The 72,089-nt window shown below is 44.9% G+C and overlaps 3 protein-coding genes across 4 annotated transcripts; 1 reads left to right on the plus strand and 2 right to left on the minus strand.

The window, feature by feature from the left end:
* Positions 1-31,658: 31,658 nt before the first annotated feature.
* Positions 31,659-32,309, minus strand: LOC109754393 (uncharacterized). The gene has a single exon (XM_020313305.1). It carries the CDS (start codon positions 32,307-32,309, stop codon positions 31,659-31,661), a length of 651 nt encoding a protein of 216 aa, XP_020168894.1.
* A 14,217-nt stretch (positions 32,310-46,526) lies between these two features.
* Positions 46,527-49,113, plus strand: LOC109754394 (BIIDXI-like protein At5g11420). Its single transcript, XM_020313306.4, has 2 exons — positions 46,527-46,645; positions 47,935-49,113. Exons 1-2 carry the CDS (start codon positions 46,567-46,569, stop codon positions 49,008-49,010), a joined length of 1,155 nt encoding a protein of 384 aa, XP_020168895.3. The 5' UTR covers positions 46,527-46,566; the 3' UTR covers positions 49,011-49,113.
* Positions 49,114-49,171: 58 nt separating this feature from the next.
* LOC109754386 (gamma-aminobutyrate transaminase 1, mitochondrial) lies at positions 49,172-55,372 on the minus strand. 2 transcript variants are annotated; one of them, XM_020313294.4, is made up of 19 exons: positions 54,623-55,372; positions 53,739-53,869; positions 53,509-53,593; positions 53,342-53,414; positions 53,085-53,182; positions 52,899-52,991; positions 52,209-52,282; positions 51,973-52,011; positions 51,738-51,826; positions 51,582-51,658; positions 51,425-51,499; positions 51,066-51,113; positions 50,871-50,954; positions 50,703-50,790; positions 50,499-50,577; positions 50,316-50,406; positions 50,162-50,240; positions 49,654-49,769; positions 49,172-49,548 (listed from the first exon to the last, which is right to left on the minus strand). In XM_020313294.4, exons 1-19 carry the CDS (start codon positions 54,662-54,664, stop codon positions 49,474-49,476), a joined length of 1,536 nt encoding a protein of 511 aa, XP_020168883.1. In that variant the 5' UTR covers positions 54,665-55,372; the 3' UTR covers positions 49,172-49,473. The 2 variants fall into 2 exon arrangements, with proteins under 2 accessions (XP_020168883.1, XP_020168882.1); XM_020313293.4 differs by having other exon boundaries at positions 53,342-53,593; positions 54,623-54,875.
* Between the last annotated feature and the right edge of the window lie 16,717 nt (positions 55,373-72,089).

Below are 72,089 nucleotides of genomic sequence, written 5' to 3' on the forward strand. Positions count from 1 at the left end.
CTAATGCAATCTGTTAGACAACATTATGTGGGGGCTGCATGATTCGTCTTTTTAAAATGCTTCCTAAAAATACAAGACTAAAAGAATGCAAAAGGTGCATCATCTATGATATGTTTAGCGTTTCTATTCGAACTAGAATAGGATTGCACAAGTGTATTCAATAAGTGATCTGAACCGGTGCATAAAAGGAATTGTTGATGCTGGCAAAACCTCATTTTAATAATGTTCACAAGCGTATAATAAGATTGATAACGACAGCCACATAGATCAGCGAACATTGCCTCTTGTGACCAGTGAGTTGACACATGGATGATGTTATACATCTATGTGTTATTAAGTTATACGTATATTGGTAATTTTTATTTCAGATTCAAAGTCCTAGTAATTGTTATTAACCGAAGTAGTAGTTATCTGAAGCAGCTAAACTATGGTTCATTAACCTAACCACCGCAACGCGAGCACAAAAGGCAGGAGGCACCAGTTCGTCCATAGCCGCGGAGGGAGGGGGTTCTCACCACCGTTGACGCTGCCAAGCCGTCCAGATCAACCTCGCCGGAGCTCAGGCTGCTGCAAGGAGAGCACACAACCAACCTTATTAGCTTAGGCATCATGATGGTTGATATTGACCCCTGTAAATAATATAAGATCGTTTTTCCTGCAAATATAGTTTGAAAAACATTCTTACATTTTACCAAAAGAATGCCATTTATCTATGCCATGACGTAAATCTATGCGACTAAGATACTACCATTACTAAATTCTGCCATAAAATCAAAATCAAATTGTATTGAACAGCCGCATCGAATTCAGTTTGGAGCCCAATCCTGAGTAGGGTCGTAAGAATCATAAGACAATTTCGACAGCGAAGTGGTTCGCTAAATACTAGTATTAGAGTATCCAGTACAAGCATCTATTAGATGCATAGTTTGTTTATCTCATACAGCAGTGCAATGTGCAACGTAGAATACGAGTGGTAAGACAAACTGGTACTAAATTGAAAGCAATCAAGCAATTCAGTACAGGTGCGCAAAAAGAAATCCTTGTAAAATAGTCCAGGCATGCATTAAAAGCCTCAGATTACTACCATGCGTTTGTTTGGGTGCTGTTCATTTTTAGGATCTGATAAGAATCGCTGGTGCTGGGCCTAGAGTAGAGCAGTCATCTGAACAAAGTAGTCCTACTAGTAGTACGTATTTGTCATCTGAACTGAAGATAGAGGCCAGTTGATTTGATAATAATAAGAAAGCGATACAAGCCTAGCTAGTTGTGTAGTGAATTAAGACTGTCAGCTGTTTGTTTGATCGATTCGTAAAAAGAGAAAGAGAGGATCTATATAAATCACGGCTGAAATCTAGTGGTGGTCTGATGGATGATTCCTAGTGGGAGTGCGGCCTGTAGAGCAGCAACGTCTCATGTGGATGATATAGGTCGGTAACAAGTGGTAGGGCGAGGTCCGTGGGATTGGGAGGTGGAGATCGAGCGAGGAAGGAAGGGATGGAACGAACCTGAGCTGAGGGGGAAGAAGGGAACCTGGGTTGAGGTTGGAGCCCAACCATGCGAGCGGTCGAGCAGGGGATCGAGCGGGGAGGCGCTGGCGATCTGGCCAGGCAGGGGCACGGTCAACGCCCTTGACCCCACGCACGTGAGTGCACTCGATGCATCTTGGCGAGGGCGACGCTTGATGCAGGGGGACTTGATGCGTTCGAGGAGCGACGGGATGCAGTGGAGGAAGACAGCCAGGGAGGTCCGGCGGGCGGCGGGACGCCGGACTTGGGCGGTGGAGCTCGACGCGGCGACGGCTTGACGCGCGCTTGGCGGGGCATGGAGGAACAAGGGCCGACGAAGATTGAAGACGGTTTCGAGCGGCGCGGACTTGGAACTCCGGCGACGGCTCGACGAGGAAGTCCATGGCGGCCTCCTAGCACAGAGAAGTATAGAGGGGGGTTGAGACTTGAGAGAAAAAACGAAGAGATAAACAGAGGGAGGAAGAAGAGCGGGGGAACACGGTGACCTGCGGGACTTCGGCCGACGGCAAAGCTGCTCCGGCGAGGCGCGAGGCCGAGGCAGCGGAGGCCGAGGCTGGATCGCGTTGGATCTCCCTTCCTCGGGTTCTTCTCTCCCTTCTGGTGAGGGAAGAGGAGGGGTGAGAAGAGGAGGGCGTGGAGGAGGCCATGGACGGCGGCGAGCTCCACCGGAAGGAGGTGGCGGCGGCGATCTGGAAGGGAGGAGGCGAGCTCTCGCTCTGTCTTGATCTAGAAGGGTTCGAGCGATTCGGTGGGATCGATGGATAGATGTGGGGAAGAAAGGAGGCGGGGGTGGATGGAAAATGACCAGGCTAGGGTTGGTGTGGAAGGGTTCAGCACTGCCGTTGGATCCGCGAGCATCCAACGGTGTTTGATGCACGATCCGCGTGAGACATCCACGGACCAATCAGAATGTAGTAGGACGTTATGACCATCTAAATTGGTCATAGTTGACTAAAAATAATGTGTTAAAATCATGTCAGCTATTTTATGAGCTGAGAAATTAAAAAAATTGCATAAGTTTGCATCTTGGAGTAGTTCAAATGAGATTATATTTTACACAAGTTTGCATCTTGGAATGAGAAATAATGTTGACAAAGGAAATTTTCATTTTCTTTGCACGGAAATTTCATTTTCTATTTTTCAAGTGTCCAAAATGAATTTCTTTTATGAAGGACCTACCATATATCTGTTGCAAAATTGGACAAAATCAATTTTCGAAAATACTAGGCCATATTTAATGCATAATTGACCAAATGGTTGGATGTCAAAAGTTTCGATCCACCTCTCATGAAAAAGACAAATTTCCGCCGATTCTGCAGGAAGCAGGTAAAATTTGAACTGCAGCTGCCTCGTAGGTTGCTCTCTATTTTTTCCAAAAATCATTTCTAGGTACATAAATATCTATTTAATCAGAGAAACACAAAAGGTTTTCCAAGATTCAACCACTAGCAAGAAACGGTCATGCCCGCTGTTTTGACCGCATTTTGAAACGGGCATAAACAATTCAAAAAAATCAAAAATTGGAAAACCTTCGCATTGTGTCCTTATATGTGACCAAGTTTCCAGGAAAAATAATAAACTTGTAATACGACAATTCTTTTGAAAAAGTGTTCTCAGAAATGAGCTATCATGCGTGAAGATTCATGGCTTTCAAGCCAAATGATCAATCTTATGGCCACATTCATGGCATACTTTGTTCAAATGATCTCATATTGTGCACAAGGGTGCATCTTGGAATTCCAAACAATGTTGCCTAAGGGAGTTTTCATTTTCTTTGCACGAAAAATTCATTTTCCATTTTCCGAGTGCCCGAAATGAGTTTTTTTGTGAAGGACCTACCACATATTTGGTGCAAAATTGGAGCAAATCAATTTTATAAAATACTAGGCCATATTTCATGCACAATTGACAAAATGGTTGGGTGTCAAAAGCTTTGATCCATCTCTGGTGAAGAAGACAAATTTCTGCCGATTCAGTAGGAAGCGAGTCAAATTTAAACTGTAGCTACCTCATAGTTTGCAATTTATTTTTTCCAAATTCATTTCTAGGTACATAAGTATCTATTTAATGAGAGAAACATCAAAAAAATTCCAAGATTTAACCACTAGCTAGGAACGGTCATTCCCGCCGTTTTGACCGCATTCTGAAACGGGCATAAAAATTCAAAAAAAAATCAAATAATTGAGAAACCTTCCCATTGTGTCATTATATGTGGCCAAGTTCCCAGGAAAAATAACAAACTTGTAATACGGCAATTATTATTAAAAAATGTTCTCAGAAACGAGCTATCACGTGTGGAGATCAATGGCTTTCAAGCCAAATGATCAATCTTATGGCCACATTCATGGCATAGTTTGTTCAAATGATCTCATATTGTGCACAAGGGTGCATATTGGAATGGCAAACAATGTTGCCTAAGGAAGTTTTCATTTTCTTTGGACGAAAAAACCATTTTCCATTTTTCGAGTGCCCAAAAGGAGGGTTTATTGTGAAGGCCTCCCAAATAATTGTTGCAACATTTGACCAAATCATTTTTCAAAAATACTAGGCCATATTTAATGCACAATTGACCAAATGGTTGGGTGTAAAAAGTTTTGATCCACCTCTCGTGGAAAAGACAAATTTCCACCGATTTAGCTAGCGGGTCAAATTTGAACTGTAGCTGCCTTGTAGTTTGCTCTTTATTTTTTCCAAAAATCATTTCTAGGTACATAAGTATCTATTTAATCAGAGAAACACCAAAAAAATCCAAGATTCAATCACTAGCTAGGCACGGTCATTCCCGCCGTTTTGACCGCATTTTGAAACGGGCATAAAAATTCAAAAAAACAAAAAATTGGGAAACCTTCGCATTGTGTCATTATATGTGGCCAAGTTCCCAGGAAAAAGAACAAACTTGTAATACTGCAATTATTTTAAAAAAATATTCTCAGAAACGAGTTATCACGTGTGGAGATCAATGGCTTTCAAGCCAAATGATCAATCTTATGGCCACATTCATGGCATAGTTTGTTCAAATGATCTCATATTGTGCACAAGGGTGCATATTGGAATGGCAAACAATGTTGCCTAAGGAAGTTTTCATTTTCTTTGGACGAAAAAACCATTTTCCATTTTTCGAGTGCCCAAAAGGAGGTTTTTTGTGAAGGACCTCCCAAATAATTGTTGCAAAATTGGACCAAATCAATTTTCTAAAATACTAGGACATATTTAATGCACAATTGACAAAATGGTTGGGTGTAAAAAGTTTTGATCCACCTCTCGTGAAAAAAGACAAATTTCCACCGATTCAGGTGGAAGCGGGTCAAATTTGAACTGCAGATGCCTCATAGTTTGCTATTTATTTTTTCCAAAAATCATTTCTAGTTACATAAGTACCTATTTAATCATAAGTACATGGTTTGGTGGCGATACGTTTAGGTTTGGGCGGTGGCCGAGGGCCCCAACTCTAGAGCGCGTAAACTCGCATGCCCGCCGCGTGGTCACCGCGTGACCGTGGCGTTGCCATGTGTTCTGGGCGGCGTAAACATGTCTAGTGGGTTGGGCACTCCCCAGGTAGGTGATAGGAAGAAAATTACAACATAAGATTCTCACGAGGAGACCGATCGATGCTCAAACATGAATTAGCAGCCAAGTGTTTGATTAGCGGTACGGGAAATGTACATGGCTAATGGGCGTGAGTTTTGGCTGAGGATGATCAGTTACTAAGAAGACCGTCTTCACAAATTTTCAGCTCAAAAGGAGGAGCCTAGGTGGTACTTGCTTTGCAAAGTACCACACTGGACATAAATATGAATGTTGAAGCTGGGCTCAAAATAATGAATGGATTGAGCTGGCATTTGGTGGAGGATGGTTATTTGGGCATAGGAAAGCACCGTAGAAAATGGATACTATTTGGACATGCCAAAGTGGTACTTCCTTCACAAAGTGTTGTTCTGAACAGAATAGGAAAATGAATATTGTTGAATTATTTTTGAACTAGGCAAGGAAGGTTTTTTACATATTTGACGAAGATATGACCCAAAGAATTTATGAGATTTTTTGGGGAATTTTGGGAATGACAGAAATATAGGTTGCTTCACAACCTAGGGCAAAAACTGCCACATGGACATGACACATAGGCAAAACTGATGAGGTGGCGCCTAGTCATAGCAACCCACCACAATTTACAAGGTTACGACCATCTATATTGGTCATGATCAGCTAGAAATAAGGCAGCGGGCCAGTGCTATCTGCTTTATGACCATTTCGTGTAAGGAAATTACGACCTTTCTGACCAAAATAGTCGTTATAGTTTAGGGTTTGGAGCCCCCCGAACAGCTTTTGACCAATTGGTCTGAAATGGTCATAGATCTATGACCAATTCTTCCAGGATCACTGACAGAAGGTCACTAGTTGACATATTTCTTGTAGTGGTTCCAGAAGAATGTACTCGTCCTCCCTAAGCCATACTGGCGGTACATGCACGCACGCCACGCACGCACTCATTCCCTCGCACGCACACGCGGGTACACGGGCGGACACAATTTTGTACCAAGATCCACCCCATGTGATAATTTGACGCGTGTAAAGTCGTTCACTTCATTGATGGTCAATTAATACAGCGCATGCAAATTGAGTGGACGTGAGGGCGGAAGAAAGACATTATTACTCCACTGCGCGCATGCGAGTAGTTAAATCGTGGGTTGCTAGTAGTACTTCCATTGGTCTCCTTCGTATTTTGTGCCAATTTTTGACAGTAACATAATATTTACGCATTTGAGCAGTGTAGTACTTGAAATTTATGTTCCGCTAAACTCATCGGGAGCCGTTTCGGGCCTCGAAACCAAAACCATCAATTAATCTTTACCTTGTTCCCATCACATTCGAAAGCCTGCTCACACCTACTAGTACGTACCAAACCTGAACGTGTTCCCACTATGCAGGTATTAGTACTAGTGCTAGTACTTAGGTTATAAAAAGCGGAACTACCTAACCGAAAATTACTCTACCTTTCCTCCTCATAAGTGCTTCTTCTTCGTCCGTCGTTGCCATGGCCGGTCAGTAGAGCTCTAGGTCGAGAACTACTCATAACAAGGGAGCGGCAACCAAGTCTGCGGAAAAATAAGAGGGCTCGCCGCCACGCAGAGACCTCGAAAGATCTCTCACGGGCAGGCGATGGCTCCCAGGAGCGCCCTAGCCGCGGAGGCGAACATGCCGAGCCGGCGGAGCTGGAGTCGTTATCCCTCGACGGCATGCCCGATCAGCTCAATAAGCAGAAGGAGTTCATCCAAGGCTTGATGGAGTTGCTGAAGGAGAGCCTCGACGACATGCCCGCTGAGCTCAATCAACAGGGGGTGTTGACCGCCGGCTTGGTGATGTTGTTGAAGAAGAGCATTGCCTCGGAGAAGAAGGCGACCGGCGAAATCCTGTGACTTCAGGAGGACAAGGCGAAGCTCTGCCATGAGATCGACCTGTTGAAGGAGAAGAACACCGGCTGGAAGAAGCTGCATGAGAATAGTAGTTCCTCGATGAAGATGTTGCAGGCCCTCGTCATGGAACAGAAGGAGGAGTTGGCGAAGCTCCGCATCGAGCACCCGACTGCTATCAAGGTACGTAATGCGGCCGTGGAACAGATGATGAAGGCTCGCGTCGAGAAATCCCGCGTCATGGACAGAATGAAGAAGATGGCGGAGGAGACGCACAAGGAGATGGAGGTCGTGGAGGCGATGAAGAAGCAGTTACGACTCCGCGGCGAATTAGATCATTTGGGGTGATAATCTTCGTTCTTCTTTTGCTCGTGTGTTTCATCTTTTGCTTCGGGTGTTTCCCCGCACGTGTCACGTTCTCTGCGAGGCATGAATAGAACAATGGTTTTTTTTATGGAATGAATAGAACAATTCTAACAATGAGATGACTAGCAAATTAGATCATTTTTTATCGCCATATGGCACTGGGCTGCCGTGTTTCGTGCTCCTCCGTCGCAGTACTACTCCAATGGAAAACTTGAGTATACCGCACGGTTCTTTGCTCCTCCTCGATCAGGTCGTCGGCGCATTTATACGAGCAGTCAAATCACAAGGCCCCACCTTCCAGCACTAATGAGCCGTCAAATCACAAAGGCCCTCGCCTCTCGTGAAACCGACCAAGCTAGACTGCCCCGCCCTCTAGCCTTTTAAAAAATGTATACTTTTGTACAGTAGTAGTATCGATGGATTGCGCCATGGAGCAAAACTTGAAATTAAAAAAAGGTGGTACATATAGAGAGGGCTCGTCGCCAAATTATGCATATAGTACTATTAAAAAGGCTAGTCACAATAATGGTGTCCAGCACAACCCACCCCTCAAATAAAACTAAGAGGGTGCTTGGATACGTTTTAGTCCCATGACTAAAAGTAGTGGGACTAAAACATGCTAGCCTCACCCATGCTTGGATCCAAATACTAAAAATTCTAAAATCAAGTTAATGAGCATTTATTATCCTACAAACCCTCCAATCCAGAACTCGCCTGTGTTAAAGGAGAGGAGTTAAATGCGTAGAGAGAGGACTAATCCACATTTTAGTAGGGGTACCCCTGACTAAAAAAATTAGTCTCAAGACTAGTTTTAGCCCCTCTTTAGTCAGGGGTGCTTGGAACTTTAGCCTCTTAAAGAGACTATTTTTAGTCAGACTAAAATAAGTCCCTTGGATCCAAGCACCCTCTAAGCATCCTGGAATTCTTTGACAAAACTAAGCACCCTGAAATTCTTTGACAACTAAACTGCTGGCTATATGATGTTGGCCATATATATTGTACATATATAATGTGAAGAAACGAGTGGTAGTACTATACCAACTAAAAGATGAAATGTAAGAAATACTAGTATGTACGTACTGAAGAGTTAAAGTAACGAGAAGAAACATAACATAGTTCTGCTAGGGGCTCAGCACAACACACCCCTCAAATTAAATTAAGCACACCTGAAATTAAACTTTGCAATTATTCCGGTAGACACTGCATTAGAACAACCATGAGCAACGACACTGCCACCTTACTCGGAGTCCACGTCCTCGACTTCGTCCTTGTCCCTCTTCCTCTTGGCCGATACTTCTTTGCTTGAACCGCACACTTGGCTGTTGCTCTTCATCCAACCCTTGTAGATATTGAAGCAAAGGTAGCCATCCATTGCAGCGTAGTGGATGTGGTCTATATCTAGTACATTCCGCTGCCATGCATGACGATGAAACGTGTATGGAGGTTTCTCCAGTTTACCATATGAAGGATGAACCATGGCTCCTGCCAGCGTCAGCATTGAAGGCTGACGAGAGGACACCAGCCGATTCTTCTGGAGGTCGAAGGTGTTGCCTACAATGAGGCCTATCCGATGCAGGACTTCTTTGTCGTTACCAAAGTCTACAGTAACGAATTTGACTAGGTTGCTCTCGAGGAAGTCCTTAAAATCCTGGCACTCAACATCGGCATGGCATATGTGGTAGACCAAGCATAAGTCATGCACGCAAACCTGGATCACGGCGGGCTTCTTCCTCTCTTCGTCCTTTAGATCCTTCTCTCGTCCCAGGACTGTGGTGTACTCAACATCTAGCCCAACGACCCACTCATCATCTGAGTCTTTGAACATGCGTCTGAAGCGAGAAAGGCATCCTTTCACCATCGCGGTAGAACGGGTGTAGATGACGTCGAACTCATCGCCGGTGATGGTTCTAACCTTGTACTCACCGCCGATCGTGGAGATTTGGGACGCCATGGATTTGGGAGGAGGGTTAGGATTAGTGGAACTGCCGTAATGTGAATGGACGGGACGACTAGGAGTGAACCGCCGTAGTATTGAAGGACGTGCGGGGACGAGTAGAAGCGAACTGCCAGCGTGCGAACGGCAGGGTAGTGGCTTTCCATTCTCCCATGATACGGGCTTCCGAGAGCCCTTGGATCTGAGATCGAACGGTTGCATGGCGTGATTCTAGACCTATGGGTGAATATCCTATCCTGGAGGGTTATTCTGCAAATTTTCAGCAACTTAGCATGCGACCGTTTGATCTCAGATCCAAGGGCTGCCAGCAGCCCGTATCATGGTCGCGCCTACCACGATCGTCGCGTCGCTCGCGCGGTCGCGCCCTTGGAGATTTAACATGGTGCGTTAGGCTATCTGATGTTGGCATGTCATACATAGTCATCACTTAGTCACTCATACTACAACAAGGTTGGCTATAAGGTTGGCTATAAGTGTATTTTTTTACTCCTCTCTATCTCTTTCTTCGTACCCTCCGTCCCATAATATAAGAACGTTTTTTACACTAGTGTAGTGCCAAAAATGTTCTTATATTATGGGACACAGGGAGTACTAGTATTTATTGCATTTGCCAAGGAGTGACCTCTTCCAATGAAATGGTGTTGCTAAGTTTGCTTCATTTAATTAGCTATAGACTCAAAATTGTCTTTTCACCTAGGTACACGCGCTTAGCACCGTTTCTTCCTTGGGTCACCAAACTAGTCTCTCTCTTCTTGATTAACTTGCCACATCAGACTTTATGCCTATGTGGCAAGCTTAAGCACCTGTAGGAGCAAGTAAAAGTAAGTACAATAGTGCGCTTTACATGGCATTTTTGCATATGTGGAGGAAAGAGAGGCAAGGAAAAAGTGGAGAAGTGGGCTCTCATGCAAGAGCCAGCCTCTACTACATGGTGGAGCATTGGGAGAGGCACCTGTATGGAGGTGGTCAGGAATCAGGAGACTCACGCCGGTCGTAGCGCCGCAGTTAAAATGATAATGGCAAGTCAAATCACGGGGCCCCACCTGTCCAGCAGTAACTCGCTGTCAAATCACACAGCCCTACATTTGCAGCAGCCTACTCCCTCGTCTTCTCGCATCTCTGTCGAACCGACTAGGCGGAACTGCCCCGCCGCCTACCGCGTAGGAAAAGCCCCGCCCTCGACTTTTAAATAGTATACAGTATACTAATTTTGTATCCATGGATTGCGCCCGCGCCATGGAGCAAAGCGTCTAGAAAACGGCGGTACACATGTATGGAGTATACAGCACGCCCGTCGCGTTCGCGTCGCACCCCAGACGGTCGGTCGGTCTGGCACGCTGCTCTCCGAATGGAACGCGCGTCATATTGCGTTTGCACACACATGTGGGGCGGCAATTGAGAACCGACCATAGGCACACTCCCCGGCCCCGCAAGTCGGGTGACATAATAGAAGAGGGAGACGAGCGATAGTACTAGAGAAGTGTTGTACTACGTTGGTGCCTGGACGATCCCTGCAAGACACGGAAAATCAGTTCGTCCATGCATGTGACCAGACTCCAGCAGACACGCCTGGATTGGCTATCGTGTACATATCGTGCAGGCTGTGTTGTACATGGTTGTAGTTGTGGTGAGAAATCTAAAAAAAGGTTTCTTGTCACCTCGCAAAATTAGGTGTCATGTGCTTCGGATCACTGCGAGGGTTAAACAGCGACAACTGAGTTGGGCTAGTCATTGGGGGCACATGCACGAACAGTGACTACTCGGCTGCCATCTAGGTCAAGCCGGCTATGTTAATTAGGACATCTATCGACAGACCCTTTTTCTACGAGTTTATCTTTATTTTGAGCTTTGTTCCTCGTCTAGTTTGTCCGTCGGGATTCATGTTGTCTCCTTTGGGCAGTGAGGTTATGATTTCTTGTCATGTGGCATTTTTTTGTGTTATATGTTATAATCCGGCGCTTCAGATCAAAATGACGACAACTGCGCCTCCGGGCCACGTGCATGAAGACTTCCCGACAGTCATTGACGAGTTCAAGCCGGCTTCGGTAGACAAAAGAAAACTAGTACTACTCCACTATATAGGTAGGAGCCTCCGCGCTTGCTTGCTAGTGTTGCTCTCTTCACACTGTCTCGGCCTCTCCAGATCTAAACACAACAGCGGTGGCCACACTCTCTCTCTCTCTCTGCTCACCGCTGGTCACAGATCCAGCCGGATCCTCTCCGCCGGGGAAGGTGAGAAGGTGCAACGTTCACGCGGTCGTCCTTCGCGACGGCTCTTACCCACTGCTGGGCGCGTCCCGATCAGCCTGCCTTGCCGTTCTCTCCCAAGCACCGCTGGCGAGGGAGGGCCTCCGACCCCTTCTTCCTCGCTGTCGTAGTGTGGGAAGATCCGGCCTCCCGCCACCCACCTAGCGACATCCCGACGACCATCAGGTATAACTTCCTTCAAAACCGGCCTTGCTCTACTTCCCGAGCTCCTGACGTCGCTGCATTTGTATCTTTTACTATTTCTCAGGCCCCCTCGTAGATAGGATCGATCGGCTGTTCGAAAACCACCTAATTTTTTTACGTTTAAGAGGTAAAACTAGTTCATGCACTCGAATCTAGTACTACTTGGTTCAAACAAGGAAGAAAGGGGGTGGGGGTGGGGGAGGATTTGTTACCTGAATCTAGGACTTGGTCGAAAGAGGAAATAATGGGGGCAAAAAGTAGCAGAGACTGGCTATCCAACTGGTCTCTAGGTCTAATAGGGAAATAAAGGGAAATGCAGTATAAACTCAATATAAACCCGATCTATTGGTTGAAAAAGGAAAGAAAGTGGGGACTGGGGGACAAGTCAACAGAGTAAGTCCAGCACTAGATTTGCTAGCCTCACACAGTATAAGGTGGCTATACCGAACAAAAATGGGACCAACCCAGATATCCTGTTCTGATGTTTGTTGCCCCGAGCCACTCTTATGTAATGCCACTGGTAAAATGTAGCAGTCACACTGTTAAAAGTAAGGACACGTTAAACCAATGTTGTTTTCAATGTAATGCCTCCAGTAATATGAATCAATGGCACTTCTTTACATGTCCTGCTAAAATTTCCCATTAAGATAAGTTGGTTCTTTTCGTTAGAAATGCAACTGTCCTGGTCGTTAGTAATGTTGTATTTAACGGTTGTCATAGTTAATCCTAATGCCCACACTAATATCTAGCAATGCCCGTGCTTTAGAAATTGCTACTGTCCTTGTAGGATTGCCATTCAGATAAGGAACATGCTTCTTTTCATTTGATGCATGTTTCATCACTTGTTAGTCACCCTCCTTTCCACCTTTTTTGTGCAAACAGAGATATACATTTCACGCTCGATCTTAGTTGAACTACACAGATGATATCCAAATTATAGTTGAGCATTCCAGGAGCTTCACAACCAACCTTGATGTTGCTCAATTTTATTGCAACTAATGAAGAAGAAGCTCTGTGGGTTTCGTTTTCTGATGGAAATGGAACCGGGGCTGGAGCCATTTTCTTAAAAAAAAAATTGAAGAAGAAGCTGCTAGCTCACGGGACATTGCTTCATTTTAGGTGAACTGCACCAAAAGGTCCCATGAATTGAATCATCCATGTTGGTGACTGAAAGAGCCAGCTTCAGCATCCCAGTCTAAGCACCCCCGGCCTCCATCCTTGCGACGCACGGTACACCTCGTTTGCCACCTGCTCGACCCTAGTGTCACTGATAAAATGAAGTAATAATACAGTTAAAATAGAGCGAGTGTCATCTCTATCATTTCATTTCCAATGTAGATAAAGAAAGTGCTTCTCTTTGTTAATGTATGTTTCATCAACTAGTCCCATTGTTAATGTTTAAGCGTTTCTGCAAACCGGGGTGCTTAATTTTAGTTGATATGTACAAAAATAGAGATTTTAATGTCTCAAGGCGCCTCCTTGTACTACCGCTGTACACTGATGTTCATCACTGGCAGAAGGTGTATCTGGGAGACTTGGGACGATGTCCAGTATGAGGCGTACCGTATGAGGCGTCGCAGGGCCCATCTCGCCCTCGCAGCATGGCATACTATGATACTATCGCAATATTTTCTTCTATTTATTTTGTGTGTTTCATCAACTAGTGCCACTATAATGTAATCACGCTTTTTCATTATCTGTGCAAACAGGGTTATTCAGCTGCATTTTGGTGGAACTGCACAAATGTACGTATGGAACCGGCATATATGCAGAGTGCGAGGTGTGCCAAGTAAAAATTACCGACACCAACCATGCTGCATGCACGCATTGGCATCCACCACCACCAGTGGGATGTGTGGCGCTCTCTGTGGACGGATCTTTCTCGGCAGCAAATCATCTAACCAAATACTAGTAGCTTATATTGGCAGTTTTCTAGGGAGTACTCTTTTCTGAAAGAAGCACCAATCTATTTTTCTTTATTTGTACACTGTGTCACAACTTTGACCCAAAGGTCCAGAGCTATTTTAGGGTGATTGGCGTAGTACTCGGAGACTGATTGTAAGCATGATTTTCATTAGCTGTCACACTGATTGTAAGCATGAGCAGGTGGAAGATTAGGTTAGTGCGAAGCTTACCTTAAACCCTACCGCCGCCGTTGAAACAAGGCGAGCGTCGAGGGAACCGTGGAGAACGGCGGGGAAGCGACGTCGCGCCATCCGGCCTCCTCTTGCGGTGGGAGAACGAATACTCCTGTGGCTCCGAATGGCTCTGCACCCTCACGAACGGCACACCATACTCGATCGATTCGTTATCCTCTGGGTGCTCGACCTTCGACCTGTACGCCCACCACCTCCGCCTGACTGTCGCCTCGGGCGAATCTGTCTACTCCATCGCCCAGAGGAGATACTCGATGAACTCGGAGGACTGTGGCGTGACTGCCGCCGAGGAGTACATGTACATCGCCGCCCTCATCGCCGTCGTCTCGCTCTTTCGCACTAGAAAGTTTGCCGTCCGCGGCGGACGGCAAAGGCCTGCCGTTAGCCACTTAACGGACTGAGAGCACAATTATTGCCGTCCGCTCTCTTTGCCGTCTGCGGCAGACGGCAAAGGGCCTTTGCCGTAAGCCGCCAGGAAGCAGACGGCAAAGTAGCTATTTACCGTAGCCTACTTTGCCGGAGCCTTTTGTCGTCCGCGGCTGACGGCAAAGGCCTTTGCCGTCCGCCGTTCATGCCTTTGCCGACCGCCGTGGCAGACGGCAAAATAGCTGATTCCTGTAGTGATGGCCCGCACCATCCTCGAAATCTCCCACTCATTCTCAAACCAACTAAGGATCTCCTTCAACCTGGCTAACTTTTCCTGGTCGCCGCCGGCGATCTGCCTGATTCGCTGCTGCATCCTCTCCATAGATGTCCTTCTGAGTGGTCCGGTGCTAGCTTTGGAAGATGGGAGGAGAGACGATGGTCTTGCAATAGAGAAGAGGGAGAAGCGAGACCATGGTTTTGGAATGGAGATGATGGAGAGGAGAGGAGGTGGTTTTGCAATGGAGAAGATCAGAAGAGGGAGAGGCGAGACGGTGGTTTTGGAATGGAGATGATGGAGAGGAGAGGAGGTGGTTTTGCAACGGAGAAGATTAGAAGAGGGAGAGGTGAGACGGTGGTTTTGGAATGGAGATGATGGAGAGGAGAGGAGGTGGTTATGCAATGGAGAAGAGGGAGAGGAGCGTGCGGCAGCGATTTAGGATTGGACGAGAGGGCCGGCGCGCTGTGACTGGATCAAAATCAAAATAAAATTACCCTTCAATTAAGAAAGCGACCCCACATTAACTAGTCTCCCTTTTATTCTGGGTCATAATTGACCATGATTTTCGCACATAAAATATATGTTATACGTTGGAAAAATAATATAATTTGAAAGTACATTCAGATACGAACCAAATGATACAATTTTTGGTGACATGCATTCACATTTTGCTTGTCAAATACAGTACGTGGTCAAACTTTGACCCAAAATACGCAAAACAACAAAAAAATACTTCCAAGACCAGCGCCGCTCTTCCGCTCTTCTCCTCTTAAACCACCGCCGCTCCTCTCCTGTTCCAATCTAAATGCAGCGCCGCTCCTCTCCTCTTCCATTTCAAAACCACCGCCCCTCCTCTCCTGTTCTAGTCCAAAACCAGCGTCGCTCCTCTCCCGTTCTAATCCAAAACCAGCGCTGCTCCTCTCCTCTTCCATTCAAAAACCACCGCCGGCGAGTGAAGGTGCTGTGGAGAAGTAGATCGATGGAGGAGTACAACCGACACGTGAGGATCGCAGACGGCGACCCTGTGAAGCTAGCTAGGATGTTGGAGATACAGTCTTGGTTTGACAACAAGGACCAACTAGCGGCGACGGCGACATCCATGGCCAAATATCTGCAACAGAGCGAAAAGGCGGCGATTCTCCCGGAGGGAGTCGCGCCGGAGTACATAGAGCTGCTCCTCTAGGCCATGGAGCAAACAGATTCACCGAATCCGATCGTGAGGGAGCGGTGGTGGAAGTATCGATCCCAGATGGAGCATCCACCAGAGATTGAAGGATCGAGCATCTACAGGGTGCCGTTTGTGAGGGTGTCCTGCCAGAGCGAGCCGGTGGAGTCTTCGTCGACCGAACCCAACTGCAAGAGGAGAAAAGCAGTTGGCCCGACGACGCTTCCCCGCCATCGTCTCCCTCGCCGTTCACATCGTCTCACGGGGCGGCTGTCTGCCGCCGAGGAATAGGAGGGGGCTGCCCCCCCAGCCCAATAGTCGGGCAGGTTGTGAATTGTCAGGAGGAGCTTAGGATTGTCAGTATTTGCAGGTTGTGAATTGTGTTTTGTGTTGTGTATTTTGAGAGTACTTTCAGATATGAATGTCTTTTGAATTTCAGATTTGCAGTATTGAGCATATGAAGTATTTTATGAATTCTAGAGATCTATTTTTAGCACTTAAAAAAATGTAGTTTCATAGGAGTATAAAAGTGCAGACAATGTGATTATCAGAGAAGAAACTACAAGTTTCGGTTTCAGATAAGAAACTGCAAGTTCAGTTTCAGATAAGAAACTGCAACTTTCAGAGGCAGAGCATTTATATTAACACGGCCTTTTCAAACATGGTTAACATCATGTTGGAAGTTTTATTCATGGTCGAAAATGGAACTACCAGCTAGTTAACATCATGCTGATCAACATTCATGCATAGCACATCTTCATATGATGCACAGTCAAAATGCCCACACAATGTCGAGTGTGCGAAACACAGAGAAAACGAGGGACGAAGTTTTGGCAAGTGTTGGACGTGGTTTTGGGCTGCCCCGTCTACTCTTTCATTTTTAACATGCGCAGCCCACGACCTCGGATGGGAGGTCCATAGGCCTGTTTGTATTTTCTTAGGGCTGTCATGTATCGACCGGCCTATGGACCTCCCATCCGAGGTTTTATTTTTGGCAGCCCAATTTATGTATTTTTTTAAAGAAAACGGAGAGGTCTGTTCTATTTTTCTATATAAGAATAGGAACGCCAGGTCCAACTTATGTTTCCCTTCTAACTATATTATATATATTTAAATTATTTTATATGTTATTATATATTATTCTTATTGTCATCATATATTTAACAGATACTTACATATGTAAGAAAACAATATCCCACATCTTATTAACTTATAAAAATAATTTCTTAACAAATAAAATCCTGGATTGTTTTGGCACGAAAATCCTAGTGATTGTGTACAAAAGCTTGGTAAGATTTAAGGACGAATGTAATAATATCACTTATTATTTAAATATATTTATAACAAAATGCTCAGCCCCTTTTTATTTTTTGATAACATTGCTGGCCCAACCCAACATTATAATTAGAATCAGCCCAGCAAAATCATGTATTTCGAGAAAGTGCAAATGGCCTGTAATTTTTTAGGAAATAAAATAAATGGGCCGCATGGACGCTACATTATTTGTTCACCCACCCCAGCTAATGGTTGTAATTCAAAAAAAAGATCAAATTGACTGTAAATTCTACCGCGGAAAAAAAGACTGTAAATTCTGAAAAAATGGGTTGAATACGTGCCACATTTTTGGAGGCTGAAATGTGGGCCGATAGGTCGAAGCCAACGCAAGTCGTTGTCAATTTAGTCAACAAATGATTCTGACATGTTAGCCGTCGGATTTACATCCAACGACCGGCATCCATCTTCAATCTCTCGTTTCTTCCTCCAGCGCCGCCGGGACCACCTCCCGCCTCCTGCCGCTAGCAGCTCTGCTTAGCACGCTTCGCTATGAAGCGCTACTCCACCATTGGCCAGGCCATCCCTCCACCCCTCCACACCTCCTGTTCTTCTCCACCGACTGCCGAACCACACCGCACTAGAACCAGTTAACCCTCGTACACCTCTCCGTCTGCGACTCTACTCCCGTGTCTTCCCATCTCCGACTCGTTGCTGTCCGGGGCCTCGCCGTCGTCCACCACCTTGGATATGCTCGGCGCGGTGTGGTCAACGTGGTCAACGAACGACACCATCGGAAGTAGACTGTGCGTGGAGAGGCTGACAGCTGGGTCCACGGCCGCACACAAGGAAATGCCTCCTTATTACGCGCAAAATAATGATTCCTCCACCTGACATCTGGGACCCACCGGAAGGGCCTCTGTATTTCGCGAAAATAACGTGCCCCCTGCTGACATGTTGGACCCACCAGCTATCTTCGCACGCAAGGAAGTGCCTCCTTATTACGCACAAAAAATGAATACTCCCCCTGCCAGCTGGAACCCAGCATAGTGGGAGGCTGACTTGTGGGCCTACCAAGTTGACGGGGACGGAGGGCTTTGTCAACTTAGTCAATATGAACGATTCTAGCTCCTGTTACCGTACGATGTTCATCCAACGGCCGTAGTGCTTCTTCAACCTCTGGTCTTCTTGCTCCAGCCGCCCAAACCAGCGCCGGTCGTGCCGCGTGCTCCTGCCTCCCGTGGCCGGCTGTGATGCCGCGGAGGCCTCACCGCCCCTACTACTCCCACCGCTGGCCAGGCCATCCCTCTACTCACCCACACCCCCTGTTATTCTGCGGCGACAGCAGCCTCACACCGCAGCCGAACCAGTGAACCCTCGTACTCCTCTTCGCGTGGGCATCCACTGCTGCGTCTTCCCCGGCTCCGAGTCGTCCCCTTCCTAGTCCTCGCCGTCGTCCACCGCCGTGGTGCTCTCGGCGCGGCGTGGTCAACGTGGTCAAGGAATGACTTCCATCGGACGTGGACTGTACGTGGAGAGGCTGACAGCTGGGTCCACAGCTGCAGCAAGGAAGTGCCTGCTTATTACGCGCAAAATAATGATTCCTCCACCTGACAGCGGGGACCCACCGGACGGGCCACCGTATTTTGCCAAAAAAAATGTTTCCCCTTGACTGCTGGGACCCACCAGCTACATCTTCGCACGCAAGGAAGTGCGTCCGGGCAAAAAAAATGATTCGCCCCCCTGACTGCTGGGACCCACCAGCTACATCTTCGCACGCAAGGAAGTGCGTCCGGGCAAAAAAAATGATTCGCCCCCCTGACTGCTGGGACCCACCAGCTACATCTTCGCACGCAAGGAAGTGCCTGACAGTCGGGACCCACCTTGTTGAAGCGTACGTAGCGTTGTCATTCTGGTCGCGAACGTGTACGTACATATATACTGGTGGATGTAGAGGCACGCACGTGTCGTAGTAGAGGCGCATACGTGTCGTAGTAGAGGCGCGCACGTAGCATGTACACGTACGTACAGCGGCCAGGGTGCAAGAAAGAAAATACGGCCACGTATGTGTACGTACGGGCGGGGTCTCGAACGCCTACTCGCGCATACATACGGCTAGGGCTCATGTACATGGTTGGGTCGGAACGGAGAAACAGCGTCGTCGTCGTGTTCATGGGGAGGCAACGGAATGCGTCCTATTCATCGGGAGGGGTGTGGCGTACCGCAAAACGGAGGAAACGGACCTCCTACGGTCGAAACGGGGGTCCTGTTGATCGGGAGGGGTGTGGCGTACCGCAAAACGGAGGAAACGGACCTCCTACAGTCGAAACGGGGGTCCTGTTGATCGGGAGGGGTGTGGCGTACCGCAAAACGGACGAAACGGACCTCCTACGGTCGAAACGGGGGTCCTGTTGATTGGGAGGAGTGTGGCGTACCGCAAAACGGACGAAACGGACCTCCTACGGTCGAAACGGGGGTCCTGTTCATCGGGAGGGGTGTGGCGTACCGCAAAACGGGACTCCACGGGATACTGTTCATCTCCACCGTCGACCTCCTCCAGCCTCCACGGGCTACCGTCGACCTCCTCCAGCCTCCACGAGCTCCTGTTCATCCAGCCTCCACCGCGCGCTACTCCACCGGCTACTGTTCAACCACCCCTCCACGGGCACCCCTCCATCGTCTACTGTTCATCCAGCCCTCCACACCACGGGGTCCTGTTCAACCACCCCTCCACGGGCACCCCTCCACCGTCTACTGTTCATCCAGCCCTCCACACCACGGGGTCCTGTTCATCCAAAGGCAACGCCACCACTCACTATTCATCCACCCCCCCCCCCCCCCCCGCGTGCAACGCTCATTGTTCATCCAATCGATCGGCTTCAGTTAGCAGCAGTAGCGAAGGAATCGCTCGATCGGGTTCAGTTAACAGCCATCGATCGATCGCTCGGGTTCAGTTAACAGCCATCGATCGATCGCTTGGGTTCAGTAACGCGTAGCCTGCAGTGCAATCGCTCGGGTTCAGTTAGAGCCCAACGCCTCGCTCGGGTTCAGTTAGAGCCAACGCCTCGCACACACGCGCGTACGTGTACAAGAGAAACGCGCATCGCTCGGCCCCCGACCTCCCACCGTAACCGGGAACTCCCCGAAATTTTCCTCCCCCTCGCTTCTACCACGGTTTTTTCCGTCATGGACGGCCCAAAGAATGTCATGAAGCTGCGTCTCCGGCCCGCCCAGGACGAAAAGCCCATTTTCTGTCATGATTTTTTGTCATAGAAGTAGGAGCCCACCACATCTATGATGATACCGGGTTTTGTCACATTATCGTCATAGAAGTGTCATATGTATGACAGAAAAAATTTCGTTCGGCCCAAAATGTCACGGATGTGTCTTTTTTTGTAGTGTAGTGTTTTTTTGCAGAATATGAAATTTTGATCCAAATATTTGTATCTTTGTAGGGAAATAACAATAACCTCTTAATTCTATTGCCCAAATTAGTTCATATTTTAAAGATTATAAATGTGAGGGCGTACAATATATCAGAGTTTTTAGGAATTATTTTAATCTTTATTTTGTGTGGTTATGTAGTACCAGGAAAAAGTGAAGTAAGTTCATTTTCTCTAATATGACAGACAAGTGGCTAATTGAGTTGGTTACCCTGACGATCCTTCGTCCGTCCAAAATAGATTTTCTTTTCTTTTTCAAGGAACATATTGTTGGATGCGGATGTATGTAGATGGGCTGTATGTTGAAGGCGTGCGTGTGTACATTCGGGTGGGCCGAGTAACAGCAGTAGTAAGATTTATGTTTTGATAGGACTTTTCTCAGAGATTACTGCTCAGTCTCAGACACTACCTTAGTTGTGCTGCAGAGGAGGAGGGGCCAATGCCGCGCGACAACGCTTGGGGTGAGCCCATGCTGCCGGTCGACGATCAAGAGAAGGACATGTCTGAACAAGTTGTGGTGCGGCAGGCACGCGCTGCGTTGCGGGGTTATGAGGAGTGGAGGGCGAGCCACCCGCTCAGTTCAAGTGTATGATTGTTGATTACTGATGTAGTACCTTTGTTGATTACACTGTATGATTGTTCCCTAGTGTGTTTACATGCATAAGCCCTTTTCTTAAATTCTCATCCTTTGCTTTTCTTCATTTTATTTTGTTTACACAGGTGGTGTGCATAACCTGTCGACAGGACTGCAATAGGCCCGATGCTGATGGGTTGACATTTACCATCAGGCTAGATGGGGACACTTCAGCTGTGGTATAAATAATCATGTCAAATTTTACTTGTATTGTGTTTGTTCCCCTCTACTTTGAAGATTAACAAAATGTAGGAAATAAATAGCAATTAAATTCTACATGTACAGATCGTGCCATGCTACGCATGGCACCAGTTCAGCGCCATCCCAGACAGTTCATTGATTTTTCAAGCGAGAGGGAGCCGCACGTATTATTTTGGCGTGTACAAAGGGAATTCAAGGGCGATCGTCTGTGGTGAAAACTGGTGCAGGTTTGTTGAAGACTTCGACCTGCGAGAAGGCGAACTTGTCTCCTTCGATTTGACTGAAGACATTCCTATGGTGTACTGTTGCAACCTGCCAAGGACATGCGATCAAAATGAAGAGTGTAAAGATCCTCTAGAATTAGCTGTCATAACGAAGGGAATTAATCTGACGAAGCAAGAGGAGCGTAACCTACATGACCTTTTGGCGATGAAGAAAGGTTATATAGGTGCATTTTTTGTCCACCGCTTCACCAAGTCGAACATAGCAGGAAAAACGATGGTATGTTTTTGGTGGACTAGTATTTTCTATTTTGTATGCAATTTTCTTTGTTTTTTCATGGAGAGAAAGATTAATGATATGCTATTGTAGCTGAAACCAGTGAATACACTGATGTGTGTTTTTGCATATCCTTTTGTTTCCCATAACTGTAGATCATTATGTAATATATGTAGATGTAGCTGAAGATCCTTTTGTTTACTGCTCCTTCACATATTTGATAATTTTTCTTCCTATGACGGTGCATACAGAGATTACCGGTGAAAGTTGTCGACGCCCTGAAGACCCCAGGAGATGGGGAGATACCGAGAGATGGGCTTGCTGGCATTCGGCTGTGCAAGGACAGTTTCATGCCGGTGAAGTACCACAAGTGTGATGATGGCCGCATCATCTTCGGCAAGGGATGGAGTGATTTTGTTGATAGTGAAGAGCTCAAGGTTCATAAAGCCATTCTTTTCGGTTTCAAGACGACCACCCGTGAAGATCTTCAGATCGAGGTGGTTATGAACATGCTGACCGAGGAGCCACAAATGTAGCACGACAACACAAGAGTGTCCTTTACACTAGGTATACTGCGAAAACTATGTTGATAGCAGTTATGCATCTATGGGGTTACGTCTTCAATATGTCTTGGGTGATGATGACTATGAGAGGAGGACATGTTGCAGTTAGAGTAAATGCTAGGATTCGGCCCTATTCAGGACTCAAAATAGGGCTTACACAGGTGGTTGCTTTATTGGCTGCTGTTTCCCTGGCTATAATCATGAACGATGGTAATGCAAATGGAATCGTGAAGGGGGTTTTATTAATATTTTAAATCATGGAGTTAAGATGGTAGAACTACCTACGAGTGTTTGCGTAGGAGATGCGGGAAGGGCATCAGTTGTGTTCTTGACTCTTTGGTAATGTAGGAATAGGAATAATGTGAGATTACAAAATAAATGGTAGATTACAAAATAAATGGTATAGTGATCTTATGATTCTTGTTTAGCTAATTTGCTTGTGGATCATGGGATGGTCTTGATACGTCTCCAACGTATCTATAATTTTTGATTGCTCCATGCTATATTATCTTCTGTTTTGGACATTATTGGGCTTTATTATTCACTTTTATATTATTTTTGGGACTAACCTATTAACCGGAGGCCCAGCCCAGAATTGCTGTTTTTTGCCTATTTCAGAGTTTCGCAGAAAAAGAATACCAAACGGAATCCAAACGGAATGAAACCTTCGGGAATGTGATTTCCGGAACGAACATGATCCAGAGGACTTGGACCCTACGTCAAGAAAGCAAGCAGGAAGCCACGAGGTAGGGGGCGCGCCTACCCCCCTGGGCGCGCCCTCCACCCTCGTGGGCCCCATGTTGCTCCACCACGTACTCCTTCCTCCTATATATACCTACATACCCCCAAACGATCAGATACGGAGCCAAAAACCTAATTCCACCGCCGCAACCTTCTGTACCCACGAGATCCCATCTTGGGGCCTGTTCCGGAGCTCCGCCGGAAGGGGCATCCATCACGAAGGGCTTCTACATCAACACCATAGCCTCTCCGATGAAGTGTGAGTAGTTTACCTCAGACCTTCGGGTCCATAGTTATTAGCTAGATGGCTTCTTCTCTCTTTTTGGATCTCAATACAATGTTCTCCCCCTCTCTCGTGGAGACCTATTCGATGTAATCTTCTTTTGCGGTGTGTTTGTTGAGACCGATGAATTGTGGGTTTATGATCAAGTTTATCTATGAACAATATTTGAATTTTCTGAATTCTTTTATGTATGATTGGTTATCTTTGCAAGTCTCTTCGAATTATCGGTTTGGTTTGGCCTACTAGATTGATCTTTCTTGCAATGGGAGAAGTGCTTAGCTTTGGGTTCAATCTTGCGGTGTCCTTTCCCAGTGACAGTAGGGGCAGCAAGGCACGTATTGTATTGTTGCCATCGAGGATAACAAGATGGTTTTTTTATCATATTGCATGAATTTATCCCTCTACATCATGTCATCTTGCTTAAAGCGTTACTCTGTTCTTATGAACTTAATACTCTAGATGCATGCTGGATAGCGCTCGATGTGTGGAGTAATAGTAGTAGATGCAGGCAGGAGTCGGTCTACTTGCCTCGGACGTGATGCCTATATACATGATCATACCTAGATATTCTCATAACTATGCTCAATTCTGTCAATTGCTCAACAGTAATTTGTTCACCCACCGTAAAATACTTATGCTCTCGAGAGAAGACACTAGTGAAACCTATGGCCCCCGGGTCTATCTTCATCATATTAATCTTCCAACACTTAGTTATTTCCGTTGCTTTTTACTTTGCTTTTATTTTACTTTGCATCTCTATCATAAAAATACCAAAAATATTATCTTATCATATCTATCAGATCTCACTCTCGTAAGTGACCGTGTAGGGATTGACAACCCCTTATCGCGTTGGTTGCGAGGATTTATTTGTTTGTGTAGGTGCGAGGGACTCGTGTGTAGCCTCCTACTGGATTGATACCTTGGTTCTCAAAAACTGAGGGAAATACTTACGCTACTTTGCTGCATCACCATTTCCTCTTCAAGGGAAAACCAACGCAGTGCTCAAGAGGTAGCAAGAAGGATTTCTGGCGCCGTTGCCGGGGAGGTCTACGCAAAAGTCAACATACCAAGTACCCGTCACAAACCCTTATCTCCCGCATTACATTATTTGCCATTTGCCTCTCGTTTTCCTCTCCCCCACTTCACCCTTGTCGTTTTATTCGCCCTCTCTTTTTCGTTTGCCTCTTTTTTGCCCGCTTTTTGTTTGCTCGTGTGTTGGATTGCTTGTTTGTCACGATGGCTCAAGATAATACCAAATTGTGTGACTTTACCAATACCAACAATAATGATTTCCTTAGCACTCCGATTGCTCCTCTTACCGATACTGAATCTTGTGAAATCAATGCTGCTTTGTTGAATCTTGTCATGAAAGATCAATTTGCCGGCCTTCCTAGCGAAGATGCCGCTATTCATCTAAATAGCTTCGTTAATTTGTGTGATATGCAAAAGAAGAAAGATGTGGACAATGATATTGTTAAATTGAAGCTATTTCCTTTTTCACTTAGAGATCGTGCTAAAGCTTGGTTTTCGTCTTTGCCTAAAAATAGTATTGATTCTTGGAATAAGTGCAAAGATGCTTTTATCTCTAAGTATTTTCCTCCCGCTAAGATCATCTCTCTTAGAAACAATATTATGAATTTTAAGCAACTTGATCATGAACATGTTGCACAAGCTTGGGAGAGGATGAAATTAATGATACGTAATTGCCCTATGCATGGTATGAATTTGTGGATGATTATACAAATTTTTTATGCCGGATTGAATTTTGCTTCTAGAAACATTTTAGATTCGGCCGCGGGAGGCACTTTTATGGAAATCACTTTAGGAGAAGCTACTAAACTCCTAGATAATATTATGGTTAATTATTCTCAATGGCACACTGAAAGATCTACTAATAAAAAAGTGCATGCGATAGAAGAAATTAATGTTTTGAGTGGAAAGATGGATGAACTTATGAAATTATTTGCTAATAAGAGTGTTTCTTATGATCCCAATGATATGCCTTTGTATACTTTGATTGAGAATAATAATGAATCTATGGATGTGAATTTTGTTGGTAGGAATAATTTTGGTAAGAACGTGTATAGAGGAAACTTTAATCCTAGGCCTTATCCTAGCAATTCCTCTAATAATTATGGTAATTCCTACAACAATTCTTATGGAAATGTTAATAAGATGCCCTCTGAATTTGAGACTAGTGTTAAGGAATTTATGAATTCGCAAAAGAATTTCAATGCTTTGCTTGAAGAAAAATCGCTTAAAGTTGATGAATTGGCTAGGAACGTTGATAGAATTTCTCTTGATGTTGATTCTTTGAAACTGAGATCTATTCCTCCTAAGCATGATATCAATGAGTCTCTCAAAGCCATGAGAATTTCCATTGATGAGTGCAAAGAAAGAACCGCTAGAATGCGTGCTAAGAAAGATTGCTTTATTAAAGCGTGTTCTTCAAATTTCTATGAAAATAAAGATGAATATCTAAAAGTTATTGATGTGTCCCCTATTAAATCTTTGTTTTGCAATATGAATCTTGATAATGATGGGACTGAATATGATCCACCCTTACCTAGAAGGTGTTCCAAAAATTCAGAGTTTTTAGATCTTGATGCTAAAATTGATAAAAGTGGGATTGAAGAAATCAAAACCTTAGATGTTAATAAACCCACTATTTTGGATTTCAAGAAATTTAATTATGATAATTGCTCTTTGATAGATTGTATTTCCTTGTTGCAATCCGTGCTAAATTCTCCTCATGCTTATAGTCAAAATAAATCTTTTACCAAACATATCGTTGATGCCTTGATGCAATCTTATGAAGAAAAACTTGAGTTGGAAGTTTCTATCCCTAGAAAACTGTATGATGAGTGGGAACCTACTATTAAAATTAAGATTAAAGATCATGGATGCTATGCTTTGTGTGATTTTGGTGCTAGTGTTTCCACGATTCAAAAAACTTTGTGCGATTTGCTAGGTTTCCGTGATTTTGATGATTGCTCTTTAAACTTGCACCTTGCGGATTCCACTATTAAGAAACCTATGGGGAGAATTAATGATGTTCTTATTGTTGCAAATAGGAACTATGTGCCCGTACATTTTATTGTTCTTGATATAGATTGCAATCCTTCATGTCCTATTATTCTTGGTAGACCTTTTCTTAGAACGATTGGTGCAATTATTGATATGAAGGAAGGGAATATTAGATTCCAATTTCCATTAAAGAAAGGCATGGAACACTTCCCTAGGAAGAAAATAAAATTACCATATGAATCTATTATGAGAGCCACCTATGGATTGCCAACCAAAGATGGCAATACCTAGATCTATCCTTGCTTTTATGCCTAGCTAGGGGCGTTAAACGATAGCGCTTGTTGGGAGGCAACCTAATTTTATTTTTAGTTTTTTTTTTGCTTTTTGCTTCTGTTTAGGAATAAATATTTGTTCTAGCCTCTGGTTAGATGTGTTTTTATGTTTTAATTAGTGTTTGTGCCAAGTTAAACCTATAGGATCTTCTTGGATGATAGTTATTTGATCTTGCAGAAAATTCCAGAAACTTTCTGTTCACGAAACAAATTGTTAAAAATCACCAGAACGTGATAAAATATTGATTCCAATTGCTGCTGATCAATAAACAAATTTTTTAGGTCTTCCTATTTTGTTTGATTTTTTGGAGTTCCAGAAGTTTGCGTTAGTTACAGATTACTACAGACTGTTCTGTTTTTGACAGATTCTGTTTTTCGTGTGTCGTTTGCTTATTTTGATGAATCTATGTCTAGTAAAAGAGTTTATAAACCATAGATAAGTTGGAATACAGTAGGTTTAACACCAATATAAATAAAGAATGAGTTCATTACAGTATCTTGAAGTGGTCTTTTGTTTTCTTTCGCTAACGGAGCTCACGAGATTTTCTGTTAAGTTTTGTGTTGTGAAGTTTTCAAGTTTTGGGTAAAAGATTTGATGGATTATGGAACAAGGAGTGGCAAGAGCCTAAGCTTGGGGATGCCCATGGCACCCCCAAGATAATCTAAGGACACCAAAAAGCCAAAGCTTGGGGATGCCCCGGAAGGCATCCCCTCTTTCGTCTACTTCCATCGGTAACTTTACTTGGAGCTATATTTTTATTCACCACATGATATGTGTTTTGCTTGGAGCGTCTTGTATGATTTGAGTCTTTGTTTGTTAGTTTAACAAAATCATACTTTCTGTACACACCTTTTGAGAGAGAGACACATGATTCGGAAATTATTAGAATACTCTATGTGCTTCACTTATATCTTTTGAGTTATATAGTTTTTGCTCTAGTGCTACACTTATATCTTTTAGAGCACGGTGGTGGATTTGTTTTATAGAAACTTTTGATCTCTCATGCTTCACTTAGATTATTTTGAGAGTCTTAAATAGCATGGTAATTTGCTTAAATAATCCTAATATGCTAGGCATACAAGATTAGTAAAAGAAAATTTCTTATGAGTGTGTTGAATACTATGAGAAGTTTGATACTAGATAATTGTTTTGAGATATGAAGATGGTGATATTAGAGTCATGCTAGTTGAGTAGTTTTGAATTTGAGAAATACTTGTGTTAAAGTTTGTGATTCCCGTAGCATGCACGTATGGTGAACCGTTATGTGATGAAGTCGGAGCATGATTTATTTATTGATTGTCTTCCTTATGAGGGCGGTCAGGGACGAGCGATGGTCTTTTACTGCCAATCTATCCCCCTAGGAGCATGCGTGTAATACTTTGCTTTGATAACTTGTAGATTTTTGCAATAAGTATATGAGTTCTTTATGACTAATGTTGAGTCCATGGATTATACGCACCCTTCTTCCTTCCACCATTGCTAGCCTCTCTAATACCGCGCACTTTTCGCCGGTATCATACACCCACCATATACCTTCCTCAAAACAGCCACCATACCTACCTATCATGGCATTTCCATAGCCATTCCGAGATATATTGCCATGCAACTTTCCACTGTTCCGTTTATTATGACACGCTTCATCATTGTCATATTGCTTTGCATGATCATGTAGTTGACATTATATTTGTGGCAAAGCCACCGTTCATAATTCTTTCATACATGTCACTCTTGATTCATTGCATATCCCGGTACACCGCCGGAGGCATTCACATAGAGTCATATTTTGTTCTAAGTACTGAGTTGTAATTGTGAAGTTGTAAGAAAATAAAAGTGTGATGATCATCATTTTTAGAGCATTGTCCCAAGTGAGGAAAGGATGATGGAGACTATGATTCCCCCACAAGTCGGGATGAGACTCCGGACGAAAAAAAAGAGGCCATAAAAAAAGAGAAAAGACCCAAAAAATGAGAGAAAAAGAGAGAAGGGACAATGTTACTATCCTTTACCACACTTGTGCTTCAAAGTAGCACCATGATCTTCATGATAGAAAGTCTCCTATGATATCACTTTCATATACTAGTGGGAATTTTTCATTATAGAACTTGGCTTGTATATTCCAATGATGGGCTTCCTCAAAATGCCCTAGGTCTTCATGAGCAAGCGAGTTGGATGCACACCCACTTAGTTTCTTTTGTTGAGATTTCATATACTTATAGCTCTAGTGCATCCGTTGTATGGCAATCCCTACTCACTCACATTGATATCTATTAATGGGCATCTCCATAGCCCGTTGATACGCCTAGTTGATGTGAGACTATCTTCTCCTTTTTTGTCTTCTCCACAACCACCATTCTATTCCACATATAGTGCTATGTCCATGGCTCACGCTCATGTATTGCGTGAAGATTGAAAAAGTTTTGAGAATGTCAAAAGTATGAAACAATTGCTTGGCTTGTCATTGGGGTTGTGCATGATTTAAATATTTTGTGTGGTGAAGATAGAGCATAGCTAGACTATATGATTTTGTAGGGATAACTTTCTTTGGCCATGTTATTTTGAGAAGACATAATTGCTTAGTTAGTATGCTTGAAGTATTATTATTTTTATGTCAATATTAAACTTTTGTCTTGAATCTTTCGGATCTGAATATTCATACCACAATTAAGAAGAATTACATTGAAATTATGCCAAGTAGCATTCCGCATAAAAAATTCTGTTTTTATCATTTACCTACTCGAGGACGAGCAGGAATTAAGCTTGGGGATGCTTGATACGTCTCCAACGTATCTATAATTTTTTATTGCTCCATGCTATATTATCTTCTGTTTTGGACATTATTGGGCTTTATTATTCACTTTTATATTATTTTTGGGACTAACCTATTAACCGGAGGCCCAGCCCAGAATTGCTGTTTTTTGCCTATTTCAGAGTTTCATGGAAAAAGAATATCAAACGGAATCCAAACGGAATGAAACCTTCGGGAACGTGATTTTCGGAACGAACATGATCCAGAGGACTTGGACCCTACGTCAAGAAAGCAAGCAGGAAGCCACGAGGTAGGGGGCGCGCCTACCCCCTGGGCGCGCCGTCCACCCTCATGGGGCCCACATTGCTCCACCGACGTACTCCTTCCTCCTATATATACCTACGTACCCCCAAACGATCAGATACGGAGCCAAAAACCTAATTCCACCGCTGCAACCTTCTGTACCCACGAGATCCCATCTTGGGGCCTGTTCCGGAGCTCCGCCGGAAGGGGCATCCATCACGGAGGGCTTCTACATCAACACCATAGCCTCTCCGATGAAGTGTGAGTAGTTTACCTCAGACCTTCGGGTCCATAGTTATTAGCTAGATGGCTTCTTCTCTCTTTTTGGATCTCAATACAATGTTCTCCCCCTCTCTCGTAGAGATCTATTCGATGTAATCTTCTTTTGCGGTGTGTTTGTTGAGACCGATGAATTGTGGGTTTATGATCAAGTTTATCTATGAACAATATTTGAATCTTCTGAATTCTTTTATGTATGATTGGTTATCTTTGCAAGTCTCTTCGATTTATCAGTTTGGTTTGGCCTACTAGATTAATCTTTCTTGCAATGGGAGAAGTGCTTAGCTTTGGGTTCAATATTGCGGTGTCCTTTCCCAGTGACAGTAGGGGCAGCAAGGCACGTATTGTATTGTTGCCATCGAGGATAACAAGATGGGGTTTTTATCATATTGCATGAATTTATCCCTCTACATCATGTCATCTTGCTTAAAGCGTTACTCTGTTCTTATGAACTTAATACTCTAGATGCATGTTGGATAGCGGTCGATGTGTGGAGTAATAGTAGTAGATGCAGGCAGGAGTCGGTCTACTTCTCTCAGACGTGATGCCTATATACATGATCATACCTAGATATTCTCATAACTATGCTCAATTCTGTCAATTGCTCAACAGTAATTTGTTCACCCACCGTAAAATACTTATGCTCTCAAGAGAAGCCACTAGTGAAACCTATGGCCCCCGGGTCTATCTTCATCATATTAATCTTCCAACACTTAGTTATTTCCGTTGCTTTTTACTTTGCATCTCTATCATAAAAATACCAAAAATATTATCTTATCATATCTATGAGATCTCACTCTCGTAAGTGACCATGTAGGGATTGACAACCCCTTATCGCGTTGGTTGCGAGGATTTATTTGTTTGTGTAGGTGCGAGGGACTCGTGTGTAGCCTCCTACTGGATTGATACCTTGGTTCTCAAAAACTGAGGGAAATACTTACGCTACTTTGCTGCATCACCCTTTCCTCTTCATGGGAAAACCAACGCAGTGCTCAAGAGGTAGCAGGTCTATATTGCAGATGAAGGTGGTAAACAAAGAGGTGCTGATGTTGGGAGCAAAGAGGTGCTGATGGTCTATATGCGCAGGCTAGAGCATGTAGCAGGTGAATTGTATAGTCCATCGCAAGTGTGGAGTCACAAGGTACTGCGGTGTCGCCTGCGCATCTCTCAGCTATATTTTCTGTCCTTTGTTGTAGTTTTATTTTTTGGACCTTCGTGTTAAGTCTGGCTGGGCTTGCTACCATGTATGATTTGTGCTGCTAGTTGATTACTTTAGTTTCTAGCTGTAGTTTGTATCAGGGGCTTGAAAGACCATGTGGTTTCTGTTAATGGAAAATCAAAGGGGGCGACCCTTCTTTTGATAAAAAAATGAACTTTCTCTATGCAATTAAAAAATAAAATTTCTCTATTCAAACCCAGTTGAGAACAGTATTCATTATAAATCTGAAATAATCTTTTGGTAAAAATGGCTATCGCATTCTGTATCATAGCTAGCGAAACCGAAACAAAATAAATGTCTGAAGTATAATATCTCATGAACGTGGATCAAATTAGGCAAGACAGCTAGAATAAAGGATGATTCAACTTGCAGGAAATTTGAACTTACGACTTACTAGCAGTATAATAAAGTTTACAGACTATCAGCTAGATAAATAGAAGAAACATTTTAGGTTGATTCATTCTTGCTTCCGGACTTCTTTGACCGCCTAGATGGTTTGGCGAGATGCTGGCGCTGACTCTCGAACCCCTTCTGGAAGTTCACCAAGCGCCTGTATACATCATAGGTGGCATACGCGTCCATGGAAGCATAATAGATGTTCTTCAAGGGCAAGGGCGCTTCTGCCCATATATGGTGGTCATCTTCTGTGATAGCATCCTTCATCTTGTTGTAGCTGTGGTGGATGATGGAACCAGCATAGTCAGCCACTCTCCACATATTCTGGATATCCACAAAGTTTTGTACCACCAAACCAACAAGCTTGAGTTTTTTCTCGTCATTGTTGATGTCCACCCCAACAAAGGTGTACTCCTTGTCGAGCAGGAAGGCAGCAAGCAGGCCACAGTGCTCATCAGCAACGCTTATGTGGTACACGAGGACGTAGATGCCAACGCATAACTGGACCACGGCAGCCATCTGTGCTGGACCACGAGGCCAGGTGTACTCCACATCCAGTGCAACTATCTTCTGGTCGTCGTTCCGCAGCCAGTATTTGAATCTGCCAATGCAGTACTCAACACAGCTAGCCTTGTTCGTGTACTTCACAAAAAATTTGGTATTTCCATCTGCCCTAGCAGCATAATCTTTCTCGAACGCCATGCTGAAGGACTGTAATTGATGAAACCAGTATAAGACATGAAGCATGACAATAACATGATAACAATAAGCCGAGATGAATATGACGAAAGATAGTATAGTAATTCTGGCGCTATTGAAAGTTTATGTAAACAAGTGCATGAACAATTTAAACTAAACAAGTACTCCCTCTGTAAAGAAATCACTAAAGTAGTGAACCAAAAGTTGTTATATTTCCTTGCAGAGGGAGTATATGCGAATTAACAATCAAAATTTACGCTCTTGAAATATTTATCTAAACAACTGCATCAACAATCAAGAATAAACATGTATCTATGAATTGTTCATCGGCCATGCAGATGAAACTGTGTGTACAAACTAAAGAAGCAGGAGAAAAACAAGAAATTGACAAGACAACGGACTAGATGTTGCATGCAGATGAATCTGTGTGCAAAATTCTCATAAGGCAACGGACTACATTTTGCAGGCAGATGAATCTGTGCGCACAAAATAAAGAAGCAGGAGAACAAGAAATTGACAAGAAGAAGGCCATCGTATGTGCTGCTACTGGAGAACTACTAACATAATTGACAGGAAGGAGAACTCACCGTTCCAGAAGGCAGATTGTTGGGAGAGTGGGCTACGCAGAGGAAGAGGGAATGAGAGGACGCAGAGGCAGAGGAACCGTTTTTGGAGAGTCGTGGCAGTGAGGACGAAGCGCCCTCGCGCATGCCCGTCCTAAATAATTGGGACGGGGCTCGTCGCGGCTGTTGGAGTCCTAGCTTCCTTTCTCATGTTCACATTTAAAATGGGCTCATCACATTATAATAGGCCCGTATAAGAAAGCACAAGAAGCCCAAACGCTTCACGGTTGAGATTACTGATCTAAACTTGCTAAAAATTTCTCAAAATAAAAAAATAGCTAAAAAAACATTACGTGATCTAAAACTACCTCTTCGTGAGATCCCAATTTCCCAATATTTCCTTGTGGTCGGTTGTTAGAGAATCCCCTACAAATAAACATTACGTGATCTAAAACTACCTCTTCGTGAGATCCCAAATTCCCAATATTTCCTTGTGATCGGTTGTTAGAGAATCCCCTATAAATACGAAGCTTTTCACGGCATAGATCGCATACTTCCACCCCATGCCTCCCATATCTAGCCTTCCATGACTACACCGAATTACCACCCCACGCCGCCCAAAGTAGCTCCCAGGTCGGTGAAGCCGACGGAGCTGTCATCTTCGAAGCCTGCGTCGGCGAATCCTGAGATGAAAGAGAAGGGCACGTCAGAGAAGCCGACAAAAGAGAAGGGCACGTCGGAGAAGCCGGCGAAGCAAAATATGAAAGCGAACGGCAATGGAGCCGGTCGCCATCGAGAGAATCCTCCGGTAGCGATCGAGATCCTTGTATTCTGTATATTCCCTCCTTCCCAAGCCTGCATGCAATCCCATTGTTTATGGCGCACTTCCTTTTTGATCTCGTTTAGTTACAGCCATAACGAACTATCCCTATTTTACCGAAGGGAGATGGGTGTGTCTAGAAAGAAAAGAAAAAAGGACAAAAAAAGGCTTCCACGAATCTTAGCATGAAATCAATGACATAGGACTTAGATAAGAAATACTTAGAGCACATCTAGATGTGCTTTAGCAAAAATTAAGGGAGATCGTGGATGCCTTCAGTTTTTAGTCGTGAATGCCTCTCTCTGTAATGAAACTTGCGCTAATTTTCATGCTGGAAAGTTCTACGTGCAACGATATGGAAAGGAAGGACTAGTAATTTAACTTTGTTTAAAACCAGCAACCGAATCAACAAAATAATCGTAGTACTCCTAAATGCTTGATCAAATATGCAGTAGATAGAATACAAAATAGTTTTGTACGTAAGTTGCACGCCTCACTTATTTGGCACGTCTCAGTCTGATGGGAACAAAGGAGTGTGCTCTTGAATGCTTGCAATGGAACTGCTACATTCCTTTTTTGAGATTATCTATAAACTATTGATCTTCTGATCATGTATGCAATTATTTTCATAAGCGTGATGCCTGAAACTTTAGTAGTGTACATAGACCAAAGTCTGATCTTTCTACTAAAAATCTGTACTATCATCAGTCAATTTGCCGACAGAGATAGCTTGTTTTTCTATGTCTGGTGTTCATTATATGGCCTAGAAGCTCTATGATTTCATGCAGTACTATAGAGCACAATTTTGATATTGGCATAGATTACATCTAGTCGGTTCTATGCGTGTTTAAATGATACCATACAGAATCTAATCACACTATTTGTACATTCAGGGAACTCAGGTTGCTTCATTGCTGCAATACGAGAAGTTCATAAAAGAATTAAACGCACAGCAACTGACGTACATCAAGTTGATTGGACCGGGTGAACTTCTCAAGACTCCTGGCATGAGAATGAGACGTCTACTGTGCCAGGCCGTCGCTTATTCATATAATGCAGAGCAGGATGCCTTTATAATTAATGGGAGACCATGTAGGATCACACTAAAAGATGTGGAGCATATAACAGGCCTACCCTGCATGGGGAAGAATCACGTCTCTTCAAATCACAACGATACTTTGGAGTTGTGGAAGGAACTGAAAGACCCCAATGACACAAAAGTAACTTTGAAAGAATTTCTAGCCAAGATGAAAGGCAACAGCACACCTAATTTTGTCAGGCCATTTGTCTTGTACACCATAGGCAGATATGTATGCCCGACAACACAACAGTATGTGGACAACAGATACCTTGGGACTGTTAGAAACGTTGAGACAATAAAGAGCACCAATTTTGGATAGCTTACACTTGACCATCTTATGGCTAGCGTCAGGAAATTTGTAAATGGTGGAGCAAATCTGGAGGGCAACCTACCATTGCTGCAAGTAATACAATCATTACTAACATACCATACATTTAATTTTATGGAAAATTTTCTAAGCTGTTTTTGTTGTAATGCAGACGTGGTACTACGAGAAGTGGAGGGTGCACCAATTGGACTCTACCATCTCGTATGCATCAAGGTTAAGGCCGCTGGTCCAAAACTGGAGTGACGAGAAGGCACAGAAGGTTGACAACATAATCAACAAAAATTATATAGGGGTTGGAGAGGTAAAGTGTTAGTACTGTGTGCCTGGATTATCTACCACATGTTTTGAATGATACTAACGACACTAACATGCAGTATGTCGATGACCTGCTGCGGCCTTTCAATCCGCCACCAGTTGGGATGCCGGTCAAACCAAAGATTGACGGTCAGGTAAATGATGAACATCAGGCACAAATATATATTGTAACTTTGCAAGTACAATTGAAGTCATATGCTTCTAACTGCTTGTAATTTGCAGGATAAGGCACTCATGGGCCGTGTATTGGCTGATTTGAAAGAAGTTGCCTCCATTGTGCGAGAGGCCAGTGCACAACAATTTGATAGGATGTGCACCCTTGGAAAAAATGGACGAGTGCCTTAGGCGTACACTTGCGAACGGCACACGCACGGATGACCTCATCACATAATTCAATGTAAGTATACCATTATGAGTTTTTATAAATAATTTTAGTATCAATACTCTCCACACTAACACATTTTTTTAAAGAACCACCGCTATGGAATATTTGATGCTGATCGCCCAGGAGTAGAGGACATACAGCTATCTGACCTGGGAGTACCTGCGGACCCAATGGAGGTCCCAGGAGAGAATACTACTCGCCAACAAAAACAAAAAGATGACACGGAAGTCATTGCCAAAGGCATTTCTGCTAAGGGAATACAAAAAGATAACATGGATGCCCCCATGAAGAACGTAGCTGAAGATTTGCAGCCTGCTCCTAGTTTGCAATCGCGAAAGCATTCAAAAACCACCACAAGCCTTGAAGCTTTCATGGTGATACACATTTCACATCTAACTGATTTTGTTTAAGTTAATGCAGATTTGTAGCTAACATATGATCTTCCACGTTCAGGATGAAGAAGACAGAGATGTTGTTGCAGCTTGCAAGGAGAGTCTCAAGAATGTTTCACAACTTTATAAAGAGCTGGATGCTTCGCAGGGTGCTGCGAGTTTGAATTCGCGAAAGCATTCCAAAGCCACCACAAGCCTTGAAGCTTTCCTGGTGATGCACATTTTACAGTTAACTGGTTTTGTTTTTTTATTTCGCGTAGATTGCAAGCTAACAAGTGCTTTATTTCGAATCACAGGATCCTCTGAATTTGAGGCACAATGAGAATGTGCGAAAGGCTGAAGAAAGAAGAAATCAAGATGATGAAGATGTCAGTATTGAGGTGGGGGAGAGGCAGGTACCAAAAGCAAACACCGGTCTGCCAAGGCTAAGGGAATAAGGGAGCCGGAAGAGCCCCATGTCTTCCCAGTTGATGAGGACAACTATGATGATTCTTTAGCAAAGCAGCGACAAGATAGTGTGGTTGATTCCATGCTACCAACTCATGCGAGCATCCGGAAAAGAGTGGCATCTTCGTTATTGTGCAATGAAGATTATGTTCTGTATGATAGTGATAAGAAGAGAAAGAAAAACAGGACTCCATCGGAGTCTATCAACGATTCCAAGGACACAAAGAATACAAAGAGGAAAAACCGTGAAAGCAATTTAAAAGATACAGACACAGGTGCTTCAAGGCTGGAGACCGACCTTGACAAGTTTTGACAGAATTACGTGGCCGAAATTGTCAACACCTCAGATCTTGATAAAAAATAGGTGGTAATTGATGACATTGTTCTGCTACAGAAGCATTTGCAATGCCTCACCATGACAGATGGAGTTTTAGATGACAAATGGTTGGGTGACGAAGTAAGATATTTGCCAAATTATTTTATCAATTTTCTTTTGCACAGTACAATTAACTTGAATTTTGTTTTAGTTGGTAGATGCTGTGATTCAGATCATGCGTCATGATCATCCTAAGGACATAAGGGACGGGCAACTGGTTTACATTGAGAGGGTGGCCGGCGTCACTATGCTCGAAAGAGATGGTAAGGTAGAGAACTGTCACGAGGCCGCTTTGGCGGGCAGTATGGAACAACAAAAGGAGACAACTACCTCAGACATGATCTGGTACCATCTAACCATGACATAAACACATTTATTTTTGTAATTATTATGCATGTTGATGTAATCATCTTTGCTGTCCAGGTTTTTCTACCTACGAACATGGCGAACACCCACTGGTTCCTTGTGGTCGTAAACCCCAGAAGGAGGGAGATTCAGATTCTTGATTCACTTTTCAGCTATGTAGTAACACAAGTGGTTCACGTGGTGAGATTTTAAACGTCTTTCAATATAACACAGGATTTAGCATCATACCTAACCATGAACCGTGAGCAACTTCTCATACCATGGACTTTGGCAGATACGTGGGGTGGAAGCACATCTGAGAGCATCACTGCGAATCAATGGACCACAAAGCCATGCATGGCAAGACATTAACGTGACCCAATGGACAGTAAAGCATGTTCCTGTGCCAAGACAAGATGACAAGTCAGTCAACAGTATTAGCTTCTAAATATATTTTTCATTGTTAATACGTGAAATGCTGCTAACAGAATTAATTGTTGTAGTTCTTCTTGTGCACTCTACATGCTGAAGAACATCGAATTCTTTACGGGAGAAGATCTTACGCTGCCTTATGACCAAGTACGTAGAGTAACACCTAAAATTCTGTCAATTTTGTAAACATATGGAACGATACTAACATATCCTCCCATGCAGGCATACATTGACAATTATAGAAGAGAGCTGCCTGTTGTCCTTCTTAATTCGCCCTACAACAAATTGAAGTCCATGAAAAGCCTGAAGAAGTACAATGCTAGCCTATCGGATGCAGCTGCGATTGAAGATCATGAAGATGCAAGCAGTTAATCCAGCAGTGGTTGATTCTTAGATCTGGAGTGTACACTTGGTCATGAAGCGGTAGAGTAGGGTGTGGTTTGGTTTTAGTCCCGAAGAAGGTTTCCTAGCCATGTTCTTAGTCCAGTGCGGATTAATCAAGTTGTAATATTTCACAGTACTGGTTCCAAATACTATTCTTGAAATAAATTTGGTCTGCATGGGAGACGCTGAAACATATATTTGCTTTTTACAACCAAAACTTTTGAAGCTTAGGAAGGTTAACTGAATTCTTAAATTTATATTTAAGTTTCGTCGGAGTCTGGACAAGATTCAGAACAGTTACATCGCTAGTTAGAAGTTTCAGAATTTTTTTAACATCGCTAGTTAGAAGTTTCAGAATTTTTTTAACATCGCTAGTTAGAAGTTTCAGAAAAATTTCAGCGAGTGCTGAATATTTTGGCCGAAATTCAGTGAGGCTGAAATATTTTGGCTGAAAGGCAAATATTGCAGTGAGTGCTGAAATGAATGAAGTTCAGTTATTTCATCGAAATCTCACCGAAGTAAAAACCATGGTGTCGTGCCATCTTGAGCAGCACCAGACATGATTCGGTATTATTAACAAAATTTGGTCTCACATATACAAGGAAAAAAGGTATGAGCATGAGCATGCAAGATTGGATGGGCAATAAAATAGCTTCACAAGAGAGTAAAATACTTCACATGTGAAGACTCAATCCTAGTTGACTTTAGAACCAGTTTTCATCCTAAAAGAGGTCCAATGAACTACTTATAACCAATAATAAAAGCGGTCCAGTTCTTTTGGATGATTTTCAAAGAAACGGGAATGATATCTTTTTGATGATCGTGATTCTCAGGAGACCTACGTGTTGTTACGCAACTTACCTTGTTTTTTTTAAACCATAACTTACCTTTGCTAAACTCTCCACGCCCCCCGTAATATTCAACCAGGTGGGTCCCCTCCCTTGATTTCCTCCAACCAAAGAAATCTATACGTACATATATGCCCGGGTTGTTACGATCCCTATAAATAGGGATCCTTTGAAACCTCGTAGATCATAGTTCGTCCTTCTGCGCCGCCCAAACCAGCAAGACAGAAGGACGGAGCAACCCAGGAATCCAGCAAGACCGAACGACGGAGCCAAACATGAATCCTCTAGTAACTACCCACGATCTCAGCCGCTGCTATTTTTCGTGCCACGATATTCCTCCCATGATCTCTTGCTGCAACCCCACTCGTTGTTTGCATATTCATGTAACTCAGCACGTTTTTAAACAAATTAAGTTGGGGGCATTAGGGGAGGGCGCTAGGATTTGTTTCCTACCAGATTGGCAGTTCATTGATTAATTCCAGGCTAAATCTTAGCGTCTGGTCTTGTCGATGCCAATTAGTGCAGCGGGCGCTTGCCTTCTTTTTTCCTTCCGCACGAGTTATGGAAGGCATCGATGGCCCATGTTTTAATTCCATACTACTGACCATGATTAGCGCCTAGAGTTGAGGAGACCACGGTTAGATAGTTTTTTATTTATTTTCCAATCTTTATTTTATTTCAAATAAGTTCCTTGCAATGGAGATTACCTTAGATGACCGTTCAAATGTAACCAAGCTGAATCACATGATAGTATTTGCACATACATGGAACTCAACATGCTTGTACCTCATGCAGTAGCGTAGAGCACAATTTTTATGTTGGTATATATAAGATGTATTCGTCTGTATGAGTGTTTAAATTGTATACCATGCTGAATCTAATCACACTTGCACATCTATTGAACCCAGGATGCTTCTTTGCCGCCATATGAGGAGTTCATAAACGGATTAAACACGCAGCAAAGGATGTACATCCAGTTGATAGGACTGGGTGGACTTCTCAAGACACCTAGAATCAAAATTAGACGTGTACTGTGTCTGGCCATCAATAATTCATATGACGCAGAGCAGAATGCCTTTATCATCAATGGGATACCATGTAGGATCACACTAGAAGATGTAGCACATATAACAGGCATGCCCTGCCATGGGAAGAAGCACGTCCCTTCAAATCTTGATGATAATATGGAGTTGTGGAAGAAATTGAAAGACCGTAATGACACCAAAATAACTTTCAAAGGATTGCTAGCCAAGATGAAAGTCGACAGCACACCAAATTTTGTCAGGCCATTTGTCTTGTACACCATAGGCAAATATGTATGCCGAACAAAAGAGGAGTATGTGGATAACAAATATATTGGGATTGTTAGAAACGTTGAGACAATAAAGGGCACAAATCTTGGATAGCTAACGCTTGACTATCTTATGGATAGCGTGAAGAATTTTGTAAATGGTGAGGCAATTCTGGAGGGGAATCTACCACTGCTGCAGGTAATTCGTAGTAGTACAACTATCAGTTACCTAACATACATTACATAATGTACGAGAATGTTTGTGAACTGCTTTTGTTATCATGCAGACATGGTACTACGAGAAGTTCAGAGTGCATCAATTGGACTCTAGCATCTCGTATGAATCAAGGTTAAGGCCACTGATCCAGAACTAGAGCAAGGAGAAGGCAAAAAAGGTTGACAATATAATCCAGAATAATTATCTGGGAGTTGGAGAGGTAAAATGTCAGCACATTGCCTGGATTATGTAACATATATTTTTTCTAAATCATACTAACGACACTAAACTGCAGTATGTTGAGGACGTGATGAGGCCTTTCATTCCAGCACGAGATGGTACGCTGGCCAAACCGAAGACTGGCGCTCAGGTAAATGAGTTACATCAGGCACAAATATATATTGTAACATTCCAACTAGTATGAAGTTATATGATTCTAACTGTTTCAAAGTCTCAGATTAAGGTACTCGTCGGACATGTATTGACTGATTTGCAAGAAGTTGCCTCCCTCGTGCGGGAGGCCGGTGCAGAACAAGTCTATAGGATGTGCACCCTTGAAAAGAAAATGGATGAGTGCCTTAGGCGTACCCGTACAAATGGCAAGCTCATGGAGGACCTCACAAAAGAATTGAACGTAAGCCTAGAATTATGAGATTAGTATATATAATTGGAAATTTACGTGTACAAGTTTTTTTCTAAATTAGTTTACTGTGAAAACACCCTAGACTAACATGTATTTCTTAAAGAAAAAACGCGATGGAATATTTCCAAGAGTGGAGGACATACATCTATCTAACCTCGGGGCACCTTCACACCTAATGGAGGCCTCTGTTGAGAATGCTGAGCAGGCTTCTGACCAGGGGAAACAAAAGGATGTCACGGAGGTCGCTGCTAAGCACGATTGTAAGCAGGGAATAAAAAATGATGACATGGAGACCCCCATGAAGAACCTTGATGAATATTTTGACGTACGCATGCATGTTAACTTAATTATGAAATAATCAATGTTGTTGCAGACATAACATGTGATCTTCCACGTACAGGATGAAGCATTCGAAAGAGCTGCTGTAAAAATCAAAGGATCTCAGTGGTGTTCATAAGCTTTTGAAAGAGGTGGATGATATCCAGGGAGCTCCTAGTTTTGATAAGCAAATGCATTCCAAAGCCACCACAAGCCTTCAAGATTTCCAGGTGATGCACATTTTACCTATAATTGAGCAAGAATCTGCTAAAGGCTAACACGCGGTTTATTTCGTATGACAAAATCCGTTCAACAGACGGAGTAACCAGCACTCTGTGAAGGCTACGGGATCGCGAGATCCTGAAGAGCCCCATGCCATCACAGATGATGACAGCCATGATGAATCCTTTCGAAAGCAGCAAGTAAGTGTGGTTGAATCGACGCCACCAAATCATGGGGGCGAAAAGAAAAGGGTGGTATTGCAATTATTTAAGAATGACGAGTATACTTCGTACGATACTGAGAAGAAGAAAAGGAAAAACAAGACTCCATCAGAGTGTACAAATGATTCGGAGGACACAAACAATAAAAAGAGGAAAATCGGCTCTAGCAACTTAAAAAAGAGGTCAGAAGTTCCTGAGACCCAGAGGGACCAGCTAGGCGTGGTTCGACAGGATTTCGTGGCGTCACTGATCAACACTACAAATCGTGAAAAACAAATGGTCTTAGTTGATGACATTGTCGTGCTATCAAAGCATTTGCAATGCCTCACCCATAAAGATGAAAATGAAGATGGCGTATGGTTGGGTGACGAAGTAAGATAGTATTTCACAAATTAGTTTATGAAGTTTCATTTTTGTATAATACAATTAACTTGATTATTGTTGTAGGTGGTTGATGCTGCGATCCAGCTCATGCGTCATGATGAACCAATTGACACAAGGGACGGCCAACTGGTTTACATTGAGAGGGTGGCCGGCGTCGCTAAGCTCGAAAGAGATGGTAGGATAGAGGAGTGCTACGAGGACGCTTTGGCAGGCATTCCTGGAACAACACAAGGCACCACCTACCTGAAACATGATATGGTATTTTAACCTGACGTAGAACAGATTTTTTTTATTACTATGCACGTTGATCTAATTATCTGTGCACTCTAGGTTTTCCTACCTATGAACAGTTTAAACGTCCACTGGTTCCTTGTGGTCGTAAACCCCAGAAGGAAGGAGATTCAGGTTCTTGATTCACTTTTCCACTGTATGGTACCCAAAGAAGTAAATAACGTGGTGAGAATTTCAACATATTTAATTATAACAAAGGATTCAACATCGTATGTAAGTATTAGTCGTAGGCAACTTCTCATCCCATTGGGCTTGCAGGTACGTGGGATGGAATCACATATGAGAGCAGCGATGCGAGTCAATGGGATAGAAAGCAATGCATGGGAAGACATTAACGTGACGCAATGGCCAGTACGGAATATTAATGTGCCAAAATCCGATGAGACGTCAGTCAACAATATTAGATTTTGTTTTTGTTTTAGATTGTTAATATCTTAAATGTTGATCTAACAACATAAAATGTTGTTGTTCTTGTTGTGCACTGTACATGCCGAAGAACATCGAATTATTTACGGGAGTAAAACTGAGGTTGCAATATGACGAAGTATGTAGAGTAACATCTAAAATTCTGTCATTTCTGAAACGTATGGAACGATACTAACATATCCTCACATGCAGGCCTACATCGACAAATTCAGAAGAGAGCTACCTGTTGTGCTTGTCGATTCACCCTACAACAAAATGCAATACAGGAATAGGTTCAAGCAGTACCATGCTAGGCTATCGGATGCAGCTGCGGTTGAAGACGACGAGGATGCAAGCAGTTAGTCCAGCATTGTGGTTTATTCTTACATTTGGAGTGTACACTTGGCCATAAAGAGATAGAGTAGGGTGTGGTTGGGTTTTAGTCCCCAAGAAGGTTTCCTAGCCGTGTCTTAGTCATTTGCGGATGAGTCAAGTTGTGAAACTTCAATAATATTGGTTACAATACTTTTCTTGAAATAAATTTGGTCTCTACGGGATCTCGTAGAAATCTATATTTGCTTTTTACAACCATGTGACAGTAACAGTGCACGGGCAACCCTAGAAGAATAATGGATTATGACATGTCTATTTTCACACGAGAGAAAAAGCTACGAGCATGAGCATAGCCTCACAACAGAAGAAGAAATACTGCATGAATCAACACGCAATCCCAGAAAACGACACAGTCAATGTCTCGTAGGCAGGCCGCACAGCCAATAAAAGAGAGCATCAGGATAACCAGAGTAAAGCACGTACCATAGGGGGCCTCTGCAGGTGCTGCAACGACCATGGTGTGGCATGGTAGGACGTGCGCTGAATTGAAGGGATCACCTTCAGGAGCACAGTGGGGTGGCCATGGTACATCCATCCTGCCTCAGGGAATCACATAGCATGTTCTGTCATAGCCCTGCAAAACAGAGGAAAGATTACAACTTTTACTAACCTTCTCAAATGTGTGCATGTAACAAATGTTGGACATAACTAAACACGAAAGAATGAAATGCAACATATGAAAGAATCGAATGCTCATTCCTTTCTCTCTGCTTTTTGCGAGGATCATTACTCTCGGCGTAACAAGGCTAAAACATCATAATAAGAATTAACACCAATGTTCAAACGGTGGATATCCCATGTGAATCTAATTTTTCTTATAAAGCATATGCCAAGTCTGTTGATCCCAGTCCAGCAATTTCACAAGAAGAAGCGAGCACCATACATATTGAGCAACATAAGCTATGAATTGTTTATAGTACATTCCAAAATTAACAGCTTATCATATCTATTGATCTCCAAATCTCACCTATCAGCCAAATTGAAAGAATACATGTCGAATGAAATGTATAAGTGTATGAATGCAACGATTGAACGTTCGTAGATCTTGCAGTCGGGGCTGGATGAATGGGGCTGGCCGTCGAGGCCGGTGGCCGGCTTCATCTAGTCCCGCAGAACATGATCCATACCCAACCACGTTGCCTTCGGACGAGATGCATGGCCAGATCAAAGCTGTGGCCATGGCAGAGAGGCGTAGAGGACGCAAACAACCAATTGGGGTGTGGGAAAGAGGTTGCCTATAACCTTGTGGCTGTAGGCACCCGCATGGAGGACTGGGAGGTGGGATAGCGCCGAATCTTCGCCGGCGGCCGCCGCGGAGAGGGAAGTGCGCCTCCTCTCGTGTTCTTCGTTGAAAAGGTTGTTCTGAGATCGCGAGGGAATTGGGTGGAGGGAGGGAGGGAGGGGCCGCGACGCGCGGCTAGATCCTGCCGACGAGGATTAAGAGTCATTTTACCCTAGCGGCGGCGACGAATAAAACCCTAGCGGCGGCGAGGAATAAACCCTACCGAACGGGATAAAAATCGAACCGAAAATAGCCCTGAAATTTGTACCGAGAATACCCTTGAAATATTTGGGAGGGAAAATCTGATTAGTTCGAAATATTTTTTCTCCCGAAAACGCCCCTGGGGTCTGATATAATACACGTGACATCAGCGTATTGCATCGAATCTGAATCATCAAATTCGCTCCGACGGACGGTTCATATCATCCGGATGCACTGTAAAATGACCCTATTAATAATAGACCAATGTTTAACAGTCTTTGGTGCAAGAATAGTTCGCAGTTATCTACATCACGAACAGTGTCCATTCCGGTGCACTATTACCATCTGGAAGCGAGGAGATTATTCTTCGCACAGTCGATGTCATAATCGCCGACGACATTATCATCATCCTTGTCGTACAAGGTAAAAGAGACGGCATCGCCTGGTTCTTGTTGGATCGGATCCGGCCGACACTCTCTCCTCTCATGTATACATCTCACCAGCTGAAAAGGGTTCCGAGCGAGACAGTTCAGTGCTATCGTCATTCAACTTATAATCATATGTGGCATGAAAAAGCAGGAGCTGATAGTGGTCGTGCTGTCAGTGTTTACATCAACCCGGTAGAGTACAAAACCCGAACTATAGCGGCCATTAGAGGAGGTGGACACTAGTACGAGCTAAGCTTAGCTTACGAGCATGGGGTGGTAGCTGAGCATTTCTCATGTACTGCGTACGTAACAAGGATGCTTGGAGAGCAGGTTGACGATAAAGTTTTTATTCTTTTGATGAACTTAGGTTGACGCTCAAGCTAGCCAGGTTAACACCGGAAATATTCGCAAGAAAAAAACCCCACCGGAAATGTAGCTTTAAAGAAAAAACAGAAATGCATCGAGAATTTCCAGCAATTTCGTACATGGCCGGTTGACATGTTCGGCTCGCTCGGCCTTCATTCCAACAGCCGTGAGCTCATGTTAAGAAAAAACAGCCATGAGCCCGTCAGCCCGTTTAGACGGGCCGGCATGCGTACTCGGCTCGTGGCCTGCTGCCCAAGCGCCCCCAGTGGCCCAGTTCATGACTTGTTGCAGTGACAAACTTGTTAACGCCGAAACCTTTCCCCCATGGCCATGGGCGCAGTGGACTTCGGACGCCGGACGGCGCTGCCCGCCTCGCGTACGTACGCTTGCGTTTCCCAGCACCGGCGGTGCAGTGGCACGGTGGCGCGGGGAACACACGGCGTACTATCGCATTGATGGGCCACCGGATACTCCGCAAGAACAGAGGAAACACGGCCATGTGGGCATGGCAGAGAGTCAAAGCGCGGTGCCGCCGTCCTCCGTCCTCAGCCGCGGGCGATCAAGCGAAATACATGGGAATCGCAACGGCCGTGCAGGTGCACACAGCAGTCCAGCACGTGACCGCGCGCACGCGGCGCCGGGTCGATGGGAGGCAAGGCAGGCTGCTGGACTGACGACGGCCAGTTCCACCGAGCGCGCGGGAGCGGCCGGCGCCTTCCGCGAACTCGCCCTGGACCCTGCTACCATGAACACTGGACATCTGCCATCTGTCATCTTCCTATATAAATGGAACCAACCACCCTACCAGGACTCCAGGAGAGCGTCCATAGGACACAGCTATCACCTTTTGTAGTCGTGTTTCGATCGCCAGGCGATCGATCGATGGTGGTCAACGGCGCGCGCTGCGCCGCGGTGCTATTGCTCGCCTTCGCGGCTGCCCGAGCTGTTCCCGACGTAGATGGTGAGAGCATCATCAAAGCTAGTACTGTACTATTGTCTCAATGCATCTTGATTAGTTGTTAGTTAAATGCGATGTCCGTCTTGCGATCGGCCGTCACTTGGTTAGCTGGTTCGTACGTCTTTGGTCATGTTTGCATACATTTCAGCTACGTGTGTTGCAAAGATGCATAGGAAATACCCTTCTATTGTCTCAGTTTTTCTTTTTTGAACAATCTATTGTCTAAGTTTAATTACCATTCTGTGCTAACCATTGGATGCTACAACTGCAGTCAGCAACCTTTGCCATACAAAATTCACAGTTCGGCCCAAATCCAAAGGGGTCTCATTTTCCCTTCTTTCCTGTATCATGGCCGTCACCTTTCCTAATATCCAAGAATCCGATGAACACTCCAGCTCGTCAATCTTGCTCGATTGTGCTTTTTCCTATGTCAAGCTTCACTAAATCTAATAAAATGTTAGCAAATTTGAAGCTCTAGCTTTGTTCTATGTCAACCTTTTTTTAATCTGACAAAGTCTATAGAAAAATGTGTCAAAGAATTGAATTTGTGCTTCAACCAGTTACTTCAAAAGAACGAACGGATGGAAAGAAGCGCATCTAGGCCTTTTTTAGTCATACGTGAGATCGATGTAGGCACAAATATCTTCTTTTTAATACCGTGTTGAATTAATGCTCCAATTAATGCATCGAAAAGTATGAACTGATAGACAAAGGCGGACAATGTATTTGAATATCAACAACATCAAATTAGTTTCATTATATTCATCGCAAAATATACCATTGTACTATGTTGTATAATACTCCCTCCGACCCATAATAAGTGTCGGTTTGAATTAGTGATGAAGTAGCATATTTTTTTATTTGGAACTGAAGGAGAAGTTGAACAATAGAGTACAACTTGATCTGATTTGGAACTGAGGGAGTACTCTCTAGAAAAATGCTGGCGTTGACTTGTAACTATTTGCACGACATCGTGCAACAGGAATCAAACCAGGGTGCACAAAATTGATTCATATATATGAGTCAACGGGGTGTAAAAAAAAAGTACTGAGTCCTGACATTTCTTGAAAAGTGCCGGCATTGACCTGTTAGAACCAGAGATCAGATCAGGGCTCTGCACACTCACGTGCTGCGTACGAGTGGGTACATATATGGTTCAGATTATTAAGCAGAATGTCAACGCCTGAGATCTACGTGGTACAACCCTAGGTTGACAATTCACTGCCTGACACGTCATGCATGCCAATATGCCATCACTAATTTGTGCGCGCTGCATGCATGCATGCATGCAGGCCCGCTGCTGAACGGCAACTTCGAGTACCCGCCGAACAGGTCCCAGATGAACGGCACGAGGGTGACCGGCGCGCACGCCATCCCCTACTGGAAGGCCACCGGCCCCGTGGAGTACGTCGAGTCCGGGACGGACCGGCCGGGCGAGGGCATGGTCCTGGTGGTGCCGGAGGGCGCGCACGCCGTGCGCCTCGGCAGCGGCGCCTCCGTCCGGCAGCAGCTCAGCGTCACCCGCGGCGCCCGCTACTCCGTCACCTTCAGCGCCGCGCGCACCTGCGGCCAGTCCGAGCGCCTCCGCCTCTCCGTCGTCCCCGTCGACGCCGCCGACGCGCCCGGCCGCGAGCTGCCCATCCAGACCGTGTACAGCGCCAGCGGCTGGGACTCGTACGCCTGGGCCTTCCACGCCGAGCAGGGCGTCGTCACGCTCGTCGTCCACCACGGCGACGACGGCGGCGCGGAGGACCCCGCCTGCGGGCCCCTGGTCGACGCCTTCGCCATCAAGACCCTCCACCCTGCCGCCCAGGCCGCCGGCGGCAACTTGCTGAGGAACGGGGGCTTCGAGGAGGGGCCGTACGTCGTCCCGGGGTCGACGTGCGGGGTGCTGGTGCCGCCCATGGACGAGGGCGCCCTGTCGCCGCTGCCCGGGTGGGTGGTCATGTCCTACTCCAAGGCGGCCAAGTACGTGGACGCGGCGCGCCACGCGGTGCCCGGCGGGTCGCGCGCCGTGGAGCTGGTGGCCGGCGTGGAGGCGGCGCTGGTGCAGGAGGTGGACACCGTGCCGGGGAGCGCGTGCCGGATGGAGTTCTCCGTCGGGGACGCCGGGGACGGGTGCGTGGCGTGCGGGCCGGAGCTGCAGCCCATGCGCGTGGTGGCGGCGGCCACGGGGGCGCAGGGGGCCGCCACCGTGGAGTACCATTCCCGGGGCACGGGCGGGCACGCGCGCGGCGCGCTGGCGTTCACGGCGGAGGGGAGCCGCACGCGGGTGGTGCTGTATAGCTCCAGCTACCACACCATGTCCGACGGCAGCGGCTCGCTCTGCGGGCCCGTCGTCGACGACGTCTCCCTCGTCTGCGCTTAGAAGCCGCCGCCGGCTGCTGCGTCGGCAGCCATGCGCGATTTTTTTAGACATTGCACCATTTCACATTTCTTTCGTTTCTTCTCTTCTGAGGAACATCGTCAATTTTGAACGATTCATACGTCAATTTTGAACGATTCATACAAAGGAATTGGGGACACATAGATCTCAAAGGAATTCTTTCAAATTGTGTCAGTACAAGAGATTATCAAAGTGGCAAAGCTTATAAACGGCTTTATTTGGCAAATTATCTTTACAGGTAAGAATGTGCCAAATCTATCTTGTCTGTAATCAAGTCGTCAATCACCATTGCTCGGTGAAAGAATGCTTTGCCTTGCCATTCCGCGCATCAAGAACAGCGTCCGTTCCGGTGCGTTATTACCACCTGATAGCGAGGAATTATTCTGTACACATCCGAGACCAACGCCGCAGTCGACATTATCATCGTCGTTGTGCTGCATCTTGTCTAGTTTTTCTTCGATTTGAGCTCCGCCACTTTCATCTCCGTGGACTTCATAGCTTCTCCGTATATGCTCACCAGCTGATAAGAGTTCCAGAGCGAGATAAGTCCAGTGGTACCATCTTAAGCTAAGATCCGGAGAAAAGGAAAGGAGGATGAAAGTGCTGTTATTTCTGATCTTATTACCTCCTCAACTTCGCCAGCGGTCATTGTTAATGGCGGTGACATCATAATGCTATCGCCGGCAACCCTAACCAGCATGCCACGCTTCTGGCACTCCTGTCCGAAGATAGCACCAACACCTGAATATGCCATCAGGGAAACAGTTTTGTAAGGATACTTCATGGTTCCAAGATACATATGTATATCCTACATTTTCTGGTTCGATAAACTTCTACTCCCTCCGTCCCATAATATAAGATCATTTTGCAAGCTCAAACAGGACAGGAGGGAGTAGTTTTCTTCCAAACAAAGCATCACTCTGGATTCTATTGCCAAAATTACGGAACATAGTTCGGTTTATAAAAGAAAAAGCAAAGCCAAAAAAGTTTGCACAATATTCAAGTTTAGGCCAATGATAATCATCTAGCACACGAATGCTTCAGTTTAAGTGGTTCCAAGCTATGATTTGACATGCTGAAGGATTCTACTGAAGAATGAGCCCAAGTAATCATTAGTTTATAGTAGTACTTACCCCATTCAGCAGGGAATGGGCTATCTCGTGATTTGTTGTCGGCGAATTCAGTTCCAATTATCAACCCTACACCACGGATCTGCATACAGGAGCATATAGATTATGCATTTGGATAACAAAGGAGTCTCCGTCAAGACAAATAAGAGCAGGGTACCTCCCCAACAATTGGGCTTCCTGCAAAGGCCTTCAATCCTTCCTGGAAGCGTGGAGCAATTTGCTTCACATGATCAGGAATATTCCTTTCCCTGATACCATATAGTTGTGAAAGATTCATAAGGACAAGAAGCAAATAGTGGCAGAGGTAGGGGCTCTGTGTTCTATGGGAAGAACAGTATACCGATAGATTTTCAACGCTTCAATGGCAACAGCACAAGCAACTGGATGGCCAGAGTATGTAAAGCCATGAGCAAATGAACCTGCAATAAAAAGACAGCAACTCAGCGCACATCACATTTGTGAAGCTTACATATCCTTAAAAAAAGGCTAGAGACATGCCAATACAGATATGACAAATTAAGCTCGCGCAATGCCATTCACCTACCTAGCTTATTGCTCTGAGAATCAACCACAGCTGCTATTTCGGGGCTAACAAGAGTTGCTCCAATGGGCACATACGCAGACGAAAGAGCCTGTATTCATGAAATTGGCAGGCTCGGCTGACATCGGATAATTAATATTTACTGATATACTGTTGTGAAAGGATATTCACCTTGGCCAAGGTGACTAAATCTGGCTTGATGTTATACATATCAGATCCGAACATGGTTCCCAACCTTCCAAATGCGGTAATGACCTGAAACACATGATCAGTTAATAACGACTGCATACAGAAGTTTCCTTTGTTCTTGTACTATCTAGTATATATTTTGTTTTGTGTTTGACTTCACATGTGAGTTTAAAGTACCTCATCTACTATGAAAAGGATGTCATACTTCTTAACCACAGCTTGAACCTATAGGCAGACAGGAAAATGAGATAAGATAAACAAAGAAAAGAAGAATTCAAGTACACTATATAGAAGCAACCTAATATATACACTAGTTTTAAGGGTTCATCAGGCAACAATGTTTCTGTGGATTCTGCTAAAAAAGATGTTTCTTGGAACTACTGCAGCATAAGAGAGTGAAGAAGTATTTAGAAAGCTCAGTAAAGTGTAATCTTAGCTTCACTGGAATTTAACAGTGGGGTCAAATAAATGAATTGAAGAGTCCCCTTCCCTAAAATAGTCTATCAAAAGATGTAGCTCAAGTATTTTAAAATCACCTTATCAAAATAGGTCTTTGGAGGAGGGATGACACCACCAGCACCCATGACAGGCTCAGCAATGAACGCAGCAATCTAACAGGAGAAACATACATGAGTCAAGTAGTATACTTGGGACCTATTGCATAAATATAAGTTTGGTGACAAGAAACCTTACTGTTTCTGGTCCTTCCTTGAGGATAAGATCCTCTAAATTTTTGGCAAGTCTTGTTGCAAATTCTTCTTCTGTCTCACCTGTCCCACGCCAAAACAATTTCATTAGTAACAAAAATGCTGCATTGACCATAAAACTAAATTTTGAAATAAAGAGTACCAGGAAGATGGAAGCGCCAGTAGTGAGGGCAGTCTGTGTGCAGAACAAAAGGTGCTGGTAGATCGAACTTCTGGTGCAGAGCAGGAAGACTAAAGATACAGAAGCGGTTAGCAAATTAATTAAGCATCAATAAGAAATGGACTACTAGATTCGTCAAAGTACTATGTAGTAGGTACTGGTAGAAAGAAATATCCACATAACAAGGAAAACACAATTTTTTTAGGCCAATACTCACCCAGTGAGACTAGCTGATATTAATGTTGATCCGTGATATCTGCAATAAATACAACAGTAGTAAGAATGGAACTCAAAGTACCTCTGTATTACATAAAGAATATAACAACGAGACCCCAAGAATATTTAAGTGATGACCCAGCATGGAAATTGATGCCACTGCAAATTACTTACGAATAAAGCAAACCCTATATTTCTTAGTTTGAAGATCAAAGATTGAGAAACTATGTTACTTACGCTTTTGATCGTGCAATAAACTTTTTCTTGTTTGGCCTCCCCAATGCGTTGTTATAATACCATACTAGTTTGACCTGAACAAGTGCATTGTAAATGTGTCAGCAGTGCTGTGAGAACCCAGAAGAGGGAGAACAAAACAAAATCCACATCAGCACAGATAACTAGTGCTTATCACCAAATGACTATGCCATTCAGTATGGCAAATATATCAGCCAAACATATTGAGTGAAATAAACAACTAAGGCTATGGCCATTTCAAAAAAGTGCAAATGGTGAACCAGGGAAACTAGCTACTGCCTACTAGCCTTCTAGAAATGGAACACCCAAAAGGTTTTCTTTTTTGACACGTGGAGGAACCATGTAAATCTCACAATCCACCCTACTGTTTGTGTTTCAGTGCCCCAACTTTTTCCCTGAGAAAAGGTTCCTAGCGATATGTTCTTTAAGGTAAAAAACTACGTACATTTGTTATTTAAATAAAAGCTCATGTCACTTTCTCATACATAACACAATGTAAAACAGTTTTTAGTGATTCTCTGTAGATGCGAATGCCGAATGACGGTAAGGGCAACATATGTCGTATCTATGGTTGCTACCCTTAATGAACAGAGGGTTTGCACGTTATTCCAAAAAAATATTGTTTTACAATACAGTAGAGTAGGAAATGGTCAGTAGTTCCAGTGATCATACATGTGAGTCATTTGCTTCCGAACCGCTATTTGTGAAGAATGCCTTTCCCATTTTGCTTGCAGTAAACATGCTAAGAAGGTCGTCTGCAAGATCCTGAAAGCAACAGGCCGTCTCCATCATCAGTATCCACGAAGTCTGAAAATGATTTTAACAGACCGATAGCCAATAAGGGACGCAGAAATTTACCAATGTTGGTTTGGTTGTACGGTTCCAGAAGGAGTGATAGAAGGGCAACTTGTTTAATTGGTCAGTTGCAGCTTTGACTAATCGAGGCTCACTACCACCTGAAGAAACCATGAATAGTTCATGGGAGATGAATGAAATTAGACTGTATATATTACTCTTAAATGCACAAAAATAAAATGGTGATGCAGGGTATTATCCAAAAGAATGGACAATTCTGTGGTACATAATCACACTCCAAAGATTGTACTTGTACATACCTAAAGCTGTACACCAGAGTCCTGCTAGAGAATCTAGATACTTATTCCCGTTGATGTCATAAACATAAGACCCCTGCATATTCATGTTAACATTGTATAAGGCAAACATAGATACATAGCTCACAACCATAGCATGCAGTATAATGCTAGAATTAGAGAGTCGCAACCTCAGATCTGTCAATAACCAGCGGATGCACATCATTGCTCTGCCATCCAGCTGTGAATGGTGCCAACATGCCATGCCCCTTAAACCTGGAAAGGTTATGCATTCAAAGTCAGCAGTAGCTAGTAGTAAATATATAGAATCAGAACCTGCATACGCCCCAGCGCATAACAGAGTAAAATTATGTGATGATTCCACAAATACAATCATAATAATAAAAGAAAGATGATATACCCATTTTCTTCAGTTGAGTTAGTCTGAGGAGACGACGCTGAACTGAAATGTCTGACCGATGCATCTGACAAGCTCTCTGCATGCCCTTGTAAGCTCCCGGCGCTGGTTAAATACTTCACTAATTTGCTTGCCTGAGAAAGTGTAAATCAAGGAAGATGAGATAAATGATCACACATGAGCTTGGAGTCTTTGGCAATGGCAAAACTTGGCAGGTAAGATGTGAAGTCTGAACGGCTGCGAAAGTAGTGGAACAATCATGCCATAGTAATAGTATCTGGATGTCTAACATTGATCATAACAATCACAACTTTTACATGAAAAATAAAATAAATTTGAGGAATGTTTCGACCCCGCCTGAAGAACAGAGCGATTCCCAACCCTCCAACTATTCATGTAGTACATCTGGTGCACAGAACAGAAGCTAACGGAACGTACGGAGGGAGGAGCGTTAAAGGTAATAACCGAATGGAATCGGGCACAGTAAAACCGTGCACGACAACAATATCCTCAGAAGCATAAAGGTAGATTCCAAAGGCGATGCAGATTCCGGCACAGAACCGCGCGGGCCATCACCGGAGCGGATCGAGAACAAACATGAAATGAAATGAAATCCCCCTTTATATAGAATCTTCAGACCCGAATTTGAATAAGAGGCTAGTACCAATCAGGCGCGCCCTCCGTCTCCGCCCGCCCGCCGAGACGGCCGGGCACCCTCCCTTCCACGACATGATCGCCGCCGGCGTGACGCCCAAATGACGGCGGCGGCGGCGACCCCGCACCATCGTCACACACACACAGAGGCAGGCGCGGCTCGACGGTTGTTGTACCTAGCGCGCGGAAGAGAGGGGAGGGGAGGGGAGGAGGGAGAGGGAGAGGGTGGTGACCTGCGTTGAGGAATTGGATCGGAGCAGGCCGCGCGCAATCATCTCGGCGGCCACACAGGAGGATCAGAGATGGCTGTTTCCGTCGGAGAGGAGAGATACAGAGCGAGAGGCCAAGGGGGAGGGAGAGAGACCTGCGGTGCGGGGCCATGGCATGTCGCTTGTCACGGATTTATTCCGGGGAGGTGGGGAGGGAGACGTAGCCAAGTTTTCCGGAGGCCGGGGGGACGTACGTGGCCGAGTTATCCGAGCGCAGACACACACACAAGAAAAGGAAGATGTGTACGTGCCGTGTGCGGCGTCTTCTTCTCGCATCTTTTGATTTGTCGACATACCACTGTGTGATGTGTCATGTGTGTGTCACTAACCTTAAGATCCAGATCCATATAATAACAAATAAAGAAGTTATACTAATAATCTCGCTGACACGCGATGTGCTTCGCTGGAGGAAAGTTGGCAGTGTCTGGAAGAGACACGTGCGGCCATTCGGAAATACAGTAGCTCCCTAACTCCGACGGGGTTTGGGTCGCCCGTGCACGCGTCCGTGTCCGCTTTTCATTTGGGTCTGTGAGTGCGCCCAACGGTAGCCAGACCCATTTTCGACATGTATGCCCTGACATTTTATCAAACACGTAGCAGGCAGGGCAAGGGAGCTCGCAGCGCACGGCGAGGCCGATGGGCGAGCTCGAACCCCACGGCGGGGGCGGCACGGCGAGCATGGTGCCGCGAGCGCGAGGCCAGGCGTGGCCGGGCGCTACCGGGATCGGGCGCGGCGAGGCCTGGCGCTGCCAGGCGTGGCGGGGCCTGGCCTGGCGCGCGACCAGGAGGGACGGGGCAGCGTGGGGACGGCGGTGGTGGGGGTGTGGTGGCGACCAGCAGCGATGCAGGTGACCAGGTCGGGCCGGGCACGCGAGCTGCTGCTGTGCGCAGGGAGCGGGCACGGCCGGGGGAAGCGAGGACCGCGGCCGGGCGCGGCGAAGCACGGGCAGGAGCTCGACGAGGCCGGCCGTGGCAGGGCGAGCGCGGGGGAGGTGGCGCGGGCGAGGCGAGGCCGGGACGAGCGAGGGGCAGGGCGAGCGGCGGCGCGGGGAGGCGAGGCCGAGGGCAAGCGCGAGGGAGGCAAGGCCGGCGTCGTCCTGTGCGGTAGCTGCGGCGTCGGCTTGCAGCTAGCTAGCACGCGCGACAGACAGCTCGGCCGACGGCTAGCTAGCACGGTGCGGCTCCGACGAGTAGGTGCGGATGGACGGCAGCGCGTGTGCTCCGCCAAGGAGGCATGGTGGACGGCAGCGTGGATGCTGTGCGGTGGGCGGAGGGGTGGGAGAAGAAAGAGAAAAAGGAGGAGAGAGATGGGATGAGACAGATCGATGGATGGCAAGTGGGCCAAGAGCCACATGCAGCCGGACAGAGGGGGGCGAAGAGGGCACAAAGAACGTCCGCTTTGTGTCCGTTTTTGACCTAAATTTGTCTAGATTTGAGCCTGGAATGGGTCCGAGCGGACACTAAACGGACAGTAGGCGAATGTTATGTCCGTTTGGGTCGCCCCGTTAAGCTGAGTTTTGTGTCCGAATGATTCAAACGGATAAAATGGGTCATCCCATTGAAGTTGCTCTAATGTAACGCGAAATGGAGGGAGTAGTAAGTAAATACTCTGCCTGCTCTGGCCATCCTGATTATCCTACTAGCTAGTTGATGGCTCGGTTGGTGTGGTGCTTGATACGCATCCCAGGAGCGCCGCGACGGCTACTTCGTCGATTCAATTGCATTAGTAGGTAGGATAAAATGAGACCTTTAATCCAGAGGTCGTTTGCCCCCATTTATGGGAGAGCTTTCTTCTGAAGCTTAAAAAGGAGACGCTGCGAGGGTGCGATTGCAGGCCCACGTCCGGCGATGGGACAACAGCGACCTCTAGAGTGGAGTGGTTCCACCTCCAGCGGAAAAGAGTCACGGCTGCAACTGTCAATTGCACGTCAGCACTTTAAAGCCACAGCCACATGCGGTGCAAGCCCTCTCCGGAAAAAGAGGTAATAGCACCATGGGTCCTGGAACTTATTCTAGATGTGATGATCTAGTTCAAAAGTTGAAAAAACAAACTATTGCATACTATAACTTGCACCCAATGTGTAAATTTGGTCCTAGCCAATCAGACGACGACAAGTGAAGCCAAGTCAGCACAACCCACTCCATCCGGTCAGCGCTGCACTTTTTGCAATTACCCCTGACCTTAGCACAAATAAACCCGCACTACATCACCTGAGTTTTAGGATGGAGTCAGTTTTAGACGCGACCAGCGCCTGCGACCATGGGAACGACCGCCGGAAGTTCGAGCCGGCGGCGGCCGGCAACGAGGCCCTGCAGGCGGCGGCGGCGGCTCGCGGCACTTGTCGGCCATTTTGCTTAACATTATTACTGTATTGGTGCAGGAGGTGGGGCGAGGGGTGCGTGGAGAGCGTGATGATCGAGAGGCCGCCGCCGCTGGGGGAGGCGCCGAGGTACGGCGGGGTCGCGTTCCGGTGGGCGTCCGTGGCGGAGGCGGTGCTGGGCGGGAAGCGCCTAATGAAGCTGCTCGTCGACGGGCGGCAGCTATGGGCGCGCAAGTACGTCCCCAAGCCACACCAACCACCACTAACCTAGCTCCCTCCATGGATTCACCCTACACATCCGAATTTTTATAGAAAGAAACCATGTGCCCAACAGACTTGCCAAAAAAGACCTCCTCTAAATGAAAGTGACAAAAAAGACCCCTGAGCCATGGCGGCAGGAGCACCGGGAGACACGTGGCACCTGCCGCAATGGTGCGGCGCGGCAGCCCATACCGCCACGGCGCCAGGCGACAAGGTGGTGATTACGGGAATCAGAGCGGGCAACCGAACGGGGTGGCAGTGTGGGGCCCCGCCGCCTCAGGGGGTGGCGACAACACTGTAGCAGCGGGCGCCTGTGAGCTGCGCGCTGCCGTTTCGTTCGCCGTTTCCTGTGCCGCTCGTCGTTTTCCCGGGTCGGGCGACAAGAATATTCTTCGGTGGGGGAAACAGGTCATACATTAGCACACGCACAGAAAAAGTCCATCGAATTTTAAAAATGTCGGGCACATGGCGCAGCCACCGAATTTTAAAAGTGAATGGCACATGCAGCGTATAGCTTGCCTACAAGCAATTGATAAGCCACAACAACCAAAAACAAACCCAAAAATCTGAAGAGGAAAAGCTGCGCACGCACAGCTACTGCTGCTAGTAATGCATTGGGAGCAGATAATCTGCGGGACGGGGACTTGCGCTGCTATTGTTGTTTGGCCCCGTCGAGCACAACGAAACGAACTAAACGCAGTGGGGGAAAACAACGAGCGGCACGGGAAACGGCGGCACGCAGCGCACAGGCCTGCTGCCAGCCCGCTGCTACAATATTGCCGCCACCACCTGAGGCGGCAGGGCCCCACACTGCCATCCAGTTCCGTTGCTCGCCCCAATTCCCGTAATCACCGGCCTGCCGCCTGGCACCGTGGCGGCAAGGGTTGCCGCCTCGCACCATGGCGGCAGGTGCCACACGTCGCTCGGCGCGCCTGCCGCCACGGCTCAAGGGGTCTTTTTTGCCACTTTCATTCAGAGGGGGTCTTTTTTAACAATTCTGTTGGGCAGATGGTCTCTTTTGACAAAAATTCTACACATCCAGCATACACGCACGCACCGCCCGCCAACATATGCTTCACCAAACTAGCTAGCTACACGGACAGCAGCACATGGAAGGAACACGTACCTGTTCACCTCTCTTTTTGAAACTCAAAGCTTATACTAGTTGGCAAATTAATACCGAAGTAATCTACTCATGGTAAAACAACAAAGCATATGCAACCAACAGGTATGTTGGGATGGCCCCATCTTGTTGAATCCTTGACATTACAAATTCATCTCATATGCACAAACAAGAAAACTGAGCAGCACTGTATCAGGAATTACATTTGGGCCTTTAACTACAGCTCATGGAGTAACCTGAACATTTCAACTACATAAGAGTTTCCAAACTGGTCTTACAAGATGAAAACAGTGCGCATCCATGATCCAAACAGAAGGAATTAAGTAAACGCACTTCAAATGTTACAAGACCCATTGCATTAGGTAACCCCAAACAAGTGAAACAGCACAAATTAAACAGCACGCGACTGGCCCAAGAAGTAACTCCACTGCAGCACACTAGTTTTTCACTGGATTTAACTTCAGGGATATTATCTGATCAAATTTTAGTGAGAAGCTCAACTTTTATAGATCACGTTACAACGATATAATTACATATCAAGCTTCTGAATTATTCTCAATCCAACATGCTGAACTACCCCAAGTCCGCAACTAATAAAACGCTTTGGTTTCAGAAACACTTGTAAATTTCTTCCTCAATGCTGTTATATGACTAGACAAATTATAGCACGTCTGATCCTCAGTGAGATCCTATGATCCAAAGGGCAAACTCAGAATTCTTCAGAAACAGACTCAAGAGAGACTTGGAGAGTAAGCAAAATTTAAGGATCTCTATTGACCCTGACACAATAATCTAACAAGATTTCATAGAGATAAAAATCATGCTAACTTCAAAGTCTGAACTAACCTGAACATTTCAACTAGATAAGAGTTTCCAATCTGGTCTTACAAGATGAAAAGTACTTCAAATGTTACAAGAAACATTGATTAGTTAATCCCAAACAAGTGAAACAGCACGCAATTCCCGGTCCCCGCTGGGATTGTAAGGGTGTCAGGGCCTCCCTACACCTATCGCTCTCTCTCTTCCTTGTATGTCAGGCTCTTCTTGAGCTAATTATATGAAAATTCAGGTGGGCAGTCTTTTCTGCCCCCCGGTGACGTTTCAAAAAAAAAAAGATTTGACGAACCTTTCCAGAGGTGATGACGACTGGTTTCTCCATGAACTTCTTGGAGAAAGGGCACAAGAAGAACTCCGGCACGGCCACTGGACCAATCCATAACCTCCTGGCATCGGCGGTGCAACGGTGGAGTTCATCGGACCGGGCGGCCTCAAGAGCCCGGAATGCGCACTCGAAGAGCTCGAGCGGGGGCACCTCTTTCTCCTCGTGGGAGCACAGGTCCGTGAACCAGGCGAGCTCGGCGACCGCCTCCATTTTTCGTAGCCACCTCTCTAGCCCCACCAGGTCGACCACCTTCCGGCCGAGAAGGAGCTCCTTCTTGATCTTCTCCGTCCTGGGGCCTGCGGTGGCGCCCATCGTCGCCTCCAAGAACTGGGCGGCGAACTGGCCAAGAACCTCCGCCGCGTCGACAACTTTCGGCGGCGCCTCGAGCGGAGGGAAGGAGAACTCCCGTTCCACCGCCACCTCCTGTGCTCGACCTCCTGTGATGGAAGCGGAACTCGTGCTCGTATCCGGTGGAGGGACTGCAAAAAGGCCGGGGGGTAATCGCAAAAAGTGCGGCGCTGACCGGATGGAGTGGGCTGTGCTGACTTGGCTCCACTTGTCGTCGTCTGATTGGCTAGGACCAAATTTGCACATCGGGTGCAAGTTGTAGGATGCAATAGTTTGCTTTCTCAAGTTTTGGACTAGATCATCACATCCAGGACAAATTCCAAGACTCCTGATACTATTACCTCCCGGGAAAACTTTGCTACTACTCCAGATTTTAGGCACGAGATCGCTTTCGATTACATACAGTGGTGCCGTCACGACCCTTTTGGTTCATAGGATGTGAATATTATATCCTAGGTACAGAAAACTTATAGGAATTGAAATGTCACGTATCTCAAATTCTATGAATATGAATAGAAAGAGAAAATGTTCTTTGGTTCATATCATATAATTTTTTTCATTGAGTTTAGGTTAATATTTTTTTATGAAATATAGAAGATAGTTAAAATCCTTTTATAGGAATAGGATTATGTTCCTACAAACCAAAAGACTCTAGAAGAATACTTTTTCTATAGAAACCCTATCTAGAAAATTTCTCTAAACCAAAGGTGGCATGCATGCTTTCATTTGCTACTTGTCGTATTTTATGCGTTTCACTTGCCCGCTTACTGGAAACGGATTTGATAAATCTCGTGTAGATGGGATTTAACTATGTTATATCTAAGTCCACCACTGCAGGGTCAAACTTACTGTAAGATTGGTGCAACATCGCTCGTTTATTTTTCTGAGTTGCTGCTCATGCTGTTATCCGCTGCTTTCGTTTCTTGATAGTATGTCTTACGTTATTTTTCTTGGGCCAGGCATAATAACATTTTTTTTTTTTGCTTTTTGTATGTGCATTTTTGTGAGCCGGGTTGCCTATGTGTTTTTCATTGTCTCGTTGTTTTCCTTTTTTATGTTTTGATTTTCTGTGTCTATATATGCAGATTAGCTTACTGCAATTGGCAATTTTTGTTCAAGTACATGTCCATACATGTAGATTTTTTTCTTGGCCAAGTATCGAGTGAAAACTGGAATTCGGTGCAAATCTGGAAACTTGCTGTGTGAGCCATTAGGGGCGTGTTTGGTTCAAGTTTTGAACAGTTGTTGCATTGCATACACTCTCAACCTAGTCTGATTGAGTAAAAACAGCCCCAAATGCGTCATCTGCAAGTTGTTTGGTTGCCTGCATCTAGGGTCTCTGCATTAGGTAATACGCAAGTGCACTTTGTTTGGTTGCCTGCATTGGCCCAAGCGACACATGGACTCGGTGTTTGGTTGCACGCATGAGGTATGATTAAGAGCTAGCACTTCACTTAGCAGACAGGGTTAAGAGCTAGCAGAGAGTGCAGTGTGCGCCGGACAATGGCGACTACGGTGGACAGTGGCCGTGGCGCCGTGTCCGACATGACAAGCATGGAGTCGGGGACGAGCGACCCCGTCGGCGGCACGGCGAGCGACACCGTCGGTGAACTAGTTGCGGTGCTCACGCAAAGACAGTCGACAGAGGAGGAGAATGCAATGCCCGTGCCATGGTATCGTCAGTGCAGTGGACGAGAGAGGAGGCCGAGATGATCGACACCGGAAATGACTCGAGTGTAGTAGGGCGAGAGAGAGGAGGCCAAGATGATCGACCCCGGCGGCGGCGCGGCGAACTGCAGTGTGCACGGAGGCAGATGACACAAGAAGTAGTGTGCGCGCCATTGCAGCGTCAGTGCAGTAGGAGGACGACAGAGAGTTGGCCGAGATGAGCGACGCCAAAAACGACTCTAGTGTAGTAAGACGTGTGCAAGGAGATCAAGGGGAAGGGCTTCGACGTTGAGAGGGACGAATAGGAGGGCTCTGAGCAGAGGACAGAGGAGCTCGACATGGCGGCGTCAGTGCAGTAGACTGCTCATCAAAGAGAAAAGAAGCTACGATCGTCGAAACCAAAAACTTACAACACGAACGTTGTGAGGAGCTACAAGATTAGGCTGCTAGTCAAAGGAATTTCAAATGATCGATCGTGCGCGACGAATCTGACAAAATTCGTTCAGAATAGCTCCAAACGGAAAGACGAGATTAAGAACTTACGGCCGATGAAACTACAAACTGATCGCCTGAATGGAACAGTAACATCGAGGTGTATCTTTTTCGTGTAGAGCTTACCTCGAACCGAAGCACCGTTGTGTAGATCAGAGGTAGGATATTAGATAGGAGCTTATGGAGGTTGAAGAACTCAGGTAATCACCTCGCATCCCTCCGGTCTCCACTCATGCAAGGCCCACCGGCTTGCGCTCACCTCCGCCGCCTCGCTCGCGAGAAACTGCTGATTCCTCGGTTTCCAGTGAGCCAGGCCCAGGCCCAGAGGTGATTTAAGTTTCATGCTATGCAGGCCGAACAGGAAAACCAGACAACCAAACAACCCGTTCCCTTCCCACGCGGGCCTGGTTGGGCCTCATGCGAGCAACCAAACACGCCCTAGATCTACAAAGAACGGCACAGACCAAAGGTGGGAATTCTAACCGGCCACTTAAACGTCATTAGCAGAAACCCCCTCTTATCTCAGTGATTAGCAGATTACTTGGCCGTATCCAACCTAACTCGCCCCGTACCATGGCGCTGCTGCCGCGGTGAATGCCACGGAGGTAGGCGGGCATAGCTGACGGGGCTCCCAACTGCGGCGACGCAGCCGCGCACCGTGCCGAAGCTCCCCTCGGCGGGGAGCACAGTCCCGAGAAGCCGAGTCAAGGGACGCCGCTGGCGAGGGTGCCCGTGGCGTCGGCCCAGGGAGCCTCCCTCACCGACGACGTGGACCTTGCGGCAAGGGATTGGGACTGCGTAGGAGGCGAAGAGCTCGCCGGCGCAGCCCCGGAGGTGAAGTAGAGCGACACAGCCACGCATCGCTAACAGCACCTCTGAGCTCCACGCGACGCCGTAACGGTGGCCGTGACCTGCAGTGTAGGTTGCGTGAAGCACAGCGGCGTCCGGATGTGCCAAACCTCGAAGTGCAACTCGACAGCCGCGGGTTGCCCCCACGCTACGTCGTTCTCTGAAGAATTGTACGCTGATTTTGCAGTTCTCTGAAGAATTGTCCAGCACAAACTCTGTTCTCTGAAGTACTTTACCTGGATATATGTTGAAGCTTGTACACTGAAAGTTGCTGTTCAGTTGGTGCTGGAGCACACCCGCAAAAAGAAAAAGTTAGTGCTGGAGCTGTGCAATTAAAAAATAGGTACTGGAGTTGTGCAAAATACTTGAAGCTTCTCTCTGCAAATGGTGCCATGAGAGCTCAGGGACATCAATGTGATGTGTGGCCGTTTTCCTGACTACGGAGGGAGTACATGTTCCAGTTCACGGGTAGTGGAAGTAACACAGTGGCTCGTGAGGTCTTAGTAATGTAGGAGTACTAATCATACATCCGTTGATTACATCAGAAATTCGAAGAGTTGTATGTGAATATATTAGAATAGGAGACGAGGGGAAAGCCACCACACAGAATTGCAACGACCAAAACAAACAAAAACGAAGATACAGATTACAGAGTTGGACTTCGACATCAGAAATTACACTCGGCAATGAAAATTTAATTACAAGACTTGGGTCATCACACAATAGAAGCAGAACTGAAATAAAAGGTCAGTTTAAATTTTGCTTCTTGAAACAGAGCACTTGATCTTCCGGTAATCTTCATTTGGGGGGTTCCATCTGCTGCCTTTTCTTCATAGATGGTCTCTTGTTATTGTTGCTCCAATACTCTGTAATTTCTTTATAATGGACTAGCAAAAGGGCCCGTGCGTTGCAATGGGAGGAGAAAAATTATAATCTTCAATGCCTATGACCACATTTTACTGATTTCAGCGTACTATGTACAATAATTCTGTTGTGGTGAAATTCATAACAAAAATTGATTGTGTAATTGGCAGGAGATAAGAAAGATAACAACAGTTGGACGTCATACATTGTACTACGTAGTTAGCTAGCAAAGCTAGCCGTATCGAGTTGCCGCCTACCGGAAGTTCCCAGGCTTGAGTGTACGATGACTTCCCAGAGTGGTCGCCAAACAGAAAAGGCTGAAACTGGCACCAGAAAGTAAGGAGAAAGATCACTCTACGATGGCGCACCTGGTAGCTGAAGTTCGTGAGCTACCTACTTACTGGGAGTAGGGAGTTTTCTATTGTTCTGCTCAAAAGAGAACAAAATAGAGGTGCTGATGCATTCGCAAATTTCTCAAGGGTGAGTCACTCGATGTGGCTAGAGGGTCTTCCTATCGTTGTAAATGAATTCTTAGCAACTGATTGTACATCTATCACTGAGAAGTAATACTCCCTTTTCCACCGAAAAAAAAAACATCCCCAGCAAAGCACTTGCAAACTGCAATAAACAAATTCGCTTAGGTTCAGAGTTTACAATCTACACCAGCTCATGTGATTCTCAGATCCTGGCCTAATTGGTCAAACCACATCATTGGTTTGACAACAAACTACTCTCTGCACAAAGTGATGGTAACAGCAAGAAGAACAAAAAATTTAGTAATGATGGTCGATGGTACATAGGAATAATGCAGCGGACTTCCATTACCATTACAGCCCCTCAATACCAAGTTAAGTATAAGTTTTCTATGAAAGAGTAATAATATAAGTATGTGTTTTTAGTGGGATATACAGATGATGGAATTGTTGTATACTATTAGAGAGTTTAATAACTAATCCAAAACTTTTTTAAAAAATAGGGAAAGATTTGAATGCAAACAAAAAAAAATTATGTTGGATTTTTTTATAGATAGTTGGTTGTTTGGTTTGAAGAGTGTATTTTTTATAGCAAATATGCACGGGTGTTGCAACGGGAGAGAAAATTAATGTGTCCATCAAAACACCTATCAACACATAATGGCGGGGCCACGGAGGCGCATGCCGAGCTATAGAAGAAATGCATGTCCTATTTTAATATTCATTATTGCAATGCAAGCATGCATGGCCATACATGGATTGGTCAGTTTCGCTTTAACCCTGAGAACCAACTTTAGAAACACCAATAATTGAAACCGAGGTTTGACGCTTTGATGTCTCATAAAGTCTGAGCATTTTTTCATGAGAGGCGACGTTTGCATCGATAGCGTGATGTTTGTGGTGACTTCATCAATTTCAAGACCCGTCAGCTCAATCTTTGTAGGGGTGAGTGTATATACGTGTTTGTGAGCGCTTGCGTGTGTATTCTTTTTCTCAAAGAAAGGTTCTCTTTAACCTTTGTATGTATCAATTAACTGTGTCATGCATTGCATCGGAAAAAAAATCATCGCTAGTGTTTAATGCCTCATTCATAATTGTTGGTACCCGATAACACCAATAATTGAAACCGAGGTTTGACGCTTTGATGTCTCATAAAGGCTAAGCATTTTTTCATGAGAGGCGACGTTTGCATCGATAGCGAGATGTGGTGAATTCATCAATTTCAAGACCCGTCAGCTCAATCTTTGTAGGGGTGAGTGTATATACGTGTTTGTGAGCGCTTGCGTGTGTATTCTTTTTCTCAAAGAAAGGTTCCCTTTAACCTTTGTATGTATCAATTAAATGTGTCCTGCATTGCATCAAAAAAAAACCATCGCTAGTGTTTAATGCCTCATTCATAACTGTAGGATTTTTGGTGTCCACAATTGTTTTTTATGAAGCCACATTTATGTCTGGTGACACATCCTTCATCATCACACTATCACCGGATGGAAGAGTAGTGGTGTATTGAAGTGTGATTGTTTTTATGCAACTTTTTATTAATATTTGAAAGAAAACAAGTTTTTGCTATGTTTTTTTAGAAATGTTGATTGTTTGGTTTGCAAAATTATATTTCCGTCCTTTGTTTTTTGTTTTTAGGCAAGCATTTCACATAGATAGGCTTGTTAGGTTGATCTCTCTCCCGTTCGAAACCAACGGGTCGAACGGGCCCCTGACTCGCGCCCTGATCGGAGGCGCTCAACCAAACCATGGTTGGTGGGCCCCTGTGACCCGCGCTATATAAACAGAGGTGGGGGCCGGGGCACGACTTATGAGGTTAATCGCTGCCACAATCCCCACCTACAATCCCTACCGATTTAGGGTTAGCGCGGTGCTCACGGGAAGCTCCACCACCGCCGCCGTCCACTCTCTGTCCACATCGTCACCGGCCCCTACTTCACCATGGCCGGCGCTGGATCGAGCTCGTCTGGACAGGCAGAAGGTAGGTTCACCGGAATGATCTAACCTATCCGATCCAAAGCAATCTATCAATGGTATCAGACAGGCTAGGATCTAGATTGATTTCGGTACAAAGGAAAAACAGAGAAAGAAAAAGACCCCCTCCGAAGAACCATAATCAGAGGGCAAAGGAAAAGATTACCGACAGAGGGCCTCGGGCCTTGCCGGCAAAGTGCGCCGCCACTCCGGCCGCGCTTGTTCCTCTCGATTGTTGGGGAACGTAGTAATTTCAAAAAAAATTCTACGCACACGCAAGATCATGGTGATGCATAGCAACGAGAGGGGAGAGTGTTGTCCACGTACCCTCGTAGACCGACAGCGGAAGCGTTATCACAACGCGGTTGATGTAGTCGTACGTCTTCACGATCCGACCGATCAAGTACCGAACGTACGGCACCTCCGAGTTCTACACACGTTCAGCTCAATGACGTCCCTCGAACTCCGATCCAGCCGAGTGTTGAGGGAGAGTTTCGTCAGCACGACGGCGTGGTGACGATGATGATGTTCCACCGACGCAGGGCTTCGCCTAAGCTCCGCAACGGTATTATCGAGGTGTAATATGGTGGAGGGGGCACCGCACACGGCTAAGAGATCTCAAGGATCAATTGTTGTGTCTATGGGGTGTCCCCCTGCCCCCGTATATAAAGGAGCAAGGAGGAGGCAGCCGGCCAAGGGAAGAGGCGCGCCAAAGGGGGGTGGGAGTAGGACTCCTCCTTTCCTTGTGGGAGTAGGAGAAGGGAAGGGGGAAGGAGAAAGAAGGAAGGGTGCGCCCCCTTCCCTAGTCCAATTCGGACCAGACCATGGGGAGGGGTGCGGCCACCTTTTGAGGCCTTTCTCTCCTTTCCCGTATGGCCCATTAAGGCCCAATACGAATTCCCGTAACTCTCCGGTACTCCGAAAAATACCCGAATCACTCGGAACCTTTCCGAAGTCCGAATATAGTCGTCCAATATATCGATCTTTACGTCTCGACCATTTCGAGACTCCTCGTCATATCCCCGATCTCATACGGGACTCCGAACTCATTCGGTACATCAAAACTCAATAAAACTGTAATCGTAACGTTAAGCGTGCGGACCCTACGGGTTTGAGAACTATGTAGACATGACCGAGACACCTCTCCGGTCAATAACCAATAGCGGGACCTGGATGCCCATATTGGCTCCCACATATTCTACGAAGATCTTTATCGGTCAGGCCGCATAACAACATACGTTGTTCCCTTTGTCACCGGTATGTTACTTGCCCGAGATTTGATCGTCGGTATCTCGATACCTAGTTCAATCTCGTTACCGGCAAGTCTCTTTACTCGTTCCGTAATACATCATCCCGCAACTAACTCATTAGTCACAATGCTTGCAAGGCTTTATAGTGATGTGCATTACCGAGTGGGCCCAGAGATACCTCTCCGACAATTGGAGTGACAAATCCTAATCTCGAAATACGCCAACCCAACAAGTACCTTTGGAGACACCTGTAGAGCACCTTTATAATCACCCATTTACGTTGTGACGTTTGGTAGCACACAAAGTGTTTCTCCGGTAAACGGGAGTTGCATAATCTCATAGTCATAGGAACATGTATAAGTCATGAAGAAAGCAATAGCAACATACTAAACGATTGGGTGCAAAGCTAACGGAATGGGTCAAGTCAATCACGTCATTCTCCTAATGAGGTGATCCCGTTAATCAAATGACAACTCATGTCTATGGCTAGGAAACATAACCATCTTTGATTAACGAGCTAGTCAAGTAGAGGCATACTAGTGACACTCTGTTTGTCTATGTATTCACACATGTATTATGTTTCCGGTTAATACAATTCTAGCAATTCTAGCATGAATAATAAACATTTATCATGATATAAGGAAATATATAATACTTTATTATTGCCTCTAGGGCATATTTCCTTCAGTCTCCCACTTGCACTAGAGTCAATAATCTAGTTCACATCGCCATGTGATTTAACATCAATAATTCACATCACCATGTGATTAACACCCATAGTTCACATCTCTATGTGACCAACACTCAAAGGGTTTACTAGAGTCAATAATCTAGTTCACATCGCTATGTGATTAACACCCAAAGAGTACTAAGGTGTGATCATGTTTTGATTGTGAGATAATTTTAGTCAACGGGTCTGTCACATTAAGATCCGTAAGTATTTTGCAAATTTCTATGTCTACAATGCTCTGCACGGAGCTACTCTAGCTAATTGCTCCCACTTTAAATATGTATCTAGACAGAGACTTAGAGTCATCTAGATTTAGTGTCAAAACTTGCATTGACGTAACCCTTTACGACGAACCTTTTGTCACTTCCATAATCGAGAAACATATCCTCATTCCACTAAGGATAATTTTGACCGCTATCCAGTGATCTACTCCTAGATCACTATTGTACTCCCTTGCCAAAATCAGTGTAGGGTATGCAATAGATCTGGTACACAGCATGGCATACTTTATTGAACCTATGGCCAAGGCATAGGGAATGACTTTCATTCTCTTTCTATCTTCTGCCGTGGTCGGGCTTTGAGTCTTACTCAATTTCACGCCTTGTAACACAGGCAAGAACTCTTTCTTTCACTGTTCTATTTTGAACTACTTCAAAATCTTGTTAAGGTATGTACTCATTGAAAAACTTATCAAGCGTCTTCATCTATCTCTATAGATCTAGATGCTCAATATGTAAGCAGCTTCACCGAGGTCTATCTTTGAAAAACTCCTTTCAAACACTCCTTTATGCTTTGCAGAATAATTCTACATTATTTCTGATCAACAATATGTCATTCACATATACTTATCAGAAATGCTGTAGTCCTCCCACTCACTTTCTTGTAAATACAGGCTTCACCGCAAGTCTGTATAACACTATATTCTTTGATCAACTTATCAAAGTGTATATTCCAACTCCGAGATGCTTGCACCAGTCCATAGATGGATCGCTGGAGCTTGCATATTTTGTTAGCACTTTTAGGATTGACAAAACCTCCTGGTTGCATCATATACAACTCTTCTTTAATAAATCCATTAAGGAATGCAGTTTTTGTTTATCCATTTGCCAGATTTCATAAAATGCGGCAATTGCTAACATGATTCGGACGGACTTAAGCATAGATACGAGTGAGAAACTCTCATCGTAGTCAACATCTTGAACTTGTCGAAAACCCTTTTGCGACAATTCTAGCTTTGTAGATAGTGACACTACTATCAGCATCCGTCTTCCTCTTGAAGATCCATTTAATCTCAATGGCTTGCCGATCATTGGGCAAGTCAATCAAAGTCCATACTTTGTTCTCATATATGGATCTTATCTCAGATTTCATGGCCTCAAGCCATTTCGCGGAATCTGGGCTCATCATCGCTTCCTCATAGTTCGTAGGTTCGTCATGGTCAAATAACATGACCTCCAGAACAGGATTACCGTACCACTCTGGTGTGGATCTCACTCTGGTTTACCTACGAGGTTTGGCAGTAACTTGATCTGAAGTTACATGATCATCATCATTAACTTCCTCACTAATTGGTGTAGGAGTCACAGGAACAGATTTCTGTGATGAACTACTTTCCAATAAGGGAGCAGGTACAGTTACCTCATCAAGTTCTACTTTCCTCCCACTCACTTCTTTCGAGAGAAACTCCTTCTCTAGAAAGGATCCATTCTTAGCAACGAATGTCTTGCCTTCGGATCTGTGATAGAAGGTGTACCCAACTGTCTCCTTTGGGTATCCTATGAAGACACATTTCTCCGATTTGGGTTTGAGCTTATCAGGATGAAAACTTTTCACATAAGCATCGCAACCCCAAACTTTAAGAAATGACAACTTTGGTTTCTTGCTAAACCTCAGTTCATAAGGCGTCGTCTCAACGGATTTTTATGGTGCCCTATTTAACGTGAATGCAGCTGTCTCTAATGCATAACCCCAAAACGATAGTGGTAGATCGGTAAGATACATCATATATCGCACCATATCTAATAAAGTACGACTATGACGTTCGGACACACCATTACACCGTGGTGTTCCAGGTGGCGTGGGTAGTGAAACTATTTCACATTGTTTTAACTGAAGGCTAAACTCGTAACTAAAATACTCTTCTCCACGATCACATCGTAGAAACTTTATTTTCTTGTTACGATGATTTTCGCTTCACTCTGAAATTATATGAAATTTTCAAATGTTTCAGACTTCTGTTTCATTAAGTAGATATACCTATATCTTCTCAAATCATCTGTGAAGGTCCGAAAATAATGATACCTGCTACGAGCCTCAATATTCATCGGACCACATACATCTGTATGTATGATTTCCAACAAATCTGTTGCTCTCACCATAGTTCTGGAGAACGACGTTTTAGTCATCTTGCCCATGAGGCACGGTTCGCAAGCATCAAGTGATTCATAATCAAGTGATTCCAAAATCCCATCAGTATGGAGTTTCTTCATGCGCTTTACACCAATATGACCTAAACGGCAGTGCCACAAATAAGTTGCACTATCATTATTAACTTTGCATCTTTTGGCTTCAATATTATGAATATGTGTATCACTACGATCGAGATCCAACAAACCATTTTCGTTGGTGTGTATGACCATAGAAGGTTTTTATTCATGTAAACAGAACAACAATTGTTCTCTAACTTAAATGAATAACCGTATTGCAATAAACATGATCAAATCATATTCATGCTCAACGCAAACACCAAATAACACTTATTTAGTTTCAACACTAATCCCGAAAGTACAGGGAGTGTGCGATGATGATCATATCAATCTTGGAACTACTTCCAGCACACATCGTCACCTCGCCTTTTTACTAGTCTCTGTTTATTCTGCAACTCCCGTTTCGAGTTACTACTCTTAGCAACTGAACCAGTATCAAATACCAAGGGGTTGCTATAAACACTAGTAAAGTACACATCAATAACATGTATATCCAATATACCTTTGTTCACTTTGCCATCCTTCTTATCCACCAAATAGTTGGGGTAGTTCCGCTTCTAGTGACCAGTCCCTTTGCAGTAGAAGCACTTAGTCTCAGGCTTAGGTACAGACTTGGGTTTCTTCACTTGAGTAGCAACTTGCTTGCTGTTCTTTTTGAAGTTCCCCTTCTATCCCTTTGCCCTTTTCTTGAAACTAGTGGTCTTGTTAACCATCAACACTTGATGCTCTTTCTTGATTTCTACCTTCGTCGATTTCAGCATCGCGAAGAGCTCGGGAATTACTCTCGCCATCCCTTACATACTATAGTTCATCACGAAGTTCTACTAACTTGGTGATGGTGACTAGAGAACTCTGTCAATCACTATCTTATCTGGAAGATTAACTCCCACTTGATTCAAGCGATTGTAGTACCCAGACAATCTGAGCACGTGCTCACTAGTTGAGCGATTCTCCTCCATCTTTTAGCTATAGAACTTGTTGGAGACTTCATATCTCTCAACTCGGGTATTTGCTTGAAATATTAACTTCAACTCCTGGAACATCTCATATGGTCCATGACGTTCAAAACGTCTTTGAAGTCCCGATTCTAAGCCGTTAAGCATGGTGCACTAAACTATCAAGTAGTCATCATATTGAGCTAGCCAAACGTTCATAACGTCTGCATCTGCTCCTGCAATAGGTCTGTCACCTAGCGGTGCATCAAGGACATAATTCTTCTGTGCAGCAATGAGGATAATCCTCAGATCGCGGATCCAATCCGCATCTTTGCTACTAACATCTTTCAATATAATTTTTCTCTAGGAACATATCAAAAATAAACACAGGGAAGTAACAACGCGAGCTATTGATCTACAACATAATTTGCAAAATATTATCAGGACTAAGTTCATGATAAATTTAAGTTCAATTAATCATATTACTTAAGAACT

Source organism: Aegilops tauschii, chromosome 2 (assembly GCF_002575655.3).
Source record: "Aegilops tauschii subsp. strangulata cultivar AL8/78 chromosome 2, Aet v6.0, whole genome shotgun sequence".
Taxonomy (NCBI): Eukaryota; Viridiplantae; Streptophyta; class Magnoliopsida; order Poales; family Poaceae; genus Aegilops; species Aegilops tauschii.

Coding starts and splice junctions, on each gene's coding strand:
- LOC109754386 (XM_020313293.4), bottom strand. CDS start 53,820: ATGCAGAGAGCTTGTCAGATGCATCGGTCAGACATTTCAGTTCAGCGT. Junction 51,500..51,581: donor TCAAGGAAGGACCAGAAACA/GTAAGGTTTCTT, acceptor TTCTCCTGTTAG/ATTGCTGCGTTCATTGCTGA. Junction 50,578..50,702: donor TTCTCAGAGCAATAAGCTAG/GTAGGTGAATGG, acceptor TTTTTATTGCAG/GTTCATTTGCTCATGGCTTT.
- LOC109754394 (XM_020313306.4), top strand. CDS start 46,567: ATGGTGGTCAACGGCGCGCGCTGCGCCGCGGTGCTATTGCTCGCCTTC. Junction 46,646..47,934: donor AGCTGTTCCCGACGTAGATG/GTGAGAGCATCA, acceptor GCATGCATGCAG/GCCCGCTGCTGAACGGCAAC.
- LOC109754393 (XM_020313305.1), bottom strand. CDS start 32,309: ATGGCGTTCGAGAAAGATTATGCTGCTAGGGCAGATGGAAATACCAAA.